The 51950-nt window shown below is 41.9% G+C and overlaps 3 protein-coding genes and 1 pseudogene across 3 annotated transcripts; 1 reads left to right on the top strand and 3 right to left on the bottom strand.

Annotated features, from left to right (window-relative positions):
• Positions 1-30686: 30686 nt before the first annotated feature.
• Positions 30687-31643, bottom strand: LOC122004790. Its single transcript, XM_042559622.1, has one exon. It carries the CDS (start codon positions 31641-31643, stop codon positions 30687-30689), a length of 957 nt encoding a protein of 318 aa, XP_042415556.1.
• A 2903-nt stretch (positions 31644-34546) lies between these two features.
• On the top strand, positions 34547-36966 carry LOC122004789 (annotated as a pseudogene).
• A 492-nt stretch (positions 36967-37458) lies between these two features.
• Positions 37459-41340, bottom strand: LOC122007367 (translocase of chloroplast 101, chloroplastic-like). Its single transcript, XM_042563230.1, has one exon. The coding sequence runs from the start codon at positions 41195-41197 to the stop codon at positions 37664-37666; it is 3534 nt and encodes a 1177-aa protein (XP_042419164.1). The 5' UTR covers positions 41198-41340; the 3' UTR covers positions 37459-37663.
• A 6701-nt stretch (positions 41341-48041) lies between these two features.
• Positions 48042-51697, bottom strand: LOC122004824 (dnaJ protein ERDJ3B-like). The gene is made up of 10 exons (XM_042559649.1): positions 51495-51697; positions 51268-51416; positions 51067-51193; positions 49695-49812; positions 49292-49408; positions 49052-49138; positions 48785-48844; positions 48637-48714; positions 48441-48512; positions 48042-48360 (listed from the first exon to the last, which is right to left on the bottom strand). The coding sequence occupies exons 1-10, from the start codon at positions 51566-51568 to the stop codon at positions 48202-48204; spliced, it is 1041 nt and encodes a 346-aa protein (XP_042415583.1). The 5' UTR covers positions 51569-51697; the 3' UTR covers positions 48042-48201.
• Positions 51698-51950: the final 253 nt, after the last annotated feature.

Genomic DNA, 51950 nt, shown 5'->3' with positions numbered 1-51950 from the left:
TCGGTCCCCAGACCGATCCAGACTCTGATAGGCAGATTTCTGAAATTTCCTTCCCGAAATTCAGAAACTCCTAGAAAATTCCAGAAAATTCAAAAAATTATGAAATTTTGAGGATACATTCCTCATAACATATACTATCATGGAAAAATAGTTTTCTATGAAAATAACTTCCATTTTTCAATCTTGATACAAAGTTCAAAAACTTTGAAATCGTTCAAGTTTAACTCAACTTTGTATCACAATGTTCAATGATGAATGCTATCACTAGGAAAGCTTCATCAAGGTTTTTCAAATCAATTTTAAAATGCTTTTAAAACTATTTGAATTTAGGACCATAATCTTAGGGCTAGATGTACATGACTTGTACACAAGCTTTCCCTATGATCCTTCATTTCTTGAATTAGGCTCATCTAGGTACAAGAACTATGCACCTTGATCCTAACTCATGATATATTTCTTAGAAATACTAGAATACCTTACAAAAATATATTTCTTACCTCTGGGTCATAATTTTTAATATTTGCGAGTCATATCATAAACATAAGCAACTGACCATGACTTAGATTACTCAAATTTGATTTTCTGTCTGTCCAACTTTTATATGAAGTAATGGAGTAGATTTAGAAGGCACTCGGTTAAGTATATAGGTTGAAACTAATAACGCATCTCCCCAATAAGAAATTGACAAATTAGCTTAAACCTTCATAGACCTAATTATATCTAGAAGAGTTTAATTTTTTCTTTTAGCAACCGCATTTTACTATTTCCAGGGATAGTGAGTCATCTAATAATCCTTTTATTATTACATATTGTCTTGAACTGAGAGACAAATATTCACCTCTACAGTCAGTCCACGATCAATACGTAAGGTTTTAACCTTATGTTCTAATTAATTCTCAACTTAATTCAAATAACATTTGAAGCAATATATTGTTTCAGATTTATGAGAAATTAAATATACATGATCAAAACATGTAAAGTCATCAATGTAGGTGCAGCGTAGGCCGCCAAGAGGGGGGTGAATTGCCTGAAAAATAAAAATAACCCTCCTCGGATCTTTCAACTAAAAAATGCAATAGTAAAATAATAACAATTAAATCAACAGAAATGAAAAGAGACTCAACAGTTAACCTGGTTACAACCAAGGAGGTTGTTAATCCAGGGTGATGAAAAGCGAACTAGAAAAGATCTCCTTTACTGAAGGCGGAGAAGTCTTTTACACACTAATGGCTCAGAACTATTGCTAGGAAGTTGTTACAGAGTTTGTTAGGACCAAAAGTAGCTAGAGGGGGGGGTGAATAGCTCGTCGCGTGCTCGTTGCTCGGCGTTGCTCGTTTCTTCTAAGATGTGCAGCGGAAAATACAGAAACAAATCACACAACGCTAACAAGGTTGGTTTACTTGGTATCCACCTCACAAGAGGTGACTAGTCCAAGGATCCACACCACGCACGCACCCTCCACTATGAAAACACTCCTTTTCGGTAACTACCGAGGGCGGAGAAGCCCTACAAGACTCTCAGTACAAGAAGAAAGGAAAGGGAAACAAAATACAAGCGCAAAGCTTACAATGAGTACTGAAAACCCTAACCCTAGCTTCTCTTCTTGCCTTTGATCCGCCTCTTGACTTGGAAAGCTTCCAAGATCCTTCAAGAACTGGCGATCTGATCTTTGAGAGCGCTGTGGAGGAGTTGGCGAGAGATCTGAAGTGAATCTGCGAAAGGATACCGCAGCCATCGCACGCCTGCAGCTTAAATCGACGCCAACGGTCGGAACCCGATCGATTCAAATGTTCCCAATCGATCGGGGAGGCTTTGGATCGATCCACGGATCGATCCAGAGCGCCTCTGTGCTCTAGGAAAAATGCCTGGATCGATCCAGCGCTTATCGCGCGAAGCAGCCACGTCCCAATCGATCCACTGATCGATTGGGACATCTGGATCGATCCAGAGGCTTTCTGTTCGCTGGGAAAAGCCTGGATCGATCCACTGATCGATCCAGCTCCTGGATCGATCCCCTGATCGATCCAGCACTTGGTTTTTGCCCAAAACCAAGTTCCAAGACTCCCAAACCAACATCCGGTCATCCTTGACCTGTTGGTACATCATGCCTAGCATCTGGTCACTCCCTTGACCTGCCAAGACTTCCCACCAAGTGTCCGGTCAATTCTTTGACCCACTTGAACTTTTCTCGTCATGCCAAGTATCTGGTCACTCCCTTGACCTACTTGGACTTTTCTATATTTCCTCGTGCCAAGTATCCAGTCAATCCTTTGACCTACTTGGACTTCCCAACACCAGATGTCCGATCATCCTTGATCCATCTGGATTTTCCCTTGCATGGCTTCACTTACCAGGACTTTCACCTAGCTTCACTCACCAGGGTTTTCCATCTGCCTAGCTTCACTCACTAGGTCTTTCACCTGGCTTCACTCACCAGGGTTTTCCATCTGCCTAGCTTCACTCACTAGGTCTTTCACCTGGCTTCACTCACCAGGGTTTTCCATTTGCCTAACATCCCAGTTAGGACTTCCCTGTCAAGTATTCGGTCAACCTTGACCTACTTGACTCTTCTTCAATTAACATCTTATTGTCAAACATCTAAACTCAAACCAAGACTCAGCTTGGTCAACCAGGTCAACCTTGACCTGAGGGATGTTGCACCAACAACCTCCCCCTTTTTGATGTTTGACAATACCACAATAACACTTACAATACCACATGTAAGTTAGGCTAATCCCATAGCCTTATTCTTCATGCCACTAGGTAATGAAAGCATAAGTTAAGCTCTTCATTCTCCCCCTAAGAGGGCAAACTCCCTCTTAGATAATGAAAGCCTAACTTACTCCCTTTCACTAGTCTTTTCATTCTCCCCCTATTGGCACACATCAAACTCCCCTGTAGGGCACACTCAACCCATCTTTAGGCACACATCAACCCATGCCTCAATTTCGGGTATACTTCAACAAATCCATTGTTGAAAGACTCTCCCCCTGAAGAGTTGCTCATCGTTGTTCACAACATCACTCGTTGTGATCAACACGATAAAGAAGGTCCCATACCCTTCATTCATCCTTAACTTCTCCCTCATTGTAGACAAATACTCAACCCTGAGCATTTTCTAACCACGTGAGTTCCCACTTGAACTAATGAGGATATCCACTTCCCATTTCAAGTTCAAAAGCTCATACATGAGCATTTTCCTTAAAAGAAGGTTGACCACCTTCCAAGATTCATGAAAAATTAATTTTTCATGTCTTTAAAGAGTCCTTCCCCCTAAAGACATGGTGGTAACTTCTGTCATTGCACCAACAATGACTTGGAATCCCTAAACCTTTAGGAAACCCAAATTTAGAAGTTTTGAGGTTCAAATATTCAAAATTTGAAACAAACCTCAACCTAAACTTCAACTTAGCCTTCCTTAAGCAATCCATCCTTGTTTTCCACACGAAAACACCCGTTTTATGTATACAAATGTATTTTTAGGGGTTTGGAATGGTTACCTAGACTAAAATAGGTTTAGAGTGCTGAAATCAGACCTTCCCAGCCAAAATCAGCGTCCTGGATCGATTGGAGTTGGGTTCCAATCGATTCAACCTATTTGAATCGATCCATTGATCGATTCAGGATGTGTGGATCGATCGGCTGATCGATCCAGCGAGCTTCTGCTCGCAAGAGTTGCCTTCTGAATCGATCCACGGATCGATTCAGGCACTCCAATCGATCCATGGATCAATCAGAGCCTCTGATAGTTGCTGAATTTCAAATTCAGCCAACTTCAGAAACCCCTAGAAAATTCTACAAAAATTCAAAAATCATGAAATTTCGTGTAGACATTATTTAGGGCATACTTAATCATGGAAAAATAGTTTTCTATGAAAATACTTCATATTTTCAAAGATTGACACAAACTTGAAAACTTGCAAAAACTTTAGCGTTTTCTTCAAGTTTGTGTCTAACTATTCAATGGTGATTACTATCAAAAGATAGTCTTCACCAAGGTTTTCCAAAAATATTTTAAAAATATTTTCAAAACCAATATCCCATCATGTTCCTTGGGCATAATGCACATGACTTGTACATTAGCTTTCCCAATGATGGGAAAATACATAACTATGTGTTTTGATGAACCTAAAACTCAAAAGAATGCACTAAATCAATATCTTGAGTTTTGTTCATCATCATAACATCTCACTTGTATCTAATGTGTACTAAAAACACATACAAGTCATCTTATAGGTCTTTGTGAGATGTAGATTTTGGTTTTGCCCTAATCTAGGGATCATGCATATCTATCTAGGCATTTTGGAGATATTAGACACCCACCTAGGATGTCACTTGTTAATAAGTGTTGTTAAATGCCATTTGTCCTTAATTACAAGGAAATAAACATAATGCATGATAATGTTATGGCATACATCAAAATAAAATAGCTTTCAAAAGAAAGATTCCTATAACTACATGATATATGTATGACATGACATGGTATTTTTGTATTTTTCATGATAAGTCATGAATGCAAAATACAAATAAGATAAAATATGATGTCATGGCATATTATGAGCAAACAATCATGGCAAGGTTTAGCATAACTAAAATATACCTAGATTACCTATCTAAGTATCGTTAATCTTAGCTAATCCTAAAACTTAAACTCTAGATTGCCCAAAGTGCTTCAAGAGAGTGCCAAAACCTAAATGGACATTTCTAATTCTCTTGATTAATTTATGCCAGTCGAAAGTAAGCATATCCTCAAATGTTGACATATTTCATTTTTCCACAAGAGTAGCACTTTTAAATTAAGGCCCGGATTGCCTTAAATTTACTAAGAACATACCAAAATCCCAACTTGGTAGTTCTTATGAATTTCCCAATATGTGCCATTTAAGATTAAAATCAATTTTTCCACCATTAGGCACATTTTACTCTTTCAAGGAGTAAATAATAATTCCATTTCATTTTCAAAGGTTAACAAAAACCTTGAAAATGCTCCTTGAGTGTCAATTTCCTCAAAGTTGGGTTAACTACCCTTCTAATCGGAGTTGACACTCTCTAACCCATCTATGGGGTAGAGAAGATGCTCCTAGGAACCCAACACCTATTGGTGCTCCTTGGATGCTCTAGGTATTCACTAGGGATAACTTCCCTAGATACCTTCCTAGTGACCTTATTTGGCTTCTTGGAGGCCTTGGTCACACTTTCTAGGTCAACTCTAGGGATAGCCTCCCTTGTGACCTTGTTTGTGACTTTCTTAGACTTCTTAGAAGCCTTAGTCACATTTATTGCAAAAATACTCTTAGGGATGACTTCCCTAGTATTTTTGGCTTGACCACTAGACCTAGGGTTTGTTCCATAACTATATGGAACTCTATGGTAAGAGGGCACATCCTTCTTAGCCTTTGGTTTGTATCCCAAACCTCTATGGCCATTGGATGGCTTTTGTACCCCTAAACCTAGGTTATGCTCTTTTTGCCCTAATAGGATATTTTCCATCCTTTTTAGGGTCTTTTCCATTTTATCAAGTCTTGACTTCAAGACTTGATTTTCCATCACTAAGTCCTTAGTTTTTGTTTTTCCATTAAGTTCATGAGCATTTTTGTTTCTAGGCTTGTAGCTACAATCCTTAGAGTTCTTGCCTAGACTTTTACCTACATTCCTAGCCTTAGGTGTAGTAGCTTTGGCATGTAGGGCCACATGCTTTTCCTTAAAGCCCTCATGCTTCCTATTCTTATGGTAAATCGCATTAAAATGATAAAAGTTAGAACTATCATGCTTTTTACCATAATGTAAAGGGGTAGGCTCAATAAATGTTACCTTCTTCTTTACCTTGGAGGCTCCCCCTTGACTAATGCCTCCTTAAGCCTTGACCATCTTCTTCCCCTTGGGGCATTGACTTCGGTAATGCCCTTTTTGGTTGCAAGAAAAACACACAATGTGCTCCTTGCTCCTTTTTGTTCCGGGGATGGTCTCCTTGGGCTTCTCCTTGCCCTTTTGTGCCACTTGGTCCTTCTTCTTGGCCAAGTTGGGACACTTGCTCTTGTAGTGCCCACTTTCCCTACACTCAAAACATATTATATGATTTTTATTTTTAATTGAAACATTTATACCTTCTTGTGTAGGGATGACACTTCCTCCTCCATTTGCTATTTCTTGAATTTCGGAGGTGGCACCACCTTCTTCTTCTTCACTTGACCCGGATGTCGAAGCTTCTCCTTCTTCTTGATCCGGCGTCACCAAGGATTGCTCCCCCTCAATCCTAGAGGTGGATGCTTCATCATCTTGAACATGAAACAAGGAGTATGCTCCCTCCTTGTTCCCTTCGTTGCATTCCCTTGAGGATGAAGCTTCTTGGATTTCCTCTTCTTCGGAGGTTGAGCATCTCTCAACCTCGGAGTCCTCCTCTTGGTCTTGCTCCAAAGAGTCACCCTCTCTGGATTCTTCATGATCTTGTACAGTGGAGGGGATCTCTTCATGAAGCTTGTCCAATTTGCTCCATAATTCCTTTGCATCTTCAAATTCTCCAATTTTGCAAAGGATGGTGCTTGGCAATAAATTGACCAAAAGCTTGGTCACTTTGTCATTGGCCTCGCACCTTTGGACTTGCTCTTGGCTCCACTTGCTCCTCTTGAGAACTTTGCCCTTTGAATTTCTTGGAGCCTTGAAGCCTTCCATTAGAGCAAACCATTGCTCTATCTCCATCATAAGAAAATTTTTTATTCTTGATTTCCAAGAATCGAAACTCGTAGAAGTGTATGGTGGAGCCACCCTTGTGTCAAATCCAAGTCCATCTTGGAATTGCATCTTGAAGTTGAGCTTGATAAAGTCTTGAACTTGAAGAATTTGCTCCAACTTCTTCACCCTCTAGCTTTTCTTGTTATGCTTGACCCTTCCGGTGAAGAGCGGCCTTGCTCTGATACCACTTGTTAGGACCAAAAGTAGCTAGAGGGGGGGGTGAATAGCTCGTCGCGTGCTCGTTGCTTGGCGTTGCTCGTTTCTTCTAAGATGTGCAGCGGAAAATACAGAAACAAATCACACAACGCTAACAAGGTTGGTTTACTTGATATCCACCTCACAAGAGGTGACTAGTCCAAGGATCCACACCACGCACGCACCCTCCACTATGAAAACACTCCTTTTCGGTAACTACCGAGGGCGGAGAAGCCCTACAAGACTCTCAGTACAAGAAGAAAGGAAAGGGAAACAAAATACAAGCGCAAAGCTTACAATGAGTACTGAAAACCCTAACCCTAGCTTCTCTTCTTGCCTTTGATCCGCCTCTTGACTTGGAAAGCTTCCAAGATCCTTCAAGAACTGGCGATCTGATCTTTGAGAGCGCTGTGGAGGAGTTGGCGAGAGATCTAAAGTGAATCTGCGAAAGGATACCGCAGCCATCGCACGCCTGCAGCTTAAATCGACGCCAACGGTCGGAACCCGATCGATTCAAATGTTCCCAATCGATCGGGGAGGCTTTGGATCGATCCACGGATCGATCCAGAGCGCCTCTGTGCTCTAGGAAAAACGCCTGGATCGATCCACAGATCGATCCAGCGCTTATCGCGCGAAGCAGCCGCGTCCCAATCGATCCACTGATCGATTGGGACATCTGGATCGATCCAGAGGCTTTCTGTTCGCTGGGAAAAGCCTGGATCGATCCACTGATCGATCCAGATCCTGGATCGATCCCCTGATCGATCCAGAACTTGGTTTTTGCCCAAAACCAAGTTCCAAGACTCCCAAACCAACATCCGGTCATCCTTGACCTGTTGGTACATCATGCCTAGCATCTGGTCACTCCCTTGACCTGCCAGGACTTCCCACCAAGTGTCCGGTCAATTCTTTGACCCACTTGAACTTTTCTCGTCATGCCAAGTATCTGGTCACTCCCTTGACCTACTTGGACTTTTCTATATTTCCTCGTGCCAAGTATCCAGTCAATCCTTTGACCTACTTGGACTTCCCAACACCAGATGTCCGATCATCCTTGATCCATCTGGATTTTCCCTTGCCTGGCTTCACTCACCAGGACTTTCACCTAGCTTCACTCACTAGGTCTTTCACCTGGCTTCACTCACCAGGGTTTTCCATTTGCCTAACATCCCAGTTAGGACTTCCCTGTCAAGTATTCGGTCAACCTTGACCTACTTGACTCTTCTTCAATTAACATCTTATTGTCAAACATCTAAACTCAAACCAAGACTCAGCTTGGTCAACCAGGTCAACCTTGACCTGAGGGATGTTGCACCAACAGAGTTGAATGAATAATTGATATTAAATTCCTAGTTCCAAGGGCCTTTAAATAGCCTCTGGAAATCTGATCTCGAGGGTCCAGGGCGCCTCCAACAGGGGTCCAAGGTGCCTCCATCGAGTGGGTGGATAAAACTTTATCCGAAAGCTCAACGTTCAATTCTGCCGGGTCCGAGGCGCCTTCAACAGGGTTGAAGGCGCCCTCAAGCTGGAGGTGCCTCCATCAGGGATGGCGGCGCCTCCAAGCTGGCTGGCAGATTTTCTAACTTGCTTGCTTCTTTGCTTGTTCTTCTGAAGTCCCGTTCTTTTGGGTGATTCCGGCTAACCGAAATAGGGCTCACCCGAACCCAATTTCTGGCATTCTCCTCGAGCAGGCTTCTGTCCAGCTTCTCATCCCTCGAACGCCGCGCACATTCTTCTCGTCCACTAGAGTACTCTTCCGCAGCTCTCTCGTCCTTCGGACGCACCAAGCCCGTCGGCTCCCTTCCCGTGCCGTCCTTCTCGCTAGCTGCGTCTTCCGCTCGACTTCCTGTGCTCCTAAGCTCCTACACACTCAGACACAGGGATCAAACACAAAGCAGGATCTAACCAACTTGGTTGATCACATCAAAATACCCACGGGGACCAACAATCAATAAATGTAATGAAATAAAAACTTCCATGTATAGTCTTCACATTCATTGTATCACAAAAATTCGAATGAATTAATTGTAACTGTGATTCAGCCCTAATAACCTTACCAAATGATTTCCTACTTTACTATGAGTGTCGAGCTGAGTCTCTTTATCAAATATATTCATTCGATCTTATTCTATATGTCCTAATCCAGTATGTCAAACTTCATCATTTACATCAGCATCGCTAGTAAGAGCAATGTTTGAGAAACAATCATTATTATCTGGTTTTACATCAAGAACCATGAAATCATTCGATACACAACCATATCCTATTAACACAGAGTTAATTCTTAGTTCCACAACTGTAAAAGTTTATACTATAACCAAAATCAAGAAGATTATTAACGGAAATCAAATTCCGTCGAATCTCATGAGCATACAGGACATCATGTACACTGATCCTGTCCGAATCGCTGAACCGACGGACGCTGGGCACGTGGCGCTCTCCTAGTCGGTGACGTGGGTCTTCGTCTGGGTGCACGAACCTCCGGCGAACCTGCACAGAAGTCGGGCCGGGAAGGGGTTCCCGGCGGCGACCCTCCGACGCTCAGGCCAGGCGAAGCTCAACAGAGAAAAAGTGGCTCCAAAACTCGTAGAATGCGTACCTCCGGCGAAGGATGAGGGCCTTTATATAGGGCAGCGAAGAAGCGAGTGTACACATATCGAGGTGTACACGTGTCCATGGCCCATACCCTAGTAAGGGCTTGTCAGTGAGCTTACCTGACCCATACTGCTACAGTCCAGCATGTCCTCGATGGGACAGCGGAACCCCCTGTCATAAGATTTGGAGTATGGCCTACACGTGAAACATACCTACTGTCAGAAAAAGGTGTCCCTTGTCCTTTTCCCCTTTTCTCCAGATCTGGCGTCCGGTCGGACATATGCGGTGGTTTACTTGAGGAGATTCTCCATCACGTGCTTTGTGGAGCCTATTAGCAGTATGTTACCTTATGGCTTTGGCCGAGCGTGCAGTCCGCTCGGCCCTGCGACCTTCTCCACTGAGCGTCGGAACCCTGATTTCGACAGGGCGCCTTTAACCATCAGCCGAACACCGGGCGGTTGGCCAGCCGATCGGACCCATCCCTCTCCGGACGTCCGATTCCACCGGACGGCCGGCCAGCCGGACCCGGCCCTCTCCGGATGGACAACTGCCACTTTGACTTCCACGTGGCGTTAACTCCATAGGACGGGGTCCCCTGTTCTTACTACCGGATCACTTGCCTCCCCTTCAAGTCTAGTCGAAGGAGGCGGATAGTCCGACTGACTGGACTACGAATCTAGCCGAGCGGCTCCTCCGTGCTAGTATCCTCCGCTCGGCCAACCATAGAGATAGCCTTAAGCGAATCAACAATAGAATTCACCGGATCTCCTCGTGTTCTGCGCTAATCTTCGACATTAAGGTTGAGCATGCTTTCATTAAATGGTCCGAATGATTGAATGCCACGTGGAGCACTGCCATCAGCGTACGGCGGCAGTGGCATGGTGTTTTGATGTGATCGAATCGATTCGAAATGGACGGCATGATGACCGCTTTGATTCCCGTGACCTGGATCCAACGGTGAAGGCCGCCCGGCCTCCGCCCTATAAAGCCTTCGTTTCCTTCTCTCCCTCATTTGCCTCCGCGATCTCGACCACTGCCCCAGCGCTTTGGAGCTCCGGCGATCCTGTTTCTGCTCTCCGACGCTCTCCGGCGCCTTTTCCTTGATCCCTTTCCCCACTGTAAGGTTTTATATCTTTCCTTCCTCCTTTCCGGTGTTTCCTCCGCATTTCTTTCTCAGTTTCGATCCTTGAAACCTCCTTTCGTTTGCTGCTGTTTTTCTACTGCCTTTTTGCCTTTTGATTCCTTCCGATCGGCCCATAGTTAGCTCTTCCAATCCCGAAGACCAGTCGCTCGGCCCATGGTACACCACCATGCAGTCCCGATTCGACCAGCGTGATTTTGATATTTTGACAGACAATTTCGAAATCCCCGAAGATTTTGAACTTCTTCTAGCCGGTCCTTCCGCTCGGCCGCACAGGCCGCCGCGCGGAGCTTTCTGTGTCTTCCGCGACCAGTTCACCGCCGGTCTGCGTTTTCCTGTACATCCTTTCATCATAGATGTCTGTAATTTTTTCGGTGTGCCGCTCGGCAGTTTAGTACCCAATACCTTCCGTCTTCTCTGCAGTGTTGTTGTTTTGTTCAAGATTCACAACATCCCCCTCCGACCGAAGGTCTTCTTTTATTTCTATTACCCCAAGCAAGCTGAGCCGGGCACCTTCATGTTCCAAGCTCGGCCCGGCTTGGTCTTCTTCAACAAACTTCCTACTTCCAATAAACATTGGAAGGATTATTTTTTCTACATCCGTATGCCCGATCAGGCCACCTTCCCGATAAAGTGGCAAGTCAACTTGCCCCCCACTCCCGAGCTGAAGAAATTCAAGACCCGACCGGACTACCTCCACGCCGCAAATATGCTAGTCGGTCTGCGACTTGACATCAATAAGCTTCTTCACGAAGGAGTGATGTACATCTTCGGCCTGAGTCCTATGCGGACTCCTCTTCTGGCCGGCTTCGGTAAGAGTTTTACTTGGGCATTTGCTTTGATTGCTAACTGATTTCTTTTATTTTCTTTGCAGCGGACATCGTCATGGACTCGGTCATGGCCGGCGTTTTGAAGAGAAAGGCGGCAGCGTTAGAAGCCGCGGCGGCCAGAGAGATGGAAGCGTTGGGTATCCAGCCGGTCGGATCCCATGAAGGAGAGAGCGGGACTTAGGCTGAGTCGGCCGCTCAAGCTTCTCAACAAAATGTGGCTAGCGGAGCCACCCCCTCAAGAGAACCAACTGCCCCCGAGGAAGGCTCCGCTCGGGAGGAGGAGCAGCCCTTACAAAAGAGGCGTCGAGTGGAGACTCCCCTGCGCTCGGCTACCTCAGCTGTCCAACCCTCCGAGCGGGACACTGCCACCGCTCGAGGCAAGGCGCCAGAGACTGAAGCCATTTCGTCCGACCGGACGCCTTCTGAATGGGACGAGCCGGCCGCGCCAATTGATGCTATTCCGGTCAGCACTCTTCCGCCCGCTCGTCAACCAGTTCAACGCTCGACCATTCATTCGCAGTTCTCGGTGCCGGCTTCTGATCCCCTCCCGACAGCCGGCCGGACGACCCCCGGTCATGGTCGTACCATTCGGGTCACTCTTCATCTCCCGACTGAAGAGCTGCTGCCAGAGGCCGATCAACCGACTGCGCCCGAGCACACTATCACCCTGAAGGGGCCTCTCGCTGAGATGTGGGCCGACGCTCGGGCACGCGTCGCCCTGACCCCCATCGGGAATTTGGCTAACAGCCATATGCAGCAGGCCACGGGGGTAAGTTTGTAATCTACCAAGTTTTTGTCTTCATTATTCCCGATCGGCCACTAACAGCTTCTAATTCCTCTCGTCAGAGATGGGTAGAGGAAATTACGATTTCCAACCGCTTGGCCTTGGTGGATGAAGAGCTGCGACAACTGAAGGCAGCGGTTGGTCCGTCCGGCCCTCAAGGACCATCTTACTCCGAGCTGCAGAAGGAGCTGAAGAAGGCTCAAGATATGCTGGCGGCCGAACGGAAGAAAACAGCCGACCAGGCTCATCATTTGGCCGAGCTCGAGTGGCAAGTCAAGTCGCTCGACCAAAAATTTACTCTGGCCACCACTCGGAAGAACACGACCATTTCTGACTTGGAGAAGAAGAATGTGGAGGCTCGAGGCCTGGAGCTGAAGGTCAAGGAGTTGATGGAACATCTTGACCAAGAGAAAGTAAGCCGCTCGGCCGACGCAACCAAGCACAAGGACGAGCTGACCGCTTTGCAGGAATCCCTCTCTGCAGCTCAACTGGCATTCAAAGAGTACCAGGAGGCCGAGCCGAGTTGGGTTGCCGCTCTAAGACAAGGTTACATCCGCTCGCCCGAATTCTCGGAAAAAATCTGCGAACGGATGTACACCGCCTTCGATTTGGCTATGACCGCCACCATGACTTATCTGAAGTTGAAGGGCCTTCTCCCCGAGTCCACTTCTATTCCGGCCGGCGACCAGGTGGCGCTCCTGGATAACATCCCCAAGACCCTTTATGATTATATTGAGTAGTTTCTGTAATTGGGCCACTCGGCTGGATGTCATACTTTTTGTTATTAGGCTGCTCGGCCTAAAACTTTAACTTTAATGCAATGTTTTCTTTATATTTGCTGTCTTTTTGCATAACCAAAATATGTGTTCATTCGCTCTCCCATTATCACCCCTCTGGTATTCGAAAGAGATTTTTACTAAGTGTCTGGCATTGCCCTGCCGTTCGGCTAAACATGTAATACTTCGACTACTTAATTTTCCGCTTTGATAGCAGAGGTCACTCGCTATATACCGAGCAAGTACCTTTTGGCTCTGGGCCGAGCGAAACGTAGAGACGATTTAACGATATTGAGGGCGAGTTTCTGGGGCAATTGTATTCTTTTTATTAGCATTCCCCGCTCGGACGTTTATAGACGCCGGCTCGTCTCTCGATATTTAACGTCGGAGCTCGACGGTCTTCCGCTCAGACATTTATAGACGCCGGCTCATCTCTCGATATTTAACGTCGGAGCTCGACGGTCTTCCGCTCGGCGGGTTTATAGACGCCGGCTCGTCTCTCGATTTTTAACGTCGGAGCTCGACGGTCTTCCGCTCGGAGGGTTTATAGACGCCGGCTCGTCTCTCGATTTTTAACGTCGGAGCTCGACGGTCTTCCGCTCGGAGGGTTTATAGACGCCGGCTCGTATCTCGATTTTTAACGTCGGAGCTCGATGGTCTTCCGCTCGGAGGGTTTATAGACGTCGGCTCGTCTCTCGATTTTTAACGTCGGAGCTCGACGGTCTTCCGCTCGGACGTTTATAGACGCCGGCTCGTCTCTCGATTTTTAACGTCGGAGCTCGACGGTCTTCCGCTCGGACGTTTATAGACGCCGGCTCGTCTCTCGATATTTAACGTCGGAGCTCGACGGTCTTCCGCTCGGGCGTTTATAGACGCCGACTCGTCTCTCGATATTTAACGTCGGAGCTCGACGGTCTTCCGCTCGGACGTTTATAGACGCCGGCTCGTCTCTCGATTTTTAACGTCGGAGCTCGACGGTCTTCCGCTCGGACGTTTATAGACGCCGGCTCGTCTCTCGATTTTTAACGTCGAAGCTCGATGGTCTTCCGCTCGGAGGGTTTATAGACGCCAGCTCGTCTCTCGATTTTTAACGTCGGAGCTCGACGGTCTTCCGCTCGGAGGGTTTATAGACGCCGGCTCGTCTCTCAATTTTTAACGTCGGAGCTCGATGACCTTTAAGGCTAATTTCAACACGGATGATATACGCCCTACCGAGCGGCGAGGGGTCTTCGTCTTCAATGACCTGGCTCGGATAATTTTTACGCCCGGCCGATCGGCACGGGGTCTTCGCCATCGAGCTTTTGACTCGTGTAACTATACGCCCGGCCGATCGGCACGGGGTCTTCGCCATTGAGCCGGTGGCTTGGATCTTATACATCATGGAGATAGGCCGCTCGGCGGGTAATGCCAATTGCGTTTTTTAACATTTTGCTTCCTGCATTTAAAATATACAGCCAAACGGAAAATATACAGCATACATTACATGGGCGCACCTTTCACCCTGCCCCCGAAAGGCTGGAGATAATTTGCGCTTCATGGTTGATCCAAGCCCCAATCCATATTCATCCACTCGGCGGTGCTCCCCCTTGAATGCCGGTTGGATCTTTGTCTCGGGGGAGGCGTCCGCTCGGGGAGCCTTGCCTGTTGCGACTTTAGGAGACGTTCCGAATAAGGCTCGATGAAATGCAACCGTGGCAAACGGTGCTTCCGCTCGGCCATCTAATGCTGACGTTGTTTGTTGCTCCAGCCGCTCGGCTTGCGCATTCTCTCTCTGTTGTTCCACGAGCCTAGCTGCTCTTGCCTTGATTAGAGCGTCGAGCTCCTCCGTGGAGAGCATCACCGTGTGCGGTCGTCCAGCTTCGTCCATTGCTTCCGCTTAGATGCAGGTGCGTTCCCACAGACGGCGCCAAATTGATCCTGTCTGAATCGCTGAACCGACGGACGCTGGGCACGTGACGCTCTCCTAGTCGGTGACGTGGGTCTTCGTCTGGGTGCACGAACCTCCGGCGAACCTGCACAGAAGTCGGGCCGGGAAGGGGTTCCCGGCGGCGACCCTCCGACGCTCAAGTCAGGCAAAGCTCAACAGAGAAAAAGTGGCTCCAAAACTCGTAGAATGCGTACCTCCGGCGAAGGATGAGGGCCTTTATATAGGGCAGCGAAGAAGCGAGTGTACACATATCGAGGTGTACACGTGTCCATGGCCCATACCCTAGTAAGGGCTTGTCAGTGAGCTTACCTGACCCATACTGCTACAGTCCCAGCATGTCCTCGATGGGACAGCGGAACCCCCTGTCATAAGATTTGGAGTATGGCCTACACGTGAAACATACCTACTGTCAGAAAAAGGTGTCCCTTGTCCTTTTCCCCTTTACTCCAGATCTGGCATCCGGCCGGACAGCTCCCTCAACATCCGGCCGGACATATGCGGTGGTTTACTTGAGGAGATTCTCCATCATGTGCTTTGTGGAGCCTATTAGCAGTATGCTATCTTATGGCTTTGACCGAGCGTGCAGTCCGCTCGGCACTGCGACCATCTCCACTGAGCGCCGGAACCCTGATTTCGACAGGGCGCCTTTAACCATCAGCCGAACACCGGGCGGTCGGCCAGCCGATCGAACCCATCCCTCTCCGGACGTCCGATTCCACCGGACGGCCGGCCGGCCGGACCCGGCCCTCTCCGGATGGACAACTGCCACTTTGACTTCCACGTGGCGTTGACTCCACAGGACGGGGTCCCCTGTTCTTACTACCGGATCATCCACCATGTAGATTGAGTTTGCAAGTGCCAACTCATTTGACTTTAATCATTGTATTGTTTCCCATATATATCTATTTGCTATCAGCTATTATCCGACGGTACTTCACGTATGTAACTCGATCACGCGCTACATGATTTGTTGCTCCTGAATTTATAATTCACAAAGGATAAGAATAAGCAAACAACACTAAACTAGTAACATAATGCTCATGGAAAGAAGATAAACATTGATCTACCTTTTTCGGCTTAGTACATTCTCAATTAAAGTGACCATTCTTGCCATAGTTATAGCAAGTCAGTTTACTTTGAGATTTCTTTTCATACTTCTTTCCTTTCTTCTTGATTGGGTCTTGCCATCAACAACACTAGCTTCTTTTCCCACTTCCTTTCCTTTCTTAAACCATCTTTTCTTATTCTTGGATCTAGAACCTTCAACTACAAAAGCTTAACCAGATATCCTTGCGGATTCTATTCTCTGATTCTCTCCACCTCCAGTTCAACATGGCATGAGATATCAGATACTTTCACTGTGAGTCAGATTCTGTTTCATCGTTTCTCAAGAATTAGGAACGGTACGGATTATCTCCTGAACCTGTTATTCATTAGTCAACTCATGACTAACAGCCTTTAAATCCCGAATCATATTTGTCATTTCCCTCAGATGCTGGTTCATGGTAATATTCGGACGCTTTTGTAGCTGTCAAACTTGATTGTCAGCCGACAGAAGCTAACTTAGACTTACTCCACTATACTTCTCTCTATGGGCTACCTAGACAGCATGAGCCAATAGTATGTCTCATATTTAAATACCAGGTTATCTGTCATTGAACTAATCAATATCCTCTTAGCAGTGAAGTCCTTTTTCTTCCATATCTTATAGCATCAATATTATGCTTATGCTATGTTGTAGAACCATCAGCAAGTTCATCTATAAACTGATTTACGACCTCTATAACTTCTTGTTCCTCAAGACATATTGTATCTTGAGGTGTTATATTTTATAGTTATCTCCATATAGTTTTTCTCCCTTATTAAGTTTAGCTATGATGTTCTTAGTAGTCATGATCTAATATAAATAAATACATTATTTAGTAATTCATTTTATTTTATATGTATATAATTTATGATTGACTCGATGTTAATTTGAGTTGATTTACAAAATCAAATGACAACTATGTTTATATTCATCATTTGTATGATCCAATCTAACAAACATTGATCAATTATATTATACACATCCCATCAAATTAACTAATCATTAAGTGAACAAATCATGAAATGAACTCATCATTTTAATGAACTAATCATTCTAATGAACTAATCATTCTTTTAAGACAGTTAACATATAACATTCGTTTTTTAGTTTGTTAACACATAACATTTCATAAACTAACACTGTTCGTACATAACAACATTTCCTATTACATGATTTTATTAAACTTAATGGGCTAATATTGTTCATACATAACGATAGTAACAATAACAACACTTTAATAAGCTAACACCATTTTCACTAGGACAAACACTAGTATAGTGGTCAACACTATTGGCTTTCAGTTCCGGCTCCAGATCCGACGCTACATGAGTAACAACTTCCGATCGACCAATTTGAATCTGCACTTTCTCTTTTTCTTCATACACCAGGGTGGGCAGCCCTTCCTGGATAGCATTAACTTTCATTCTTTGGATTTTCCATGCAACATTAGCCTTTGCCTTGACTATTTCCACGTAGCACTCGCGCGCTACCAATTGATCTCCTTTTACCTCCCCTACTTGATCATCCACAAGAAATATAATCTTCTAGCAAAAAATAGAAACAACCGCTAGGAACTCATTTAAGGCCGGTCAACCCAAGATAACATTATATGTAGAGGGCGTGCCCACCACCATGAAATATGACTGACGCACCCTCATTAGGGTCTCCTCCCCTTGAGATAAGATCAATTTTATCTGACCCAATGGTTGAACTTCATTTCCCATGAACCCATATAGTGGAGTTATCATGGGTTGCAGCTTGCTCGGATCTATCTACAACTGATCAAAACTTTTTTTGAAAATAATATTAACTAAACTACCAGTATCAATAAAGGTACGAGAAATATTGTAATTGGCTATAACAACCTTAATTATTAATGCATCATCATAGGACACTTCTACCCTCTCCAGATCTCTGGGTCTGAAACTAATTTCTAGCATGGCTGCCTTTTCTGTGCTACATCCAACAACGTGAATCTCTAGTCTCCGAGCATGTAATTTCCTTGCCCGATTAGAATCATCATCCGTCAATCCTCCAGCTATCATGTTAATATTATCTCGAGAGACATTACTATGATTTTCTTCTTGTCGAACAGATGTTTCTTGTTGCACCTGACCGGGTGTTTGAGCTTGCCCGATCGGGAGCGGTAAAACTCCTACTTGTAATTCAACCGTCCGATATTCCAGCTTGAGTAGGCTATTTTGCCTTGGATATTGTCGGCGATTTTGGGTTAGAGAACGTCGCCGATATTGAGGATTACGAGCTTGCTGATTCCTCAGAGTATAACAATTTTTTGTACTGTGAGTATTCGTTTGATGATATGTGCACTATCTTCGTGGAGTCTATTGAGGAACTCCCACTTGTTGCACAACTTGAGGTCGCAGTTCAGAGTGCCACTGTGGAGGAATTGCGCAAGACCCTCTGGGTGGCTGAGCAGGCACCATCGGACGATCTACATTTGGAGTGAGTGTGGGATCTTTCCTTCGAGCAGCTTGAGCTTCCTCCACATTAATAAACTCAGTTGCTCGCTCGATTAACAAATCAAAGTTGGTGAGAGGATTTCTGATCAGATTTTTAAAGAAATCATTATCATTAAGTCCTTGAAAGAAGACACTTACTAAGATCTCCGTAGTAGTCATAGGAACATCTATAACTACTTGATTAAATCTCTTAATATAAGCACTGATGCTCTCCTTGGGCCCCTACTTGATTGAAAAAAAGACTCCAGGGGATTTTGTGATACCATCGGTTACTAGAGAAATAATGGAGAAATACCTTACGAAAATCCTTAAAACGACGAATAGAGTTATTTAGCAACCTCTTGAACCATCTTTGAGTTACCCGGCCTCCAAATGTAGTGAAGGACATTCGACACTTAACACCATCAGTAAATTGTTGCAGGAGAGTGATGTTCTCAAATTTAAGAAGATGATCTTCTAGATCAGTTGCCCTCGAATATTCTCTAATATTTAAGTTTTGATAATGTTTCGATAAAGGATCATCCAACACCCGTTGAGAGAATCGAGTAAAGATCCTCTCAAGGGAGCTATCGCTAGTTATCATCTTCCCTTTATGCTTATCCCTTATAGGTGCTACTCCTGAAGATTCTTGGAGGGCTTCCCTTCACCCTCCTTGTTCAAAAGGTGCGTGCAAAAATGCATGAGGACGTCGGATTGGGGAGAGAGGAGCGGGAAGCAAGTGAGCAAGATCATCTTCCTCACCTCCCCTTTCCTTTTGATAAGCAGTTGTTGATATCGCCGGATTTGGAGCCACGGGCAACGTACCATCAATATTGACTTGTTGTTGTTGTTGCAATAGTTTCTGCACTCTAGCATTGATGAGCAGCTCTAGACCTTCTTACATCATAGTTATGGTATTAGGTTTTCCAGCTTCTTCCATCTTGTAGCTTCAGATCCAGGCGAAGAATCCCACAGATGATGCTAAATTTGATCATGTCTGAAATATGTGAGAAGGTGTGATGATCGTGATGAACAATGATTTTGAGGAAGAAGAACTCCTTAAGATCCGGAAGAGCTCCTTAACGATCCTACGCACAATGAGACAAGCCAACAAAATGTTAGTGACCCAAGACTGGGGTAGGGATCCCTGGCTAAGTCCTCTGATGCTCAAGTCAGTTCCCTCTCTTGATGGTGGAAGAAGAAGAAGGAGTACAATAATGAAAGTACTTAGAAGTAGAGTTTTGGATGCTAGAGTTGTGTACCTTGCCAATAGAGAGGATCCCCCTTTTATACTACCTCATATAACTTTCGTAATCATAAGGTGGTCCCCGGTTTGTTAAAGTTTGTTAGAAGATGAAGTACGACTTTAGGATTCGTGCAATAATCGTTTAAGGAATCCTTTTTTGTGCCCCAGATGTACCTATTTTTGTCATTTATGACTCATATTTCTAATAAAATATGAATGAGAATATGTCCTTGTAACTGAAGAAGCTTCTAGAGAATATTTTCCATCAAATTGGTCATAAAACAGCTTACTACTTGTACACCATCCTCTATTAAGTATGTCTCAGTCGGTCATTCAAGCCGGTCGTATATATATATTGAGAATACCTTTTGTTAAGCATGTTTCGACCGGTAATATACTGAAAGCTATATAAGGCTAAGTGCCTTTAAACTTGATCGGGCTTTGCCCGGCCAAGCACATATAAGCATATTTATACTGGCTTGACCTTCACTCGGCCGGTGATATGCTGAAAACTATATAAGGCTAAGTGCCTTTAAGCTGGATCAGGCTTTGGCTGGCCTAGCATATATAAGAACACTTGTGCTCGTCCAACCCTCGCTCGGTAGGTCATATATTAGAAGCTCTCAGAAGGTTGAGTGCATTTAAGCTCGGCTGGCCTTTGCTTGATCGAGTGCATATAAGCATACTTGTGCTCGCTTGACTTGTAATATTTTGAAAGTTGTGTAAAGCTAAGTGCCTTTAAGCTCGGTCGAGCTTTGTTCGGCCTAGCACATATAAGCACACTGGTGCTCACTCGACCGATAATATACCAAAAGCTGTATAAGGCTAAGTGCCTTTAAGCTCGGTTGGGCTTTGCCTGGCCGAGCGCATATATGCACACTTGTGCTCATCTAGCCCTCGCTTGGCTGGTCATATACTAGAAGCTCTCATAAGGTTGAGTGCCTTTAAGCTCGGTCAGGCTTTGCCTGGCCGAGCGCATATAAGCATACTTTTGTGCTCACTCGACCTTCACTCGGCCGGTAATCTGAAAGCTATGTAAGGCTAAGTGCTTTTAAGCTCGGTCGGGCTTTGTTCAGCCGAGCACATATAAGCACACTGGTGCTCGCTCGGCTTTCACTCGGTCGATAATATACTAAAAGTTGTATAAGGCTAAGTACCTTTAAGCTTGGTCGAGTTTTGTTTGGCCGAACATATATAAGCACACTGATACTCGCTCAGCCTTCACTCGGCCGATAATATACTAAAAGCTATATAAGGCTAAGTGACTTTAAGTTCCATCGGGCTTTGTTCAGCCGAGCGTATATAAGCACATTGATGCTTGCTCTATCTTCACTCGACCGGTAATATACTAAAAGATTTCCTAAAGCTAAACGCTTCTAATCTCGATCAGGCATCGCCTAATCAGGCGCCTACGAAAAACCTTTTATTTGGTCGATCATTACCCTACTAATTATACATTCACCTAGGTATGGACCTCTCCTTTTTCTCTCGACCGTGTCCTCCACGTCGTTCAACAGGCCAGCTTATCATAACCCATATCATATATGATGCTGGATACAATGTAGATTTTCACTCCGACAAGTGCTTAGTTAAGTACAAGAGCCTTGAAAATATTGTGCTAGAAGAATATAGAAAAATAAATCTCTATTATGTTGATCTTTCAGATGCTTCTAACCTCTCTATTAAGTGTTTAATATCAAAAGAAGAAGAAGGATGACTATAACATAGAAGACTTGGACTTATCACATGAAGAACATAGCCAAGTAGCCAAGATAGAGCTAGTGAAGGGACTACCAAAAATCAAGTACATCAAGAACAAGTTGTGTGATGTATGCTAAGAGGGTAAGCAATCGAGGTCATCACATAAAGGTAAAACTCTAACTAATACTTTATTAACATTAGAATTATTGCATTTAGATCTTTTTGATTGTCATAAAACTCCTTCTCTAGTAGGTAACGAATATTATTTAGTGATAGTTGATGATTTATCTAGATATGCTCGGGTCTATTTCATGAAGCATAAGGATGAAACTTTAGAAATAATCATAGGATTTGGCAAAAAGGTAAAAAATAAAAAGAACCTCAAAATCAATAGAATTTGGAGTGATTATGGTGGAGAGTTTGAGAATTTGAATTTCTCTAAGTTTTGTCTAGAAAATGGTTATAAGCATGAATTTTCTTGTCCAAGAATACTTCGACAAAATGATGTAGCAGAGAGGAAAAATTGTGCTTCACAAGAGGCGGCGAGGACCATGCTTAATGCATACTCTTTACCTAGTTACTTGTGGGCTGAAGCCGTTAATACCACTTGTTATATTCAAAATCATGTTTTGATCCATAAATTTTTAGGAAAAATACCTTTTGAATTATGGAATGACATAATTCCTACAATTCATTATTTCAAAGTCTTTGGTTGTAAGGTATGTATTCTAAATACCAAAGATGACTTAGGAAAATTTGAGTTCAAATAGGGTTTGATGAGTCTACTAGTTCTTACCCTAGGAAATCCTCTATTGATAAGAATATAATTGAAAGAAATCAAAACATTACCCAATAAATTCAAAATCTACATTTAGGAGGTATTGATCAAGGGGGAGGAAGAAGTGCTTTGGATAATGAAAAAAGTAATGTAAACAATGATCATCATGAATGTGATAATCCCATAATTTCTAGGGCATAAGGCACCATCGAGATTATCCTATTGATCAAGTAGTTGGAGATGTTGCATAAGGAGGAAGGACTGGATCTTACTTTAGAGATCGTACTAGTCAAATTGCTCTAATATCTCGATTTGAACCAAAATCGATTGATAAAGCCTTAATTGATACTGATTGGATCTTAGTAATGCAATAAGAGTTGAATCAAATTGAGAGAAACAAGGTATGAGAATTAGTTCTAAGATCCAATGATAGTACAATTGTTACAACAAAATGGATTTTTTAGAAATAAATTGGATGATTAAGGAAAGTCACTAGAAATAAGGCTAGGTTAGTAGCTAGGGGTTTTAATCAAGTTGAAGGACTTGATTATAATGAAACCTATTCTCCGATAGCTCGGTTAGAGTCCATCCAGATCCTATTAGGATATGCTGCTCATATGGATTTTAAACTTCATCAAATAGACGTGAAATCGACATTCCTTAATGAGTTTATTAAGGAAGAAGTTTATGTACAACAACCACCTAGATTTGAAAACATCAATTACCCAAATCATATTTATAAACTTAAGAAAGCCTTATATGAGTTGAAACAAGCTCCCCAGGCTTGGTATGAAAGACTCTCATCCTTCTTAATTTCTAAGGGATTTAGAAGAGGAACAATTAACCCAATTTTATTTCTAAAGTCTAAGGATGAAGATATTTTTGTTGCCCAAGTTTATGTTGATGATATCATTTTTGGTTCAACAAATAATGAGTTTCTTTGTGAATTCATCAAACACATAGAACGTGAGTTTGAAATGAATCTAGTTGGAGAATTAAGCTTCTTTTTAGGATTGCAAGTCAAACAAACTAGTGAAGGAACTCATGCCTACCAAACAAAATTTACTAATGAAATCATCAAGAATTTTGGGCTACAAAATGCTAAAGTAGTGTCTACTCCCATGAGAATTAATACCAAGATAGATAGTGATCAAGAAGGAAAATCAGTAGACTCAAAGCAATATAAGAGTATGATTGATAGTTTGTTATACTTAACCGCTAGTAGACCGAATATATTATTTATGGTAGGAATGTGTGCAAGATACCAATTATGTGCCAAAGCGTCTCACTTAGTAGCCATAAAGAGAATCTTGCGATACATCAAGAGCACTCTTAATGTAGGTCTTTGGTACCCTAGACTTAGAATTTTGACTTAATTGGGTACACCGATTCCGATTATACGGGTTGTAAATTAGATAGAAAGAGCACTAGTGGTAGATGCCAACTTCTTGGATCTTCCCTTGTGAGTTGGAGTAGTAGAAAGCAACATTGTGTGACCTTGTCCACAACCGAGGATGAGTATGTGGCCTTGGGTGGTTGTATAACTCAATTACTTTTGATGATGCATACCTTAGAGGATTATGAGCTACACTATTCTAAAGTTAAGGTATTGTGTAACAATGTAAGCACCATCAATTTGACCAAAAATTCGGTGCATCACTCTAGGACAAAGCACATTAAGGTGAAACATCACTTCATTAGAGATCATGTGGCAAGAGGAGGCATTAAACTACATTATGTTGAATCTAAATATAACCTTGATGATATCTTTACTAAACCTTTACCCGAAGCAGAGTCCACCTTCCTTAGAAGAGAACTTGGTATGTGTTTTGTAGAATAGTGGTTTTGGCTTTATATGATCCCATAGACTAAAATTTAAGATAATACCTCAATATATCTCACAAAGGCCCTAGGAAGCCTTGCTTGTGTATTTCTTCACTTAAACATCATGTGAGATATTAGGAAGATGCATTTGGTTCATCATATTAGTTATGATGTATTACTTTGAACCGAAATGACATCTAGAGACATTAATCTTTTATTGAACCAATCATTGGGAAGATTTGTGCACAACCAATGTGTTCCTAGCTCCTAGAATATGATTGAAAATTTCAAATAATATTCTCATTATGATTTCAATGCCTAATTATCATATAAATGGATGTTAAGAATGCATTAAGATTTGACATGGGAAAATATATCAAGAAGAAATCAAAACTAGGATTTTGAATCAAGGTTCCATTTAACCATTTTTGATAGTTATGAGTCTTGTATCTATTATGGGATTCGAGTTGCATATATATTTCTATTTATTTTTTCCAAGTAGACACTGGTAAAACAGACCTCTCGATAAAATTTCAAGATTTTTTAAGGTATGTGGAATTATTAGTACATTTATAAAATTGGTTCAGACTGTAGAATTGGGTTGGTATATGATACCAGTTGACTGTTAGAGATATTAGTCAACTGGTAATAGTGATTTTTACAAATAGAATGGTTCTGTGTATTTTTTGGTGAGGTATTAGTGGACTGATGCATCCATCAGTCGACTGGTAATCGTGTTTTTATAAAAGCCCGTGCGACATGCAGACTAATTGAAACCCTATTTTCAGTCGCCGCCTGCCATCGTCAGCCCTCTGAAGCCTCTCCTCAACATCTCCGGCCACCTCCAACCCTTCCAACCCCTCAGATCTACTTCCCCTTGTCTTCTTTGCCAAGTTTTGCTTCCCAAAATCATTGGTGTAGAAGGCATTCTGAGTTTAGTGTTTTTGGTAAAAATCACATCCCCTTCTTCTTTAACCTTCCAATCCATGGAAAATGGAACGAAGGTAACAATTTATCAACTCAATCTTTCATTCTTTCTATGATTTATAACTAACTTTTACTTTTGTGCATGTCTACCTTGCTAATTCTCCTGATTGGGTTCATTTTGGGTCCATGTGCATTGCATTTGCATGACTAGGGTTCAGCAAAAGCGTAGGGCTAGAGAGGGAACCTCCCGACAATCCACTCTAGTGCCTTCGGCGGACCAGTTCCATTCTAAGGTAGAACAACAACGATTTGCGAATACTAATTTTTCTATAATGAATTGTTGGTATCTCAACAGATCATATTTTGCCAAGATAGCCCTTGACATAATCGATATCATCATGCATTTTGGGTTAGATAAGTTAGTTTATTACACACATACAGTTAATTTAGATCTATTCAGGGAGTTCTATAATAACTTGCATCCAAGTAGCAGTGATGATCGGGCATGGATAACTCGTGTTGGAGGGATCGACATTGAGTTCACTCCTAGAGTTCTCGGATCATTCTGAGGATGTCGAGGATCAGATAGCACATTCACGTGCTTTCCTAATGTTGTCCTAATGTTGTTGACCTTTTTACTGCATCATTTTCTCATATGTCAGTTGAGCTAATACATTAGTATCATTTTAATGCTCCTAGGGCTCCACTGAAGGGCATCTTTGATGTTACGTGTGATGTGGGTTATAAGGAGTGGAATCCGTGTAATAATGTGAAAGGGGATACAAGAAGAAGAAAGAGGAAGTAATGATGTTCGGTCGAGACCAATGCGCTCGGTAAGCAAATCTCGATCGACCACTTTAGACAGGCCGGGATAAAAATAACTGAGCACATCATATAAATAGGTATATGAGATCAGACAAACCCAAATGGGTGAAGTACTTTCAAACGTGCCTATGCCTAACGAGGAAATCTTGATCGAGTAGGAAACATCGACCGAGAATGTAAGTCTGGGTGAGAGTATAAGTCAGATCGAATTATAACAAAGGAAGGATTAGCGCGTATTGATACGCTTGGCGATATAAGGACGACCGAGCATAAAATACCGGCGAAGTTAAAATAACAGAGGGTCAACCTAGGTGCACTTAGCAAGCAAAAGCTCCGCCGAGTTTAAAGGCATACATCCCTAAGTAATCTCTGTAGTCGGTCTAGCAAAGACTAATTAACTATCATAAGGCCCAACATGACTCGATAGGCGAAACCCGCACGAGCATCAACACAATACAAACATATTTCGCCCGGTAGTAGGATCTCGGTCGAGCGTATACATGACTCGTTCGATAAAAAAATCTCGAACGATCGGGCAGACATACGGACTGAGATGGTCAGAAGGGATTCGGCTAAGAAACTTTCGATTAGACATAGATATGACACATCCAGTAGTATAATCCCGGTCGAGCGTATGCATAACTAGCTCGGTAGTGTAATTTTGGGCGATCGATCAGGCATACGAACCAAGGTTGTCAGAAAGGACCCGACTTTAACATGGTTGGTGGAAGAAGCCCGAACGAGCATACATATAACTCGTTCGGTAATGTAATCTCGGTCGGGTATACCAACACGTACCTTTAGGAGGTTATTAGTATAAAATTGACCTGGTAAAATCTGGTCAGACATAAAGACACTCACATTCATTAAATCTCATGAACATAGCCAGTAAGGAGTATTCCAACTAAATATAGGTGGTGTATGAATAATATACAATCATATGGCAACCTGACGGGAAACAGTTTCTAGAAACTTCGGTAAATGTTCTAGACGACAAAGAAGGTATATCTGGGGTACTAAAAAGATTCCTTAAACTATTATTGTAGGTACTTATGTCATCTCATAACAAACTCTAACAAACCAAGGTCCACTTCATGACTACGAAGGTTATATGAAGTGATATAAAAAGGGGGATCCTCTCCGTTGGCCATGTACGCACACACGTAACATTGTCATCGAAACCCTAGTTTAATTCCAGTTTCACCGCGCTTCTTCTTTTTCTTCTTCCCATTTGGAGCATAGGAGACTGACTTGAGCGTCGGTGGGCCTAGCCAGGGATTCCCACCCCGGTCTTAGGTTACTGACGTCTTGTTGATTGACTGCGTGGTGTGCAGGAGGCGATAGCATCCGGTGGAACCGTGAGCTGGGTTTTCTTTGTCATGGTGTTCTAATTCATCGGAGTCTTCCCTATATCGGCTTTGAGTTTCTCCGATCTAGCTTCGACTTGCTATTCTCACCATTGGGAGGTATTTTTTGATTAGATTTCTTCGAGATATGCTTTGGTTTTCTCAGATCCGCTATGATTCCTTTTCCTCGGACCCGTCATCTACCTGCTTCCCGAAGTCTTTGCTTATTGCCCCCAGCTCTTCGTCACGTCATGCTCTCAGACAGGATCAAATTTGACGTCGTCTGTGGGAATCTCCACCTGAATCTGAGACTACGTGATGGAGGACGCTGGAAAACTGAAGACCATTACTCTAACGTAGGAGGAATTGGAGAGGCTCATCAGCGCAAGAGTGCAAAAAGCGTTACAACAACAACAACAAGCGAATACGGGAGGTACCTTGCCCGTAGCAGTAAATCCTACAATTTCGACCACTGATCATCGGAAAAATAGATGCATGGAAGAAGAGGATCTTGCTTATATAACCCCTGCTCCCAGTTCTCCTACTCGAAACCCTCGAGCTTTTTTCCGTACACCTGTGGAACAAGGAGGGCGAAGACCGGTGCTCCATGAGTCTTCCAGTGAAGCGCCTGTAAAAGAGAAACGCAAAGGGAAGATGGTGGTCAGTGACAATTCCCCCGAGAGAATTGTTACACCATTTGCTCAAAGGATTCTTGACGACCCATTGCCAAAACATTATCAGAATCTCAATATTGGAGAATACTCTGGAACTACTGATCCGGAAGATCATCTTTCTAAATTTGAGAGTGCAGCTCTGCTACAATAATTTTCTTATGGGGTTAAGTGTCGGATGTTCCTTACTACTCTTGGGAGAGCAACTCAAAGATGGTTTAAAAGATTACCAGAGAATTCTATTCGACACTTCAAGAATTTCCGTAAAGTGTTTCTTTATCATTTTTCTAGTAATAGAAGATATCATAAAACTCCTTGGAGTCTTTTTTCCATCAAGCAAGGGCCTAAGGAAAGCATCAGAGCTTATATTAAATGGTTTAATCAAGTAGTCATTGATGCCTCTAATGCCACAACTAAAATTTTGGTGAGTGTTTTTTCTCAAGGGCTCAATGACAATGATTTCTTCAATGACCTAGTACGAAATCCTCTGACTAATTTTGATTTATTAATTGAGTGAGCTACTGAATTTATTAATGTTGAAGAGACTTAAGCAGCTCGCAAGAAGGAGAATGTTGTATCTGTCCCGGTTTTAACTAATGACTGATCCACAGCTTCTGTTCATTCACCCAGGGGACCTCGTACAGCTCCTCCACATCGTCAACTTGAACTCAGACATCAAGCAGTGCAGCATGTGGGGGTACCACAAGAAATCCGAAGAAGGTGGTGTACATATCACATGTCAGGAACTCATTACACAGATAATTGTTTTGCCCTAAAGAACCAGAGGACAAATAATGGTCGGTATCGTAGACGATCTCCCAACTGGCAGTCATACCCAAGACAAGGTAGCCTGCTCAAGCTAGAATATCGAGCGACTAAACCACAGTCAGGAGTATTATAATTACCGGGCGAGCCACCTCGAGCGGCCGAACAAATGCAGTCCGAGGTAACAACTACTCGGCAACAGGAGAATCGCAACAATGCTGCCCGATGGAGATTCAAACCAGGCGAGAAAATCGCATTCTTGACGATTACAGATCCATGCAGTGGGATGCAACATGGAAAGAGCAGTGAGACCATAGATTAGTTTCGGTCCCAAAGATCTAGAAGGGGTAGAAGTACCCCATGATGATACATTAATAATCAAAGTTGTTATAGCTAATTACAATATTTCTCGCATCTTCATTGACACTGGTAGTTCTGTTAATATCATTTTCAAAAAAGCTTTCGATCAATTGCAGATAGATCCGAGTGAGCTTCAACCCATGGTGACCCCTCTGTATGGTTTCACGGGCAATGAAGTACAACCGCTCGACCAAATAAAGTTGGCTATATCTTTAGGGGAAGAGCCCCTAATGAGAACCAGGAGATCTTATTTCATGGTGGTCGATGCACCTTCTGCTTACAATGTTATATTGGGTCGACCGGCCTTGAACGAGTTTCAGGCGATCGTTTCTACTTTTTGCCAGAAGGTGAAGTTCCCTGTTGATGATCAAGCTGGAGAAGTCCGCGGAGACCCATTACTAGCACGAAAATGCTATGTGGAGATCATCCGGACAGAAGCTCATACTGCTTGCAAAGCTCAAAGGATGGAAGTCAATACTATTCATGAGAGACCGCTCGGTCTGATATATGAAGAAAAAGAAGAGATACAAATACAGGACGAGCGATCAGAAGCTGTGACTTATGTGGTCGCCGATTTGGATCTTCCACTCAAAATCGAGTTGATACAATGTTTGATACAGAACAACGATGTATTTGCATGGACCCCCAAGGAAGTTATAGGTGTCTCCCCCCTTGTGATGGAACATTCACTGCATGTTTATCCAGACGCTCGGCCTATCTAGCAAAAGAAAAGAGATTTTTCTTGACAAACCTTACAAGCTTCCCTCGTCTTATACAGTGGCTTTTTATCGCAAACTTTGCCTCTTCTTTCGAACTGAATATCATACCAAGTTTCAATTTAGGATTTTTGAAATCTACATTCGGGTCATAAGTCAGAAATCTTTTTAAATCATCATCTTCTGATTTAGCAGCACTTCCTAAACCATCACTATCTACACAGCCATCATCCCCTTCATCTCGTTACATTATTGATAACAACTCATCAGAAATGAGTATAATGATGGTGTATTGATGTTCCTAACTGAGGTTATAAGAAACGATATAAAATGACTCGAGGTGCATTGATGCATTGATGCTCAAATTCAATGTTAAAACATTCCTGCTTTTGAGCAGTATAAATTCAATGAGTATACCATTCAACTCACAAGCTCAAATTCAATGTTAATAGTATAATGATGGTGCATTGATGCTCCTAACTGACTTGAGGTGCTTTTAAGTGTTTTGGCTTCACCATGTTACTTTGAGAATGCTTTAATATATTTGACAAAGAGTTTAAATTAGACTTATCCATATTATTGATATGTGCTCTCAGATCAACATATTTGGAAAGATTTATTATATTTTTGGAGTCTTAAATATCAAAGTTAATAGAGTTAGATTTTGCCTATAGTTAACTAATGCCCAAAATCAGTATAACTTTGTATTCCTCAGGAAGCCTTGTTATCTGTCTTTTAAGTTTCATATTCAGACAAGTTGGGGTTCTCAAAGATACTACTGATCTGTATCTACTTCGGAGTAAATAAAATCGATTGACCTCAGGCCAGTCAGAAATTCTTTTTTCTAAAAACATAATTGTAATCGTCGCGTGAAAAGATTGCATAACTATATATTTTAGCAGGAAGGGATCATTAAGAAGAGTTTGTTACTTCAATTGAATTATTGATGCCATCATAGGAAACAACTATGCAACTAAAAGAAGTCCTCTCTCACAAACACAAATCTATTGGAGGACTGCTTCATCATCACTATGAGTAGCATTTGAATTTATCACCTTTGGATAAGTGAACTCCCCTTGTTTGTGATTCATCCCCCTGCACTCACAGTAGAACACAGTATGCACCATCATGGATAGCACTTTCAGAAGCTGCAGAACAATTACCACAACGGCTCCTGTGGCCCCCGCCCTCTCCACCTGAGCATGGCTCTTCCCCATCCCCAAACCGTATCCTCCAGTGAAAACCCCATCAGCCACAAGAAGAATGGTGGCAATTGCAAACCCCTGCCACCTCCTTCCCTTCACCACCTCCCCTGCCCTGCTCAACGCCTCAAGCCCCCAGCACCCATCCTCCAACACAGACATCACCAGCCCAACCATCCACACCATGCCCAAGTACACATAAAACACACGCGCCAACAAACCGAGAATTACACCCATTGCAATCCAAACACCGGACCCCTCCGCGTCCAGCATGAACACCGCTATCAGAGACACCGACAGAATGGTATAGCCAATGTACAAAAATGTGAAGTGGATCTTTGTAACCAGAACCGCCTTCCATGATCCTCTGATCCTCTTCAACAAGTCCTCTAGCGTCAATTCCTTGCCGGAGTAAGTGATGGCCGATGCCTGCACCACGAGGATAATGAAGAGGAGGGAGAAGAGGTAGGAGGCGACGATGAAGACCTTGTAGATGTGCAGGAAGTCCTCGGCGTCGGCTTTGATTCCTATGATGGCGTCGAAGAATTGGGGCGTGCTGGGGTCCTCCTGGTTCAGCACGTACAGCTTGATGATGAAGTTGAGCAGCAGGGGGTAGATGGAGACGTAGTTGCTGAGGGAGAGGAGAGAGGAGGAGAGCGTGGAGAGGAGGATGATGGGGAGCATCAACTTCTTGTTCTTGAGAGGGATGCAGGTGGCTTCTTTGAGGATGCCGATGACGCCCAACTGCGGTGAATCCATGGATGCTGCAGGAAATGGTTGCTTCAAGGCAAAATCAGGAAAGTTTTTTTGTTGATGCAATTGAATGAGATCGTAATACAACAACGTTTAGCTTTTGTTATTAATTGGATTGTTGTTTTAATAGTTAGTCTATAGTGTCACGTACGCAGAGGTCATTTAGGCAATATAATTGTTTACGTGAATGACATAATTTATGCTAATAGAATTATTAGTAGAATAATTAGCAGGCCGAGCTTGATGATAACAATGAGATCACTTCTTGGAAGAGAAGGGTTTACAGAAGATGACGACTTTCTCAAGGATTAGAAAAAGGTTGCGGCCGGATTGTTTGGTTGGATTAAACAAAACGTGAATCCGACATTCCCATCTGAATGATCCCCCTCTTGTACAAGGACGAATGCTATTGATCGCACTTTACGATCTAGAGGATGGACCGTTCCATTCATTGATGGAATCCGTTGGATCCCACCTGTTATACAAGTGAGAGATACCCTGGTCCAGGAACGAACCAAGGGTACAGGTCCAGAGGATCCCGTCCACTCGTGCACGTGTTGCCTTTTTCCGATGGGTATATTGTTTTTTTCCTTTGATTGGTTCATGGAAAAGAAAGAAAATGCGAACAAAAGAATCATATATAGTCCTAAATCCCTAATAGCAAAGTTAAAATTGTGTTCAGTCTCTATGTCAGAAAAAATTTATTTTTACTCCCTACATATTAACTTTTCTTTGTTTCAACTCCCTTCCAACTTCCTGATACACAACGATTTATCTAATTGTCCTCATTTTTCTAGTAAAAAAAGTCTAAAATGAAATATAATCCCTCTTAAATACAACATATTTAAACTAGAATGGAAAAATAGGACCAGTGAAAATTTTTTATGAAAAATATATTTTTATTTTCATAAGAATAAATATTTTAATCATAAATAATAATTTTTAAATTTAAACACAAGTGATGTTGACGATGATGATAAAGAATCTTATCCTCTTTGAGCTTATGCAGGCTATATCACTCATGCAACCTGATTGTTTATGTATTTTGTTTCCCTTATGATTGTGATAGGGATGTTTATGTTTATATTGTTTGCCTTTCTTGATCATTTTAGGGTTGCTGTTGTTCAAACAAATATCTACTCTGATGGAAAACTTAATTTGTGGTGAGATCATGTGATTTTCAGATTTGGACTACGTATGAGATGATTTATCTTTTCCATGATAAAACTCAAAAAGATATGGATTTACCTAGTTTTTACATCTGTGTTTGGTCATCAAGAATTTTCACTCCATTAGGTTTGGGAGGAAGCTCAAAAGGAATATAGATTGGAAAGTAAGGTCTTTATGCTGGTGTATGTTTAAGTGGGATCATGCACTTTTATCTCTATATGGTCTCAGGCTTATGACATATCCCATGTGTGATATGTTTTACATTAATCATGGCTAGTGATGTGGTGGACTCTGTAGTGACCAAACATCATAGAATATGCTATGCAATATTTTTTTAGCAGATTCAAGGTTTTATGCTAAGCTAATTAACTATATAATCTGCAATGTTGCCAATGAACTTGTGAAAATCAAATTGAACTTGTGAAGTCTGTACCTTAATGTTGATTTTTGTCTCAATACTATGGCATTTCCATTATCTTATTGCATTTGCAATTCAACTTCAGACTAACTGGAATCCCAATGAAATATGTTAACTCTACTACATGTGATTCTTGCTTCTTAATTTTCAATCTAGTGAGATACATTGAGACAACTAGTTAGTTTTGAACTTGTATCTTGTTGCTAAGTTTGGTGGCAGTAATCATTTGGATGGCCAACATTCAATACAGCGGCTTGGGGGCATCTATAAAGATCATAATGGTACCTTTGTTGATGTATGTGTTATGTACAAGCCCAACGATCATTCTTGATGTTACCCTTGGTTCATTAAAGTTGTCCTTTATAAGGCTTAGCAGATGACCTTAATACGGCTGTAGAGGTGCATTCTTTTTTTTATTGCTAATTAAGTTTCATGAATAAAAGTTTGGCTCGACTTGAGCTCCTTGTTGACCAAAAAATAGTATAAACCTAGAATGGGCCTATGGAATTGATTCATTCATTTCTATGATGTTGTGCATCGATCATGGGTCGTGTTAAACTAGAATTCATTAGTTAGAGTATCAGCTGATCCTGATGCTTGTTGACATGCAGGCTATCGAACTTTGCACAAACTTCCAACTAATGTTTCCGAAGGGACTTATTTTCTAGCTATTGTCTCTATAAATCCATTAGAAGAACATTCAAAAAAAATGTTGGAACTGGAAAAAGTCTTTTCTAAATAGCTTTTCACCTTGAATTTCATGGCCAACTTCTCTTTTGAGAACCAAACACTTAGCGATTTTAACTGATACGGGATGTTACGAGCATATCCGAGTATGACGTGGTGGTCAAAGTCAATTTGAGGTAGCGGTCAAAGTCAAGATGAGGTGGCAACCAGCGTGTCACTAAGTCACAGGACTCCGCTCCTCACCTAGTGCTAAGGCTCTTAATCCAAGGACGACTAGTCCGAGAGCCGGCCGGACCTAGTGCTTTACTCTTGTGCCGATATACCTAGTATGTGTCGAGATACCTAGTATATCTCTGGTTAACCATAATCTGATCGGGATTTAGCAGAATGTCGGTCTGTGATAACGTCGGTCACACATTCATTCGGCCGGCTTTGGGGATCTACCTTACCATTCTCAGAGCCCAACTCTCAACATATGGTCGGTCGGTCCTAAAGCTGGTCCAATTGCAAGGATTGATAGTTCCATTCATTGCCAAGATAGACAGAGTAAATCTGACCAGCCTTAACGCGTCAGTCGAGCATATGAGATATACTTTCTTGTTGCTACAGTGTGATTCTCAGAGACCAGAGTATAATGCTGGTCATATTTACGAGGCTCAACGTCCTTACCTCCTACGTAGAGCAGATATGCAGGGCAACTCTCAGTGTTGATCCACTTCCAGAGCTCAGGTTATCACTTCAGGAACAAGCCTCCAAGTACAAGGATGATCGGCTGAAAACACCGTTCGAGAACAAGCCTCCGAGTATAAGGACGATCGACTGAAAGCACCGATCGAGGCTCAGTTCCCCATTCCTTAGGAGCAAATATCCCCGCGTATGGTCGGTCGATCATAGAACCGGCCGAACCTATGAGACTTAGCTCTCTCTATTCAAATATCATATCCCTAGCAGCACAATATACACTTGAGCGGCACAAGGGTTGGACGGTCTTACGGGACTTAGTACTTTGCCTCCTATGTATCTCTCTGCCTAAATAATATACATCTGGTTGGCTAATTGTCCGGCCGAGATATGAGCGAGGGACAACATTGTCAGGGAATCACAACAACCTGTCAGACAATAACAATCATTCGTCAGAGAATATTTTTCTATTATAACATATGCGTTCAATAGAACCTTCTCCGAAGGTGACTATACGCCTGTTATCAGCCGACACATTATGATAGCATATTCTTTTAACCACTTCATTAATGGCGAAAGTTATATATGTAACGGAAGATTTCTCGGACAGTAACGACACATCTTCCTTTACTCGATAGTCTCTGCCATTCGACAGTCTCTGCCATCTCATTATTGCGGAAGCTATGAGAGGTGCTATATAAAGGGGGTACTCTCTGTTGGCAAGGTACACTCACATGTGTGCGACACATCTACCACTCTTCATCTTATTTCCGTCCCGCCACTCTACTGACTTGAGCGTCGAAGGACCTATGCCAGGGACCCTTTCTCTAATTTTGGTATTGACGTTTTGTCTACTCTCTTTGATGTACGCAAAGAAGAAGAAGAAGCTCCTCTTTTCTCCAGTTCTTAGTCCACCCCCAGTCAACAACACATCCACCTATCCAGCGCACCGTCTCTCCATCTTTCAGATAGGATCATTAACAATATATTTTTGTTCCTATTTTGCATGTAGTTGTGCTGCCTTCGATTAATCTTGTGTGTAATGTTTTGACAAGCTTACCTGCACTTTTAGGGTGTCATACAACATCACAAAAGCATAAACGAGTATTTCAATAAGAGAGGAGTTTTGGCAATATTTCTTTTCAAAAGAAATCTACTCTGTCGTTTAGTTTCAATACTTGCAAATACTCATGATCGCAACCTGAAGCAACTAAATGGGGGCCATAAAGCTCATGTGCATTCCAAGGATGAGGTGATCTGTTTTTGTATATTTGTTCTAACTTGAGAAATGTGTGAACCATAGACCCTCACAAACTAGAATTTTAACAATTGATACTTGTACAATATGCAGGCTGATATTCTGGCAAATTATAAGCCCACAATCAATATAACATCATTGATCCCTGAACTAAAGCATGTCTATAAATTGGGTACTGATGCTTTGAATTATTTCAAAAGCTCCCGTCATATTCTACTCTATTACGAGGATCTTGTCAACAACAGGACTATAAGTTATCTATTGCTCTGCCTTGTAAATACATCACTTATTACAGTTCAGACTAGTTTAACTCTAATAACCATTTGTTATGCAGAAGTTGATGGATGTTTTGGATTTCTTAAAATTGCTCAAGCAAAAACTTTTCAGCCGTCATGTAAAAATCCACAAGAAACCACTATCTGATCAGATTGAGAACTGGGGTTCTATCTATGATTAGGATTGTAAACAAGTCGAGTCGAGCCGAGCTTTGGGGTGTTCAAGTTTGTTTGAAAAGATAACCGAGTCGAGTCGAACTTAAAATGAACCAAGCTTTTGAAATGAGTGTTCAAGCTTGGCTTGGTTTATTTTTTATGAGCTTGAGTTTGTCTTGAGCTTGGTTCGTTTAGATGTTATCAATCTCTCAATTGAAGCTTGGCTTGAGTTTGGTTCGAGCTTGGCTTGAGCTTGGTTCATTTAGATGTTATCAAGCTCTCAATTCAAACTTGTTTGATTGTTTGAAACTTTTGATTGTTTAATTGGTTATTAAAATTGATAATTTAAATTTATTTATTTATTTATTTTATTATTTATTTATTTAACATATTGAAAAGAATTTTATTAATAAATATGGTTCGTAAACATTGTTCACGAACGTTAACAAGTTGAACACATATGTGTTCAAACTTGTTTGTTTAGCTTAACGAGTTATTCAAGCTTATTTGTTTAATTAATCTAATGCATATTGAACGAATATAAACAAACTCTTACCAAATCAAACACTAAATTTATTCATGAATATTTGATTCATTTATAGCCCTATATATTATACACTGAAGGGAACACAGTATGAGACTTTCCTGAACGCTGACTACCAATACATCACTTATTTGGCTTGACGAAGCTACGAGCCCTTGAGTCTGTTTCCCCTCCGTAGCAAACCAAACACCATTGCTGAGTCGCATCCACACCAGCTGGCAACAGTAAGATCACTTCTGCTCTCTATCAACTTCCACATCACATCAGATGAACCCAGTCCATTTCGAGCATGCGAGCCAAATTCACCAATCACAGCCCAGCCATTTTATCACCCCACAACCGATCCCAACAACCTCGCAAGGCACAACAATTAAACTGCAGTGATCTTTGTAAAATTTCTTAAACCACACCAGATATCGATCTGGATCAAACTCAATTCCTACTCGATCATCCAGATAAATACCTGTCTGTCTATCTTATGGTCCAAGCCTAATTAATAAAGTTGGCAGTCTACTTAATCTGTGATGATGTAACCATAAAATAATTATCATAAACGCTCAATAACGCGCCATTAAAGGGGAAAAACAAAGTTAATAAAAGCAAGAACGAAAGGGCACCAAATGACTTGCACATTAATGAAAACCCAAGTATAATGGAATGAAAGTGACTTGCTGCCTCATTAGTTCCAACTCATCATCCCTACAAATTTTAGGAAATAAACAATAGACCATATATACCTGCAAAGGTTTTTAACAAAATGGAAATTCATAGATTGTGCATCAACACTAACACTAGTTTGTGGAACTTTTCAGGACTCAAACTTGCTACCAAATCTAGCTAATATGTGGTTTCATCACCATATATCATGCTCTTGAGCATAGAAAGAGCAATGGGTATAATACCCACTAATGCAATTTGAAGATTTTCTGAGGTGCTCATCCTGATGATGATCTGCCCATTCATCTTGTTGTTCAGGCCGACACGAACCACCACCTTCGAGTGTCTTCCAACAGGACTCTGAGTCTGAAAGTTTGCACCCAAAATCGAGTTATTACGCATCCTCATCAGAGAGATCACCAAGGTCGAAAGCCCTTGGCTAATGGGATATTCCTTGTCTCGCAAACGTGTTTCCAAATTTATCCCATAAGCAATATCAGCTTGTGCTCGTACAGCACCAGTGGTTGCAGTTACACTCAACTGCTTCCCAATAGACAGTTGGTCTTCAAATTTTAATCCAGTGGTTATAGTTTTCCCCAAGAAGGTTACAGAAATCCCTCCTGTGGTCTTGTTCTTCTTTGAGGTCTTTCGTTTGGTCTCGCCCCGCATGGTGTAAGCTAGTTGTTTTCCAATCGCTTGAATGTTGAGACCTGTAAGAGTGGAACCGACTTCTCCATGCTTAGCTGCAATGCAGGAATCAACATGGATACTGAATTCCCTTTTGTCCTTGGTCACTTGAGCAGATAACACAGTTGGAAATCGGCCAGCGAAAGCAAGGTTTTCCTCGAGGTTTAACCCGTCAAAACCACAATCATGGTCCCAACCATGCGCATCCAATACTGGCCGGACCTGAAGATGGGAAGCTGGCCCTAGAAAACGGTATCGATATGTTGGGGCATCACAGTCAAACGAGGGTGGTAATACCATATCAGGCATAGGGTTCGGTACAGTTGCTGGGGCATCATCATAATAAAAGTCTTCAACCATCTCATCATCCCCAAAACCTTGCCGTCTTTTGAGCTCATCTTTCCACTGTTTCTTCTGAAGAAGCTTCACCCGGTAATCATACTCATCATAGTAGGCTCTTTTTTGCTCCTTGGTGAGCTTGGCAATCTGCAATTTCCTCAAGGGCTTAAAAGGAGGAAGTTGATCATATCCATTTTCTTCTTCCTCATCTGATAAGTCATCAGAATCAACATCAAAATTATCATTGTCAACTCTTTGGTCAGTGGGCAGTTTTGGATGTTCTCTTGGCTGCAATAATGAAGATAACAAGAAAGGAAGTGGCGGGAACAGAGTTTGTAGTCCAAACAACTTTGCAGGAGAAGAATCCTGAAGCTTTAGCAGGGAATTGACTTCTGATATTATCTTTGAAGAAACACAAAGCAGCAACAATTGTGGCCTCCAAATTACACCATTGGGAAGCATGCCTTGGCCCTCCCTGTTCCTTCTGCAGGATTGATGATTCTCTACAAGAGCTACTGGATTCATTAAGCGCATGTCTCCAGCAGCTATCCGAATGGACTGCTGGACAGCATGTGTCCGCTTAGCGACAAACACCTCATAACTCAAGGGAGAACCCATAGGTCCCTCAGGAGGTGCAGAACCAGCATGTGTGAGAACGATGATGGCATTGGACCAAACAGGCACACCCATAGTGCTTGTGATTGATTTTAGCAGAGGCAAATCATTCTGATCTCTGCCTGCAGTGTCCAAGCGATCCACATACAAAACAATTTCAGGAGGGTTTCTCTTTGTGTTCTTCTTTATTGATGTCAGCATCCTCCTGCTTGATCCCTGGTCCATAGTAGAAGCTCTGAGACCTGGAGTGTCCATTACATGAATTTTAATCCCATCTACCATTCCACTGATTCCTTTGGCAGAAGAGGTCGCTGGCTCAAATGCACTAGTTTGAGTCATCTCCTCACCGAAAATGGAATTAATAGTTGCACTCTTACCCACCCCACTCTTCCCAATAATAAGAATGTTGCATGAGAAGTCTAGACTCTCTTTGCCATTCTCTTCGAGCTGCAGTGCCAGCCTTTTTGCACTCTCAATATTATTAAATGGTTGACGTCTTTGCGTTCCATTGTGAATACCTTCAGCAAAGTTCAGATGATAGAGAACTTGGATGACCAAAGGGTCTTCAGGTGAAAGCCCCAACCTATGAACAAGACGGAGAAACATCACTTTCAGCTGCTCAATCTTCTCATGCAACTTCTTCTGTTCTTCAGTCATGTTGTTATCAGGCTCGGGTGTCACAGCTACTTCAGAAGAGGGAACAGGGTTAGCTCGTAAGAGGTGCATTGGAGGTTTTAGAGGCTGGAATGAAGATCCTAAGCCAGTTGGAAGATCATGTGGGACACTCCTATAAGAGTCTAGAGAAGTGGCAACAATCCTTCCATCAGCAGTAGAGCTGCTTGCTGACTTCAAGAGCGCAACCAACGCCTCAACATCCATGATCTGATTCGGATCCTCCACATTGCTAACAGTATCTTCATCTGAATCTGAGACAATTTTACCATCTATGTCCTTTGAGCTGTCAAACTTTGAATCAGCACTTCCATTTGGAAGACCTTCCACTTCCTGCAGCATCTCTTTTATTACCTCAGAGGCCAAGAATGTCCTTGATTTAACAAAATCATCTGGTACCAAACTTGGCGCTTGAGCTTTGCTATCCTTAGACTCGTCTCCTTTAACCTCTAGCTCCTCCCTTTCAGATTCATTGGCAGTAGCAGATAGAGATTGCTCATATGGAACCGATCCATCTAAATCTGAGACAGGCACGGAGGTATTATCACAGTGCACCTCAGGGGCATTCACATCCAATTCAGTCTTTTGAATATTATTCCCTATCTCATGAACAGATGAATGAACACCCTCAAAATTTGCAGGAACATCCACAATTTCAGAACCTGCCTCAAATGCGATAACAGCTACCTTATCATCCACAACATCAAAAGGTCCTTCAGTACTACTACTACTCATCACATCACCCTTCCCCGGTGAGGCTTCTGTAATCTGACCGTCCATGGAGTGGATGTCTACTGGTTCCTTTTCTAGTGTATCAACAAGTGCAACAGCTTTAATACCTGGACTGGAAACTTCTCCCAACTCAATGGGAAAATTCTCGACTTTCTCATCCTCTGTGGTTCCCTCATCCTCGATTTGCCTCTCTTCTTCTGTTCTTTGAAGAGTGTCATCCTGAGCTGGTTCTTTCTCCTCAACACCGGTAATCACATCTCGTGAACCATCCTCAATACTGAAGTTTTCAGCTGGCGAACCATCTTCCACACTCATAGCATCGTAAATCTCATCAAAATCTTCATATAACTCATTTTCTTCATCCTCCTCGACCAGATCCTCATCGGATTCCCCGTCCCCAGAGGGCTTAGCTTTAGGCATCCAGGAATTGCTCGGCAAGCCAGCTCCTTTGGGCAACACGGTGACCTCCGACGAGCCGACGCTCTCTTCGTCGGCGTCAGAGGCGGTGTCAAATTCCTCCACCAACTCCGCCTCCTCCTCCTCCTCCTCCTCCAGTACCAGCAGCGGCTCGTTTTCATCGGACGAAATTGGCGCACGGATGCGGAGAGAGGGCGGAGAAAGCGCCTCCGTTGCAGCGGAAAAGGAGGCGGGGTTGAGCAACGAATCCATGAAAAACCGTGTTATTACTTTGGATTCAAAGGAGAGGGAGGATATGGATTTATTTCGAAGAGGGAGGAGCGAGAGGAGAGCCACAGAAGTTACATACCTCTGTCTGTGGCAAGAAGATAAGGTATAGGCAGATAGATTTTAGGGTTTTGCTTTTGAATTAGCGCTAATTCGTTAATATATTTCATATGAAACAATTTATCTTTCTTTTTAAAAAAAATTAATTTATCAGAGCTTTTTGTTGGATTTGCTTTGCTTAGTTTAGTTTATATTTCTTTCATCCATCAATTTATTTAATTTGACGAAATAAAGTTTTTGTTTTCCTTTTTCTTTTTTCCTTCTTTCAAATAGTATAGGTGACCCAATCTTTTCCCATTGCCGCCTCTCAATCATCGACATCTCCCCTCCCCAACTTGCAAGATTCAACCTGCAACATACCAATTTTATTTTCTAACTATATTGGCTACAGTTAGAAGGGATAATTTGACCGTTTCAGCGGTCTATTTTCCTCTCCCACTCATCACAGTTAATCTCACGGACTCTTCTTCCTCTTCGTCTCGTCACAAACGGCCGGGTCTCCTCATCCTCGCCACGGCCGCTGGCCGGAGTCAAACTCCACCATCCTCTATTCCTCTCCAAGGAACCCTTTCGCTTCTTTTCCCTCGATCAGCGCACAACAGAACTGAGGACACGAGTCATTCGGATCCGGGACTCCATCTCCACTCATCGTCGGAGCAACCACCTTCTTCTTCTCTTGATTGGGAGCAAAACTCTCAAATTGATGCATTTGTCCCAAAAATATTTCTTTTTGGTGAAGTTTACTTCATTCTCCGAAGACAATTTGACACAAAGTTCTCACTTCTTATTTCTTCACAGGAAACAGACATCGGAAGGCATGTAAATAATCACCGGAAGCATCCTTCCAATTAAGTCCGGCAACTGGTGAAGCAACTTGTTAGGTGATGCTGTAATCAGCATTAATAACAGAAAAGAAATAGTTTTTTTTTTTTTTTTTTTTATTAAAATAGAGGCATCGGATTCTGATCTTTGATTTTAAAGCACAAGAAGTGGAAAAATCTAGTGGACGAGTGGGCGAAATCCAATTTCACAAACGATACTGCTTAGCCAGCAATCATTTGTAAACTTTTAGTCCTATTCAAAATCAACAAAGAATAATGGGAAATAAAGTGAAAAAAATTCTCTTTGTTCATATGATTCTCTCAATGTATCTGATTATTAAATTACGTGAATCGCAGCCAATGGAGCCTCTACACAATAGAAACATGGAAGGAACTCTCAAAATGGCAATCAAGTATTAAACATTTTGTTTCTTCTCACCAATCCCTAATCATCTGAGCTTTTCTACTTATTTTGTTGGAATTGGTTGGCAAACTTTTGTTATGTGGTTAAGATGGACCCCCCTAGACGCAGGTCAAAGTCCAAGAAGCCAACGGATGAGGTGGTCAGAGTCAAGAATCAATCAATCTTATGAGCAATCAACAAAACCTAGAGCTCATCCGACTGGATCTTGTGGCCGGTCGAACCTCAAGTCCTGACCTTCAATCTCCTTACATGTGAAGCTTGAGGTAGATCGAGGACTCACCCGATCAAACCCTTGGGCCGATCGGGTTTTATGTCCTGACTTCTAGCACATGCACAAGGCCTAAAGATAGGTATCATGTAGCTCAACCAATTGTTCCAACCAATCGAACCTATGGGATGACTGGACACCTAGGATGCCTGAGCCAAGTGAAGAGGTCAAGTAAAGGCCGAATCCTCTACTATACACAGCAAGACCAAGCTGGTAATGTCCATGAGTGGTTACTAAGCGGATTATATTGAGGACTCGATCGCTAAGCCCGGAGAGGCTATTATGGGCCTACGACCCAATGACCTCGTACTCTTTTTGGTATTTGGTGCCACAGAGGACAGAGAATATCCGCCAGATAAATCACACTTTCGAAACTTCCAACATGTCAAATCATAGAGATTTGTGGACTCATTTTAGGAAAAGAGTCAGAGTCACTTTATGGCATGTCCTTTCTAAGAAGTGATTTGAAATTCATGCATAAACACAATAGTGACATTATAAAAAGGGGTCTTCATTCACAGGCGCAAGTACATGACGCTACATAATTTTACACGCTCGCTACTACTATTTGTTTTACTATTTCTTTCCAAAAGCCGATCACTGACTTAAGTATCAAAAGATCAACATCAGGGACCTCTTCCTTGGCCCGACGCTAACGCTCTTTGCGACACGCAGGATAGCGAGAGTCTCCATCAAGTCAACGCTAGAGCCACGTTCCCAACCATCTACCTTTTCCACTTTCGGACAGGATCATATTTGACGTCGTCTGTGGGAACTTTACTTGCATCCTAGATATGAAGAAGGAAGACGCTGGATAATTTACTACAGTGACCTTGATGCAAGAAGAATTGGAGATGTTGGTAAATGCTCATGCTGCAAGGAAGGTGCAACAACAACAACAAGTAGCAGCTGAGTTCCATATGCTAAATGACCGTGCTATATCTGCGACTAGCCAACACGTTGAACATGGAACCCGAGTGGAGGGTCTGGCCGGACTCCAGCCAAACCACCCTCTACCAGGTGCCTTTCCTCAAGTGCTCGTTCTACTGACCAGCCTGCCACCGGTGTCACATTCACCGATTACATATCACAGGGCATTATTCCGAACACCCTTGGAGGACCCAGGCTGAGCTGAGAAGACGCAAGGATCATCTTCCGAAAATGAGACTGCCCAGGACATTCGTAAAGGCAAAGCACCAAGAGTCAACGATTTGCCCGAGTGGGTAAACATGTCGTTTTCCCAAGAAATCCTTGATAACCAGTTGCCAGCTCATTTCCGACCCCTATTGATCGGGAATACAGAGGAGCAACCGACCCCGAAGACCACTTACTCAAGTTTGAGCATATAGTCATAATCCACCAGTATATCGACGGAGTTAAGTGCTGAGTGTTCCTCACTACCTTCTCTGGCTCTACGTAGAGATGGTTCAAAAGGTTGCCCACCAGGTCCATCTGTTATTTCAATGACTTTTGAACGACCTTCCTTTATCACTTTGCTAGCAGCCGCCGCTATCGCAAGATAACACTTAGTTTGTTCTCACTCCGCAAGGGCCCAAGAAGACATTGAGGGTCTATATCAAGAGATTCAATCAAGTGACCGTGGATGTCCTGTCAGCCACTCAAGAAATTTTGGTAAGCGTCTTCTTCTAGAGACTTACAGATAATGATTTTTCTCGGTCCCTCATCAAAAAGCCTCCGAGAGATTTCGACTATTTGCTCGAACGAGCCACTAAGTGCATCAATGTTGAAGAAGCTCAGTCCGTTCAGAAGAAAAAAGTTGCTCCTGACCCAACATCACCTTTGAGCGCCGATTGTCCAACAATAATTTACCTCCCAAAGGACCTCGACCGGGCCCTCTGCCACAACATCATGAGTTCAGGCTGCATGAGATCAGAATCGCATGCCAATCATGAGTTCAGACCGCATGAGATCATAATTGCATGGGTTGCATGGACCTTTCGTGAATGTTTCATCACCGGACTGATGCCTACCAGCAAGTATCTCGAGCTAATTAAAGATATAGCAAGAATGGAGTCATCTTCATCCCAAAAATGACGATTCCCAATCCAATTTGGTAGTAAATTAACCAAGATAAAAGAAAAATTCAGAGTTTAGTACACAATAATGAAGGAAGAAAGGGAAAAGTTGAGCAATTGAAAGTTCCAAAATGGAGCTCTCATTCCCATCACAATGGAACGAAGATGGTTGCTATAGAGCCATAAAATTGAAGATATTTGAAACAATGATTTTACTATCAACCGACCAAGAATCAACAACAATACTGAAAGAAGAACCTAAAAATCCGTTAGAAGAAAGAGAAAACATTTCAACCCATAACAAAAACTCCAAATCTACACAGACAATCAAAGAATCGGAGTTTAAAACTGACTTCAACTAACCTTGGTCCACTAATGAGGCAGCAGAGTGCAAAAATGATAATTGCATGCACCTCCATGGCAGTCGTCACTCCTACTCCTCGTCAATGAAGCAGCGATCTCTGTAGCTGCTCCTCTTCTCCGCGATCGAAAGGGTTTCGATTCTCAATTTGGAATAGAGTAGTGAGGGAGAGGGGGCTCTAACAGCATCACAGTCGTTGGAGCTCTCGGAGAGCTCCTTCTTTGCCACATCCGCACCACGTCAAATGCAAAAAACCTCATACATCTTTCCATTATAAAAAAAATCTTTCAACAACTTTTTCATGGATCCCATATTTTTTAAACCCCCCACAATACAAGCATTCAACCACAAAAGTCCTCAGGGCGTAGCACAGCTAGAGGCGCATGGTTTCATGGCCAAGAGGTTCAAGGTTCGATTATCGGGGTGTCATTATCTGGGGTTAGAGTCTTGGTCATGCGCTTTCAGCTATGTACCTGTATTTACCTCTCTCCATATCCATGGGACCGGCTCTAGGGGCCGCTGATGTGGCGGTTCCACATTTTATTCAACCACAAAATATGAATACAAGCAAATTGACAAAATTAATAGACATTAACATGAATAAAACTAAGTAATCCAAACTATAATCCACACATTCACTTCAATTATCAAAGACTACCCTTGCCGTCACACAAGGGCCCGACGATCGAACCCCGAACTCCGGTGAACAGTAGCTCACTACCGGACTTGTTGCAAACTATGACCACAGCAATGGGATGATACGACTCGTCCATCAAAGAACCCCCTCAGATGGAAGTTGCTAGAAAATTGAGTTGCTGGAAAAATTGGATGGACTGATGCCGCCACTTCTCTGCATCTGTTGCCTGAACCCCAGTAGGAAGAAGCTTTGGAAGGTAGTTGGAAGGTGAGGTCACACCGAAGAAACCCTCTCCAGCGAGGTGAAGATCATCACCGTCGTCCGCTTGCTGCCCCACTGAGAAGCTATTGTCGTCGCCACTAGAATCAAGAAGAGAATGTGGATTGTGGATGACCGGCCGACAACAGTGAAGAGCAGCGATCGACCGACGACAGTGAAGAGCAGAAGAGGGGTCGTGCGACCGGAGAGAAGGAAGGAAGAAGAAGGGAAGAAGAAGAGGTGTGCTCCGTTGCTTTGTCACGTGCCCTAGTGAAGAATCGCAAGAAAAAAGGGGCGCAAAGAAGAAAAAATGACGCTACCTCTTCTTCTTCCCTTCTTCCTTACTTCTCTCCGGCCGACAACCCCTCTTCTTCTCTTCATTGTCGCCAGCCGGTTATCCACAATCCACATTCTCTTCTGGATTCCAACGGCAACAACAACAACATTCTCAGCGAGGCAGCAAGCGGGCGACGACGACAATCTTCACCGGAGTTCGGGGTTCGATCGTCGGGCCCTTGTGTGACAGCAAGGGTAGTCTTTGGTAATTGAAGTGGATGTGTGGATTGTGGTTTGGATTACTTAGTTTTATTCATGTTAATGTCTATTAATTTTTTCAATTTGTTTGTGTTGATGTTTTGTGATTGAATGCTTGTATTGAACTTTATTTCCATGTTTGAATTGTACATACTATGCTTAATTAGATTCACGCCTACAATGTGTCCGATGAATTGCTTTAACCAATAGTTATGTTCAATTTAATGCATTTTAGTTTGTTTAATTCTTGCTTTGTCTTATTCTTTCAATTTTGTTAAGTTCTAGTTTTGATTGAATGCAATTAGGATATATTAGTTTATGTTTTGTTTCATGCTTTAGGTTTCGTTATATGCTAGTTTCGTTGATGCTTTACTTTATATTGTCTTTTATTTTCTATAATTGTAGTTAGGTTAGACTTAACTTTTATCACTTGTATTATCTTTCATTTACTAGATTAGGTTTTATTTAATATTTTGTCATTTCATTCCTTAGTTTAATTGTGTTGATGGTTAATCCATAGCGTAGAGTGACAATGCGTTGTTGATTAATTATTGACACTTAATTAGATTTCATTCCAGCATTAGATTAGTTTCCTACTTATTTCGTTTTTCATTGTTTGGTTTAGAATTAAAATTCAAAATCTTCATTTCCATATAAAAAATCCTAAAAATAAGAATAATATACAATCCTAGATTATCATCCTATTGTCCTTCATATGAATCAGTGATCCAAAGCACTTGTAACTGATTAATGCTATGCGGCCCTAAAATAGTTATATTGTCATGAAAAATGCTGGCTGGCCTTCTTGTCGATCCTTTTGAGGTCGGTCCAGGTATCGCATCTCATGCTTTCTATTCCAGCTGCTTGATTCGTGGAGAACAGCTTTGATGGGTCTTATTGCGTTTTGATGAACAAAAGGTTGCAACGAGTAAGGTTGGATCATTTTTAGGAAAACTGAACAAGTAGTGTTTTGGAGTTGAATTCATACACCATTGCATGATCGTGCTGCCAGTGAACACAGCCTTGCCTTTTGCATTGGCTAGAAGCCATTTTCCATGACTAGCTAAGAATCCGTACAATAGGCAAGCATCATATCACAGCATCCCTTGATGCAACAACAGTTGTTCTTGCGGCTGCTGCTGCCAGTCCTAGATTTCAGCCTTCTGTCTCTCAGCGTTTCCCAGTTTCGACAAATGGTTCGAACTCAGTACTTGAAACAATCAGGCCAACTTGATCAGTTAGATCAGCTCAGCCTAATGGATTCGGTCTATTGGGCCCAACTGACTTGCCGATTGAACAATTTAGAATAGGCCAACTATCACAACTACATTGGTCGATCCGTTCAATGGAGTTAGGCCCACACCATTTCATCGGACAGTTTCTTTGCTCGCTGACAAAATACACAAATCGCCTAAAAAATAGCCTTCATTATCCACGTTAAATATTCAAAGCTTGTCTCAAGAGTAGAAATGATATAAATCAATTGATATCACTTACAAAAGATCACTTGCAAAATTACTCTGCAAGGGGATTATCCATCTCCTGAAGGATCGTACTAATCTCCTAAATCTAAAACATAATAAAAAAACCTTACGAAAGAATCGCCTTGATCTTACTACTCTGCTTATCAGTTAGAGAATTGGGAAACAAAATCTCAAAAGTTACATATAAATCTCCTTTTTTTGTGCTTAAGTGCAGTGGCATCCCTTCGCCTTTGAACTTCCTCACCTCTTTTGGTTTCGTGATACCCTGAGAAAACAAACCAGCAAATTGATAAAAAAAACACTTGAGAAAGGACAGCAAAATTTGGCGCTGACTGATTTTATCACCTTGGTGCCTATTTCAACGCGTCGATCATGGAGATGCTTAATGGTCTTCTCAAAACCTACAAGCGCTTGAAGCTGAAACAGGAAGACAATATGTGTTAACTTATTACCGAACTGGAACGACGGGGCCAACGCTCGCAACATTAAAGCTAAGCCCTGAGTATGAAAACACTGAAAAAGTGTAGCAGAAACTAAGAACCAGTGAAATGGTGATGGTTGCATGCAAGTCGTTCCCTTCCCGTCGGAACTGTTTGTGAGGTGCTGTTTGAATCCTGAACTGCTCATTGCAGTATAGGTTCAGAGAATAACCTAATGTGTATGTTCCAAGGACAAGTGCAATGAAATACCTTCAGATCTCCAGCTTCTCCATCAATCTTTGGTTCACCATCCTCATAGAATAGCACCTCCTAAGACCAGTTCAAAAAAATTTATAACGAGCTATCAAGAATACAGATAATTAGGCAAACCCAACATCAGCCACTCCTAGTGTGTTGATACAACTTAAAAAATATTTTTTTAAAAAAATAAGAGAGGCTACTAAGAACTTCTTCGGAAACTTTTTTGGCAAACATTAAACTGTAAGATAAAAGCCACTACAAATTTTAGCAACTTACTTGTCCATCTTGCATCCCTTTCTCAATATCTACTGTAATGAAGTAACCTTCTAGCACATACTTCACATTTGAGCATTGCTCACAGACCTGAAAAACAAAAAAATTATAATCTTGATATATGAAACCAACTGTAACGTAGCAAAATCATTAATGTGTCATAGAAACTACTACATCCAAGGATAAATTTAAGTATAGATAGAAATTTGAAGCATTCAATCATCCACAGGACAATTTATTTACCTGTTTGGTCATCTGCTTAAATATTCCTGGAGAAAGTTGAATGTGGTATACTTCATTTCTGCAGTTACAGTGCCGCTTACCTGGAGCTGGCTTTATGACATTCTTTTTCCTCCATACCTGATAGATAATATACAACATGGTAAATAGCTAAGTGTTATCAGAAAATGTGGATTGTTAGATATCTTCAAGCTGCTATTCTCCCATAAGCAACTTACTTCTTGCTAACAAATAAAAATTATCACAAGTTGCCAAAACAAAAACAGCCTTATCCCAATAAAAACCATAAATAGCCAGATCAGAGATTTCCAGAATTGTGTTTGGAAAATTGGTGACAGCCATGCAATTAATTGATTACTAATCTTCAAAATGGTAAAATCATCCCAGAAGTAGTCAACTACATTACCTTCAAAGAGCCACCCATGTATAAATCTTCTAGTGTGGCATCCAAGTCGACAATTACATCGTCACCTTTTGGTATCACTTCTTCCTGTTTTTCCTGGTGACCACCATTTCCAAAAAATCTATAAGGAAAAAAGAAATGACATGAGACGTACTGCTAAATATGACTCATCCCTAAATATAAATATTTCCATGATAATTAATTTTTTTAAGAAAACACTCAAACAATAAACCTCAGTCTTCATAAAGCGATGATTCATATTTGAAACAGCAAACAGGTGAATGGGAAACCCAGATCGACTGGGAGAACACAATTTGCATGTGAAAACAGGCATTTCATTATTTGGATTATGTGGCTATTTTAATAAGCAATTGAGAGAATTTCCTATTGGCAACATTGAACACAACAGAAGCGACTTCACGTAAAACAAAATTAACAAAGATAAATTCAAAAGTGAACAACACACATATATAAATGAATGGCACAAATTACCTTGTTTACAAAATAAATTAATTTTAAAAAATTGTACAAAATTCCAATCACCATAATTAATTTTAAAAAATTGTACACATATATATCAACGTTTGTCCCCTCGGGACGGTGCGGTGGCTAAGGCATGGGATGTTGCCACTTTGTCCCCTAAGGACCAACGAATCGCCTTTTGCCACATTGATTTCCATGAGCACAAAATGCGATTGATTACCATGAGAAATGGTGAAATGATAAACTTAAGGATACACATTATCTAACCAGAATTTTATATCAGGCTACCAGAAGAGAACCGAGTACCCAACACATTCTTGTACCTAAGTGTTAGTCTTATTTTAACATATTCCATTATCGCATTCTTGAAATGATATGCTCTATTTCTTACAAAAAATTCATACCTAAAGTTCTCATCACGTCCTTAGCATCATCTTACAAACTGTTGCATCAACAAGAGATGAACAGAAGTTACTGGACGATCTGAATCAAGTGCCTATTCTTATTACTCACATTAGTCTAGAATCAGATTATTTAACGTGCACTATGTTGCTTGAAATTCACAAAGGTGGTGGATCAAATTGTCTAAACATGAGTGCTAACACAATCCCAATGTAGCTTCCACAAACTGCGCATTCATGATAATGCTATCATAGAAGGCTAAGTTAAGAATGAAATTCCTGAATTGGTCAAAGTGAACCCAAGGAAAATAACGAAAAAAGAATCAATTGAAATATAAGGATGATTAATCTACGTCATAAAATTGGATAGAGGTAAGAATACAATTTAATAGAAGACAGATAGTCATGTGTTAGCACATGTTGAAGCACTGTAAGATCCAGATGAACCAAGAGGAGATACATAGAAAAGTAGTTCATTTTAAGGCTCTTACTCGTTAAATATATCTTGGATGTTCATTCCTGAACCCCTTCCCCCACCAGCAGCATTCTGCTTGAGTCCCTCTTCTCCATACCGATCATAGATATTTTTATTCTCCGGGTCCGACAGCACTTCGTATGCTGCAACATCAAAATAGGAAACAAGGAGTAAACAAATAAGTTCGAGCAGAAAAAAAATAGTGCGCATATCCTACCATTATTGATCTCTGCAAACTTTTTGTTGGCCTCCTCATTGCCCTGGTTCTTATCTGGATGGTATTTCAGAGCCAGCTTCCGGTAAGCCCTCTTAATCAGCTCCATAGAAGCGCCCTTGGGAACTTGCAACACGTCATAATAGCTTTTCCTGAGGAAAGAAGACCCCGAGAAATTTTCACTAAGCCCCCAAAAGAGCATTTCAAACGAAAATGGACCGTAATCGTACCCTCCGAGAGCGGAAAGAAGCTGAGACAAGAGGAAGACGAAGAGCAACAGCCACCGCCGTGGAGGAGGCGCCATTGGAGCGACAATCTGCTCCCACCGCAGCAATCAAAGGCGTTGGATTTTAGAATCGAGGATTAGGGATCGAGATCTTCTCCACGCCGTTTGTTCTTCGATGTGAATGCTCCTTTTTAAAACCCAAACCTTAGGTGTGTTTGGTTATAAGTTTATATATATATATATAATCTTGATTATATAATATATCAAGAACGTTATAAGAAATAAAATATAACTAAATATTATTTATTTCAACCTAATTAATATAATAAAAATTTATTTATTTATTTTTTTAATAAATAATCTAGATTAATATTTTACTATATTATCCTAATTACAAAATCAATCCTATATATATATATATATATATATATATTATTTTTTAAACTCTATCTTGTTTTTT

This window comes from Zingiber officinale, chromosome 7B (genome assembly GCF_018446385.1).
Source record: "Zingiber officinale cultivar Zhangliang chromosome 7B, Zo_v1.1, whole genome shotgun sequence".
Lineage (NCBI taxonomy): Eukaryota > Viridiplantae > Streptophyta > Magnoliopsida > Zingiberales > Zingiberaceae > Zingiber > Zingiber officinale.
The sequence above is the reverse complement of the archived record's forward strand: the minus strand, read 5'-3'. Positions and strand labels throughout refer to the sequence as shown.

What these genes read in the sequence shown, in the direction of transcription:
- LOC122004790 (XM_042559622.1), bottom strand. Translation starts at nt 31,643, where the DNA reads ATGGATTCACCGCAGTTGGGCGTCATCGGCATCCTCAAAGAAGCCACC.
- LOC122007367 (XM_042563230.1), bottom strand. Translation starts at nt 41,197, where the DNA reads ATGGATTCGTTGCTCAACCCCGCCTCCTTTTCCGCTGCAACGGAGGCG.
- LOC122004824 (XM_042559649.1), bottom strand. Translation starts at nt 51,568, where the DNA reads ATGGCGCCTCCTCCACGGCGGTGGCTGTTGCTCTTCGTCTTCCTCTTG. An exon ending in ACATGGGTGGCTCTTTGAAG is followed by an intron (nt 49,409 to 49,694) that starts GTAATGTAGTTG and finishes ATTATCTATCAG; the next exon opens with GTATGGAGGAAAAAGAATGT. An exon ending in CAACCATCACCATTTCACTG is followed by an intron (nt 48,513 to 48,636) that starts GTTCTTAGTTTC and finishes TTCCTGTTTCAG; the next exon opens with CTTCAAGCGCTTGTAGGTTT.